The sequence below is a fragment of the Spermophilus citellus genome (genome assembly GCF_964194105.1).
Source record: "Spermophilus citellus genome assembly, chromosome: 4".
NCBI classification, from domain to species: Eukaryota; Metazoa; Chordata; class Mammalia; order Rodentia; family Sciuridae; genus Spermophilus; species Spermophilus citellus.
The window spans coordinates 174,670,434-174,742,522 of NC_138185.1; positions in this window are offsets into that span (position 1 = coordinate 174,670,434).

The window sequence follows — 72,089 nt, forward strand, 5'->3', positions numbered from 1 at the left end:
AATATTGGATTTCATGTTGGAATAAAATACGGAAAAGTTTTCCTTATCTTCTTCTGTTGTTTTTGTTTTGTTATTACACTGGAATTTCTAGAAAGATAAATAAGGCAAGTAGAATAGGTAAAATTTTTCATATTCACAGACAATATAATTGCATGTATGGACACTTAGGAAATATCAACAACAAATACCTTCTAGAACTGCTCAGTGAGGAGACAGGAGAAAATATCATATATAGATATCAATTGTATTTCTATAAGCCAGCAATGAGAAACTGAAATGTAAGTGTTATAAAATACTGTTAATAGTATCAAAACCACGAAATCGTAGGGATAAATTTAACAACCAGACTACAGGATATCTATGTTGAAATCCATAAAACATTCCTGAGAGAAGAGAAACACTAGATAAATGAAAAGAAATACTACATGTCTTTGTTAGAAAATACTTCTTGTTAAAGCAACTTTCTTCCAAAAAATCTGTTGATTTAATGTGATTTTCATCAAAATTTTATCAGAATTTGTAGAAGAAATGGCTAAGCTCATCCTAGATTTTATGTGGAAATGTCATGGACTTTGAAAAGCAAAATAAAAGTGGTTAACAATATTGGAGGACTGATAGCACAAGATTTTACAAATCATGGGCTATAATATTCAAGATTTCATAGTGGGGCCATAAGAATAGACACACAGAGCATGGAATAGCTTTGCTTATAGTAGGTTATTTATATGTTCAGCATAATGCTAAGGAGATCAGTTGTTTTACCTTACAATACATGAAATCAAGGCTGCGGAATAAAGTTGTTAATCTACATACTATTAAGTAGAAAATTAGTAAAATAATGTGTAATGTGTGCCTTACACCTGAATTTTATGGAGACCTTTAAATTTGTGATGAATATCTATTACCAAAAACACAGAAGATTGTCTATAGCATATAAATGGATAAGTTAAAAAATATTTTGAAAACAACAATCATTATTAGCTGAGTGTTATTATATTACATGTGCATGTTATCCACATGTTTCCAATCAAATATTCATGTTTAATAATTAAGCACTCTGTCATGTACATACAAGTTTTGGTGATGAGATTTTTGAGGCAATTGTATTCCTCTTTACATTTTTGGTTTGCATGAAAATTGTCAAGATGAATTATTTTTTAAGCAGAAAAACATTAAATAGTCTTTTCATCTAGGTAAAAGACTAATCTTTTATACATGCATATTATTTTAAATACATATTTTAATTGCCCTAAGTGTAACAGGTTGTTTAAATCTATCAGGAGCAATTTGAACCATTTATGATGGCATGGAACCAATTTATTTGGCTAGACCATACTTAAAAAGGGTAAATGTGGGTCAGGTTATATCAGAACTGACCAGAGTTCACTTTTTAAAGCACATTAAAGAAAGAAGTGAAAGTGAAAATTATTATATAAGTTTTCTAAAATCTATGTATGTTGAAAAGCAGAGAAATAAAACTCTATCCACAGTTAAAAAGTATAATATTTATGAGAATAATGTTTTAGAGAAACACCTTAATTTCACTTCAGATGATTTATAAAACCTCTAGTGTTTTTTGTTTTAATAAAACATTTCCATGGATGATACAAAAGCATTTCAGCTACTTAAACATAAAAGTTAATTCTGATGAACACTCTGCTTTTCTTGGAAGAATGCCCTGTCTTCAATTCCTTTAAACCTCAAAGTCATTCCTGTACCCCATCTATAGCTCTTAATGAACAAGATTACAAGACAAATGATACAAATTTATACTTGAGAACTTTTGAATATAAAATATATTAAAATAAAACATTTTTACTTAAAGGAAAAAATGCTGATAATCATCTTTGTCAATTCTATAATTTTTATTCTAAGAGAAAGAAAAAACAGCAAACTTTTCTTGGTCTGTCTGTGGAAAATTGATTTTGCTAGTGATAAAAACATCAAAAGAAATCTCTAGATGAGCCAGAGCTTTATTTACATGGTTGTGAGGGGGTCCTTTTAGGTTTCAATAACAGCAAATAATACAGAAGTTGTCATAAAGAAGCAAAGATTTCTGATCTTTATCATAGGAAGATCAAACTTATAGTAAAAATTTTCAATCAAATATGCATGTTTAATAATTAAGCACTCTGTCATGTACCTAAATGAAAAACACTCGCTTATTTCTCTCGGAACCCAGCTACTCATTTCTATTTTGGGAAACAGAATTGGGGAAAATGAAATAAAAGTACTGTAGCCAGTATCCATCTATACTCAGATAATCCAAATAGAGAAGACTGAGAAGTTGTACAAAATGTGGAAATATCTAAATAATTTAGAACATCAATTTAATAAAATAATTTTTAAAATCCAAGTGAAAGTAACATTCTTTATTGTAACATTCTTTATTGTATATTCTCTTTGCACAAAAAATTAAAATCATTCCTCAATGTCCTTCTTTATATGTATACATGACACATTTAAAACTCTAATATGTAACACTTTATGAGAAGCTTTCTAGATAAGCCAGAAAATAGATGAAATTTTTCAATCATAGCTTTATGCAAAAAAAAAATCTTGTACTCTCAGATAGCTTTATAGAGACAAATGATAGCTGGTGCCACTATGTTGTGGGAAAAGCTAAAGCTGTAAGGGGTAAGGAATCTTGTTGAATTAAAGATGATAGCTTACAAAATTTTTATTAAGTTCATATTTCATCTATATTCAGAAAACAAGATTAATGTCAGATTATTGTTCCTGAATGAAGCTATCCTAATTAAGTTCAAAACAAGATTAAAATAGACAATAATTATCATTTACTCTGACCTTTGTTAATCTATGGTGAAAAAAGTATCTATTTGATATATTTCTACCCCAATTTCCTCAAATAAGAGTTATGTCAATATATATGAATTGAAAGGCAAATCTTGGTAACATTTTTTTATATAGCATTGAGTTAAAATTGTGTAACCAATAGCTTTTGTGAGAGAAATAGATGAACATTTGCACTGAAAAATGTAAATTAGTGTGATATGGTATTTTAACATATAGGAATTGATGGTAATCCTCATCACTAAACACGAGGGAAGAAGGAACTGTTAGCCTTTATTCTCCTGGCATCTATTTTTTTTTTTTTTTTTGGTTTTAGATCACAAATTATTATACCCATCTTTATATGTTTTTTTTCTTCAAGGATATGTGTTTTGTTAAATATAAAGTATAAGTTACAATTGGAAAAATACTGAAAAGCATTTTCCCACTTTTAATCAATAAATTCACTTACATGCCTTTTATGTATATTGAAAAATCAATTAATGAAATGAAAAATAATGCCTGGTATGGCTGATACAATCTCCTGGCTTCTATGGTCACCGTTTCCCCTGGCCTGTCTTTGTTCATTTGGAGAACAATGCCATTATTCTACAAATGGCAGAGACCCCTGGATTTGGGGGTCCTTCATTGTGATGGTGTTGTACAATGTCTCAAATGGTCTTGTTGCTTTCCTCCTTCAACTGCACAGCTTCCTGAATTAGTGTCACTCAATGATTTTGCTAGACAGAAGGAGTATTACTGGAGTTCTTGAAAGTTAAATATATATTCAGCCCGACTGTATTATCAAATATCTTTTCAATCAGTCATAATTATATATTACAGTCTATCCCCTAGCTATTAATGTAATTCAACTATGCATGGACATATAAATAATAAACTTTGAATTACACATACATGTGTGTGTGTTTGAAACTCTCTGTCTCCATCCCTCTGTCTCTGCCTCTGTTTCTGACCTCTCTTTCTCCATATTGAACAGACAGCCTGTAACACAGGTTTGGGCTTCTTTTAAATTGGGCAGCCTTCTGAGTGGCCAAGTGACGAGTGAATCAACTTTCTGTAGATTCCATTTATTGCCTAAACTCTAAATTTCTCACCACAGTGGTAAATAAATTCTCTGATTTAAGTGGCTACTTCTTAGAATTAGTGTGATCTTTAGAAATAAAAAAAAAATTCTCAGATATTTGTGAATTATTTGATTATGGCTCTGAACCAAAGGTAATCGCTGGAGAATTAATTCAAATATAAACTTTATAGCGTTTAGGCAATTGATGGGGTCTCAACACTAGTAAACCCCACACCAGTCCAGTGAGCCAATAGCTGTATTGAACTCTGTGCATCTCCACTACAGTATGCAACTTAAGGTAGGATTTTTCCATCAAAGGTGGGATTCTGCTGCCTATAAATAAGTAAGCACCCTAATGGCTCTCTACCTATTTCATTTTTAGGCTTCCTATAGTTTGTTAAATATCATCACATATTCTTTCATGTCAAACTGATTACTATTATTGTGATAACTATGCTCATATAGTCTCTAAATATAAATCATGTCTACCTAACTTTACTATTAAATAATCCCATTGTTTTTACTGAAGTAAGAAAACAATTTCACTGAAGCATCTCAGTCATCTTCACCCTACATGGGACATTGTCTTTGGAGATTTTCAAGAAGGTTTGTGACAACAATTAAATCTTAAGGAAGTGACGGTTTGACATATTTAGACAAAAATGAAGACTTGAGTCAAAAAACCTGTATTTTAATTAATTAGAATTTATTGCTGGATTAAGAAATATACAAATCATTAAAAAAGAATCAATGTTCTTTGACCATCAAATAAAAGATAGCAAGAAGTTTGAAACAGGGATTATCATTGACCAAAGAAGACAAACTGACTCAACAAAATCTTAACTCTATTTCCTAAGGCTCTGAGATTAGAAGTGAAAGTTTTATGCATCACTGAATTGCCCAAGGATGTCCTGAGATAATCACACAGCATACAAATTAACAGTATTGGAAATGTCATAACAAAATTGGCTCTAAATTGAGCAGCACAATTTTGACACAAATTTAAGGAATAGGTCTTCTACTTATAAACTCTTTCTAGATAAATTAAAATTAATTTCCTGCATGATTCATGATTTCATGGAGGTTTTTCTTAAATTTTCTGTTTTGTTTTGTTTTTTTGTTTTGTTTTGTTTTTTGTTTTTTTATAAGATGTGGTGTATTTCTTCATAGTGCTGGACAATAATACAAGTGGAAATGGAAAGTTCCAGATGTTGCTCACACACACTAAAGTAGGAGAATCTAATATATAAGAGTATTTTTTTATTTTTGTCTCTGCTGGAGCAACAAGCTTCAGGTTAATACCTTTAGGATTAAATCTAGGTCCTATCAGTTATTCAGTAATTGGTGTTTTACCACTGATTCTTCATTTTTTTAAAAAAAATTCATTCTAATTTGTTATATATGATAGAAGAATGCATTACAATTTATATTACACACATAGAGCACAATTTTTCATATTTCTGGTTGTATACAAAGTACATTCACACATATACATTTACTTAGGGTAATGATGTCCATCTCATTCCATCATCGTTTTTACCCTCTTGCCCCTTCCCTTCCACTCCCTCTTTTCCCTCCCCACTATGAATCAGCTTCCTTATATCAGAGAAAACATTTGGCATTTGTTTTTGTTTTTTGGATTGGCTAATTTCACTTAGCATTGTCTTCTCCAACTCCTTCCATTTATCTGCAAATGCCATGAATTTATTCTCTTTTATTGCTGAGTAATATTCCATTGTGTATATATAACACATTTTCTTTATCCATTTTTCTACTGATGGGAATCTAATTAGTTTCACAGTTTATATATGGTGAAATGTCCTGCAATAAACATTGATGTGGCTGTGTCCCTGTAGTATGCTGTTTTTAAGTCCTTTGGGTATAGACCGAGGAGAGGGATAGCTGGGTCAAATGGTGGTTCCATTCTGAGTTTTCCAAAGAATCTCCATACTGCTTTCCAAATTGGCTGCATCATCAATCTTTTTATTTTTATTTGTATTTTGAGACAGGGTCTCGCTAAGTTGTTGAGGCTTGCCTCAAATTTAAAATCCTCTTGCCTCAGCCTCCAAAGTAGCTATAATTATAAGTGTTTCCCCCACAGATTGTATCAATTCTTAAGCATGTTACTTTATGACACTTATATAACCTACTTAATGTCCAAATTCCTTCTATTGAACTAAATCTGATAGAAATGTGAGGATGATATGAATAATTCTGTACAAAGTTCTCAATACAGTGTTTCACATAAAGCAAAGATTTAATGAATAGTTGGGATTTTTTATTTTAAAAATTACAACCTACAGTGATGCTGAATAGTTTTATTTGAATACCAGTTTTATGCAGATTTGTCCTCTTTTGTTATCAACATCATTTCTTAACACATTATTACCTCAATTAAGGTCCCCAAACTCTTCCATGATGGATTATGGCATGCATTTCCAAAAAATTAAAGGCAGGGCTAATTTTCTCTCTTTCTTTTTTTATTGTACTTTAAAATTATTAGCTTACATCTAGATCACCAAGGTAGCAGAAATTAATGGTGAATCATTTTATAAAAAATAATTTCATATAGAATATTCAGCTTTTCATATTATATTCAGCTTTATAGTTGTGTCTCGTTTGGGTTAGGTATATAGGAAAAATATCTAAGAATGAACTTGATTTTTTTCAGTCGCTGACAGCAAAGGAAGAATGAATTCTAGCTAAAACAAATGGCAGAATTATATTTGTTCTTTCACTACACTCTTGCATGTTCAAAACACTGGGAAACGTACAAGGTTAAATAAAGAGAAATCATTTTGTAACACCAAACACTTTTAATTAGGTTTCCTCCAGGCTTGAAGACTGAGAAAAAGAACTTAGCAAGCAAGTATAAAACGGATGCTTTTTCCGTGGGTGGAAATAGAGAGACATATTTGGTCTTCATGGTGAGAAAAAATTGAACTCCTATGAAATAAAAGCCAAGAATATACGCTTGATTCAGTTATTTTCTATCACTGGATGAAACAGAGGAAAACTTCCTATTGGCAATTCTAAACTTTTAAATATATTAGATTTTTCTGTGTGTATGAATTTTCCAATTAATGCAGAAAGGAATACACTGTATAACCATTCATACTTTCACATCAGGTATTAGTTATCAATGAACCTTATTGAGTACAAATTTAAAATCTGCATATTAAATAGGTAGGATTTCAAAACATGTTTTTTAACCATGCTTTGTATGAAACTGGACACAGTATATACCTTAAGGAAGAATATACTTTATATTATCAATTTATCCCATGAAATCGAGTTAATTTCAATCTATATTGAAATGATAACTGAAAGAAGGATTCAGCTGTAAGCAACCACATGGTGCTGTATTTGTAGATGGACTCCATTTGACATGACTACAGCCATCTCAAGTAGTCACACCATCATTGGCCCTGAGTAACCAGCCTGCTGAAAATAAGCAAAACCACTAGAGTGGTGTGTGGTGCTTTACAACCAGGAACCTAAGAACATTAGTGTTAGGGACTTGCCTAAAGTCTTTGATATTAGCTTGAGATAACCCAAGCATATTCTGGCTTCTATGAAGTCATTTTTATTTCAAATGCTTTATAAATCTGTTGTCCTTCTGACCCAAATCATGGAGATCCACTTGGTCTTACTGCCAGCTAGATTATGAATCTGTCAGTAAATCTCCAATATATTGCAATGTGTGAAATTCTGGATCTGTCTCCTTCTTTTCTTCAGTCTCTTTGAACCTTGGAGCCAGTTCTACTGGAACAGGGTTGTTCTGAAACAGCTTGCTATTTTAATTAGTTTTTGGTCAATGCTGTTCTTACTGTGTCTTTGGAAAAGGATCAAGAAGAGACTATTCAGACAAAAGAAAAGTATGCTTGTGGTTATATGACCATTCTTGTTTTTAACTACCTGAAAATAGAAAAATTAAACCCCTTTGCTGTATAAATTGGCCCAGTCTAGCCAGAAAAAGTCTTACATTCTGATCTAATTAATAAATTAAATTAATCTGCTACTTGAGGCAATTTTTTTAAGCCCAAACTTTTTTTTTAACTCCCTAGGTATTTTATCCTGTAAATTATTCTATTCTTATTATAAAATATTTTTTTTCTTCTCCAGCATACTTAGTATAAAATAATCACCCATAATTAAGTAGACTTTTCTTGACCTAGTTATTTTCTTTTTTCCTTACATAGTTATGTTTGTATAAAAATAATTGTGTTCTTAATATTCCTTTTTCTGAACATCACTTTAATTTTTTCACCACTACAATCCATTCCTAATCAACAAATGTTCACTAAAATTTATTATCTTATACTTAGCATAGACTACATTATATTGCAATGGCAGCTGACTTCAAGTATTCAGTAACTTTAAAACAATATTTTAATTCCAGCATAAAGCTGGTAATAGCTAAGACTGATAAAACTACATCCATTCACAAAATGTGTTTGTTCTCCCTACAAGTTTTGATGGTGAAAGAAGAAAGCACAGGGTCTGCACTATATCTCAGTGATCAGTGGTAGAGCACATAAGTCCTTTGTTTCATTTCCTAGAAATACCACCCATACACACACACACACACACACACACACACACACACACACAAAGTGAACATAGATAATTTTATTATTTAAAAAGTATTCCAATGCAAGAACAGAACTATAAAACTCTTTTAACTTTTTGGGCAAAACAAGTGATTCCTTTTAATAAAATGGTAAAGAAGAATGACAAATTAGTAAAATTAATAAATAACTAAGCTAACTGTAGCCAAGATTTGATGAATTTTGTAAATTTTCAGCCTAATGTGATGGAAAAATTAAAAGAAGACTGTCAGGACAATATGTTATAGAGGAAAAGTCAAAAATATGGCCCTATGACTTTTTCTAGTGTCTCAGAAAGATGAAAATATATAGAGTATGGAGTCATATGAAAGGCTCTCTGCTAGGTTAAGTTTGACTCTCATATTTCTTCTAACTAGGGGTCTCAAGGAATTTTGAGAGCATTATCCATCAGTCACTTCAGCGAAAGCCAAAATATCAATAGAATTCCACAGGAAAGATATTTCTGTTTGATGTCATGCATCTCCATGACATACCAAAAGATACAGAAGGTTACAGAGAATTACACAGTAGCAGAAACATTGACAACTAGAACAAAGGGACAGAGACAGCACAAAATGAGGAAAAGTCCCTGGATCTCACCAACTCTTCCAGTAGGAAGCAGGCTGATACTGCTATTCAGCAGCAAACACCTGATATCTCAGGGAAAATAAAACAAACAAAACAGAGATGACTTTGAGAACAGAGCAGAGTACCCCAGTGTGGAACATAGAACCATAAAGAGTTATTCACATGTCCCAAAACCCAATGAAAGATTCACCACTGGACTTCAAAATAGCCCGAGACTAGTGGCTCCTTTTTAATCCCCTTCCATCATCTTAAGTTTTAAACCAGAGTGCCTTTAACTGTTTTCCTGTGCCTGTTTTACCACTTTATTTTGGGAACAAATAACGTGTTTCTTTAGTTTTGCAGCCCAATAGATGATTCTACTCAGAATAGTTTAAACCAGGGCCTTGCCTACAGCTAATTTAGATAATGAAGTTTGAGATTTCAAAGTTAATGAGATTTAAATAACCATTTGTATTATGAATTGATATTGTTAATACAATATTTTAACTTTGAGAACATTGGGTTGCTATTAATGTATTTTGCATGTGATACAATGTGAGTCTTTAGGGACCGGGAGCATAAAGAATCAAGTCATTCCCTGTCACCACCAATGTCCACATCCAACTCCCTGGAGTCAGCGAATATGTTATTTCACATGACAAAAGGGACTTTGCAGATTGAATTAATGTTATAACCTAAAAAGAGGATTATCTGATAGACCCAATAGAATAATACACACCCTTAGAAATGGAAGACTCAAAGGCAGAAAATACATGAAAATAGAATGAGTTGTAGGGAAACGTTCAAAGCACAAGAAAGCCTTGACCCACATTTGTTTGTTTTGAAGACAAAGATCATTAAGCATTAGCCAAAGAGTGTGAGTTCTGGCTGGAAACTGACCATGCCCTCAGCTGATGGCCAGCCAGGAACTGAGACCTTGGTCCTGCAGTGACAAGGAACTGAACTCAGCTAATAATTTGATGATAAAAACAGATTCTCCTCTCCAGAGCCTCCAAAAACAATGAAGCTCTGCCAATGCCCAGATTTTAAAAGTAATGAGGTACATGTCAGAATCTAACCTGCAGAATCATGGGATAATAAATTTGTGCTGATGTGAAGAAGCTATATATGTGGTAATTTGTAAAAACTGAAGTCATAGACAGTAAAAATATATAATTACATGCTATGCTCTCATACATGAGGCTATATAGAAAATATTTTTAGCACATTTGTAGTAAACTTCTCATATGCAGGAATAAGATTTTCACTACATCTATTGTAGACCCTGGGGATTGCATATTGTGGACACAGGGCAAACATCTTTTATTTGCTTGCGTTTTGTTGTAAGGACAGTCCCCAACTTGTAAGGTTCAATTTATGATATTTATTATGGCACAAAAGTGACACAAATAAATGGAAGTTGCACTTTGAATTCTGCATTTTTATTTTTAATTTTGGAATAGTGATAAGTGGTACAGCTTTCTCACAGTACTGGGCAGCACAGGCAATCCACAGATCCCTTTTAGCCAGGTGATCATGGAGGTTAACAAGCCATTCTCCACACTGGGCTATACTACTAACTCATAATATTTAGTAGGTTATATTATCAGGAACCCATTGGAAATTGGAGTATCTGTACATAGTAAAGTGTAGAATATAATATTTTGTTGTACATAATCATAGTGAGCTGATTATTATAATCAACTAAATTAACATATTGATCACCTCACATAGTTATATTTGTATGTGAGTAAGAGTACCTAAGATGTACGCTCTTAGCAAATCTTCAGTGAATGATACAATATTATATACTCTAGTCCTTAGATTGCACGTTAGATCTCTGTTCTTATTCATTGTACATGACTGCAACTCAGCAGCCTTTGATCAACTTTACCCCGTCTTACTTCCCTCCTCATTCTGGAAATCAGCTTTCCACTCTCTTTGTATTAGTTGATTATTTTAGATTTCCCATGTAAGTGAGCTCATATACTATTTTCCTTCTGTGTCTTGTTACACCTAGTACAACACCTTGTAGGTTTTTCCTTGTTATCATTAATAGCAGGATCATCTTCTTGAAGGATGAATAATATTCCTCTGTGTGTGTGTATATATACCTCACATTTCACATGTTGGTGGACTCTTAGGTTGTTTCTACATCTTGGCTATTACAACATGCTGCAATTAACATGGAAGAAAACATTGGGTCATATGGTAGTTTTATTTTTAAAATTTTGAGGCATCTTCATAATGTTACCCACAATAGCTGTCGCCATTTATATCCTCACCAACTGTTTACAAGAATTCCCTTTTTCATACAGTATTGTCAGCACTTACTACTTCTTATCTTTTTTGATACTATCCTTCAGAGTAAGTGTGAGGGGATATCTCATTGTGGTTTCAATTTACATTTCCCTGATGAATAGTGATGTACTAGACACCTTTTATTAGAATCATTTTACGAAGTATTCTCTTCAGGTGCAGAGCATTCATCATATTTAAGGTTGAAGATAACCCATCATTAATTCCCCAACACTGTAATCATCTCCTGATTCTTATATACTCAAAGAAAGTATAGCTGCAATATCTGGGCTCCCTATTTTCAGTTAAATAGTCATCTTGCATTTTTGCCTCCTCAAGAGAAACATCATCTGAGAGAAATATTAAAAATGACAATGGGATTCAAAATAGAGTTTCTGAATGGACTTGGAAATATCACATGAAAATATATCAGCATTTAATGACTTTATTTAAAAATAAACTTTCTAGTTCTGTTACATAATTGTCTTGCCTTTCTAATTTATCAAGAGTAAATGTGATCCAATTGTCATAATTTATTTTAATAAATATGAGATTTTATTATATTATTTTACCCAGGAAATAAAAGTCCAAGAGTATCAACTGTGACTTAATCTTCTTATTGAACACTCTCCAATGTGGCTTTTTTAGAGCCATTTTCTTTTTATTATAGCAGAGAATTGAAACACAAAAGGCCAGTGGCAATCCATCACTAGTGTGAGAAAAATCCAGTAATAAGAAAACTGTAATAAAATAAGTATAAGAAAACCTGAGAGCCTGACTGTATAGTAAAAAAGATAAAATAAATGGGCTTGAGAAAGATAAGAGTCATCTATTTTAGTAAACAAGAAAAAATAACAATTGATGAGGCAAGATAGAAATAGACATAGAGAATTAACCTCAAGTTTAACTAACAAATAGAGGACTTACACAAGAAAAAAAGGAATGTTAACACAAGTGGAAGAGAAATTACCATGATTGTCATCATTTTGTGTCAAAAGAAGAATACTGGTGGCTCAGTGGTAGAGCGCTTGCCTTCTATGTGTGAGGCATTAGATTTGATTCTCAGCACTACATATAAGCAAACAAATAAATAAATGTCTATCAATAACTAATAAAAATATTTTTTAAAAGAGAGAAAGAATAGTAGTGTGGAATGCTTTTTCTAAATATATTTTTTAATTAAATGTTGCAACAAAAGAGTAAACATATCGTGCAAGCAGATCCTTTATTTGATTATAAATGAATTTTATTATATTTATATTTTCTCAGATAATTTTTTGTAGGTTTATTACTATTTACATGGAATATATTCTCTTATTTCTTCAATCAGTATGAAATACACTCAATTTAAAAATAATTTATTTGTCCGGATTGGGTTGAACTTGCAATCAGATATAATGCTATTAAATTTACAGTTTTAGACAGTGTGCTTCTAAAATGAAAATGGAAAATGTCATAGTATTTAAAAAGAAGATAAAATGCCTTTTTGTCTCAAAGAGTTAATTTTAATGTTTTACCAACATTTTTAAAGGGATATTTTTAAAAATAAAAGTAATTTTTCCTTGATATCTAATACATATATTTTACAATTGAGGAAATATCACTTGAGAAGGACATGGAGAAATAAGAGGATATAAAGAGGGAAAACAATATTAAGCAAGTTAAAGTCACTATCCTCATTTTTATTTATTTAGAGAGTATAGATAGATAGATAGATAGATAGATAGATAGATAAAATATATGCCCCCTTATTATGGTTTGGATATGAGGTGTCCCGCCAAAGGTCCTGTGTTAATGTAGAAGTATTCAGAGGTGTGAGAGATGTAACCATCAGTTCATCCTAGTTTGAATGACTTCATGGTAACTGTAGGCAAGTACAGAGTGACCAAAGGAGGTGGGTCATTGATGTGTGCCCCCTGGGAGGTACATCTTCCCTGGGGACCCTTTTACTCTCTCTTTTTGCTTCTGTGCCTTTCACTAAGTTGTATTGTTCTAAATTTTATGGACAATCAAATATATTTTGGACAATCTGTTTTTATGCATAATAGACCAGAAAGCAGGATAGAGCTACCTGTCACTAGACCACAGGCACAATGGCTACGCTATATACTTAGGAAATTGTTGTCCAAAGGTACGACTAATGTACAGGAGAAGTTACTTTTCCTTAAAAAAAAAAAAAAAAACTGGTTATTTTGATCAGGGTAATAGAAACTTCCCTTATATTCACAGCACACTTCAAGAATATTTTTTTATTATATACCTACCATTTGACTCTCAATCATTTAAGATATTAAATTTATAGAAAATATTAATTTAGTATAAAAAGATGCTGTTCTTCAAAATTTATTACAATAATAATTACTATTATTCCATGTTGTAAAGACCAGTGAATGATCTAGTAACATAAGCCTAACTCCATTCATTACTCTCCTAAACCCTCATTTTGATTCTCAGTGCACCTACCTAACCAATCCACTGCATCTATGTGCTTGTCAATTCATAGTCTTATGACCTGGTGTGTGTTATTTGAAAGATTTTTCTATGTATTCTGCCTATAGAAGTTCATAACCTCCTATAAGAATTTGGCCAATAATTTTGTCTTTTCTCTATGACCTTAATTTCCACAACACACTTTACCTACTCCATATTCTATACCTGTATATGTTAAGTCATAACTAGTACTTGATGTAGGTTGGTGTATGATTTTGGAAAACTTGCCATGGTATTAGACTTCTCATGTACTCAAGGAGTACTTTCTGCTGAATATAAACCAAGAAAATGCCTTCTATATTTCACTAGTTAAGACAATCTGTTTTCAGGTCTTCCATTTTTTATTAATATATATGAGAATGATTGAAATTTATTCTATCAGTGATATTGAAATATACAGTACTCAATTATTAGCCATATTCATCATACTGTTCTATTTCTCTCAAAAATAAAAAGTTGAACTCACTACTTCTATCTGAGTCTTTGTACCCTTTGATTACTTTCTCTCCATTCCATCTATCTCCACTCTCTGGCAATCACCATTCTATTCTCTTTCAACTGTCCTGCATTCCACATAAGTGAAAACATGTGATATTTACCTTTATCTGTTTCACTTATTTCTCCAGCATAATGTTCTTCAATTCCATCCGTGTGTGTGTGTTTGAAGTTGACACAGTTAATTTCTTTTCTTAAAGTTGAATTATATCCCATTGTGTATATATACCTCATTTTCTTTATCTATTTATATCTTGTTGAACACTGAGGTTGAATTCATAGCTTGACAATTGTGAATGGTACTGCAGTGAACTTGAGAATGCAGACAACTCTTCAACATTTTGCTTTCAAACCTTTTGGATAAATTAAATACCCAAAAGCAGGATAGCCATCTGATATGGTAATTTGATATTTCTGAAAAGAAGACATACAGTTGACCAGTAAGTGTATGAAAAATACTCAACATCATTAACCCTTAGGAAAATTTAAATCAACACCCCATGGAGATATTAACTCACTCTCATTAGTATGACTATTTTTGGTTTTTGAGGAAGTTACCTGCTGTTTTTCATAATGGTTTTACTAGCTTACATTCCCACCAACAATTGTAAGAGTTCTCTATTTTTCACATCCTTACCAACACTTATTATCTTTTGTTTTTTATTTGTAATAATCATGTTTCCTTGAGTGAAGAGATATCTCACTGTGGTTTTGACACCCATCTCTCTCGTGATTAGTGATTTTGAGCCTTTCATATATATGTTGGCCATTTGTGTATCTTCTTTTGAGAAATGTCTATTTAGGTCTGTTGCCCATTTTTTAGTTGGGTTATATGGTTTTCTGCATTTAGTTTTTGGAGTTTCTTATTTTCTGGATATTAACTCTTTGCCAGATATGTAGTTTCACTACAATATTTGTTGTGGTGCAAAGGATCAACCCTAGGGCCTTGCAACTGCTAAGGAAGTGCTCTACCACTGAGATAAACCCCAGCTCCACATTACAATTTTTGTGTAGTTCAGTAGTTAAGAGTTTTTGTTACAAAGACTTTCAAGATGAAATTTAAATACAATAGTGAGAATTCTATAAGAACATTGTTAACATTTAATGATTTAAAGCTAAAAAATAAATTGGAATATTAGAATCTTCCAGAAATTGCAAGATTAAAATTCTAATATGTCAAACTTTATTTTCATATTTCTTAACACAGTTTTTAAACTTCAGCCAGCCAATACATTTATCAAAGGCTTTACATAATTTTGAAAGCACATTGGCACACTGTTTTATAAATCCTGTTTTTATTCAATATATTTGAAGATAGTGTCATATCCAAATGTCATGCAAAAGAAAAATATATCAATTCAGATTTATTTTATAAAATGTAGAAGTTTAACCAATTCAACATTTGCTGGGCTATTTCCACTTTACATTGAAAAGCTGCAGTGAACACAATAAAATATTCTGAGAAATTTAAATTCACAAAGTGAATAAAAAATGGATCTTAGATGACAACAGTGCCAATCCAGAATGATTTATATTCTCCATTTATATTTGAATGAAACTGATGAAAGACTTCTTGAGAGAAGGAATTGGTTTCATCATATTTGTACATATGAATACTCATTCATTGAGAATTCATCTATGACACACAGCTCAAGTTTTTACTCATGAGATTAAGGTCATTAACTCCAGGTTGAAGATTGTCTAGAGTTGAGTCAGTGAAATATAATCACCAAAGCTGAGCTTGTAATTTTACATTGTGAAGTTATGCAATATGTCAGGAACAAATATATTCCACATAATGTTTTGAAATTCAGTACTGTTATTAAAAATAATTGTAATAATCTTTTCTAAACCATTGATAAAATAATAGACAATCCATATTTTGAGAGTTAATGTGGGCATGCTGCCTTCATTTATTACTATTTTGAGATATACATATATTTAAGTACATGGCAGAATCACATAATTAGTTACAAAAAGAAAAAGAAAAAGAAAAGAAAAGCTGTACATGCTGAAGTTAGCTAATCCTAATTTCAAATATCATCTTTGGTATATTTTCAAATATCATGTTTGGTATACACAGGATGTGAATCTTGAGCAATTTTATTTTTCTTTTCTTCATTACTTTTAGTGTTCTCTTCTGTAAATAAGAGTTATAATAATCATCCACAACACATACGAATGGGAGAAATAATGCCTTGTATGTGGAATCTATGATTCAGGTTCCCCATCAGAATTAATAAGTAATGTCCCTCTCATTCTTTAACAGTTACTGTCCTGAAATGCCATCTTTAGGGGATTTTTCAGTTCTTTAGCATGACTTTTTTCCAAGTGTTGAGCCAGGTTCACCTTAATTTGTTCTTCCCATTTGTCTCACTCTTGACTGTTGCTTTTGTGAGAAGTAGTTGTACAGAGTAGCTTGGGGCACAGATGCTGGAACTAAGTGTCTGAATATAAATTCCCACTCTAACATATAGACAAAAATTAGCAGCTGTCATGAGCCATAATTTTCTCATCAGTTTCCCACTTTGGTTACTAGGTTGATTAAATACTATAATTATGTATGAACTATATGTAAGATGTTAACAATAGTGCCTTGTACTTGATAAGTATGTACTAGAGATAGCTCTTATGATTTTTAGTAAAGGCTTTGGTTTAATTTGCATAACAGGAAATCCCAATATGTGCTTTAAGAGATAGATATGTTTATAAAATGATCATTAAGATTAATTTTCGACATTGATACCTCTGTGTGTCCCATTATTCCCCCTCTGCTTTTTTTCCTCCATAGCTCAATCATTTATTCTTTCTTCTCTGCTTCTGTCCTCTATATTGGGTGCTCCCTTTATTATATGTACATGCTCCAACATTTGTCATTTAAAAATAAGTAACTAAATAACAACAAAAACAAAACCTTGTTCAAACATAAATATCCCCCTTGCTTTTGTTTATTTATATCTATCTACATTTTCTGTTGTTTATATCTCTTTTGAGAATTCTAATTCATATTCTATCCAGACACACAACAAGAAACTGACATAATTTTATTTTGTATGTATTCTATAATGATAAAGTCTTTTTAGGATTATGGATTGGGGATGTAGCCACTATATTTTAATGGAATGAATATCTATGTTTATGCTCCAGAGGGAATATAGCATCGACTCAAGGGCTCAGGTTAGAAAGGTAATCAAAAATGCAAACCCAATCTCCAGGACTCATTAAATGTGAGGTTTTAAGAGAGTCATTAGACAACTGATTCTGCTCCTATCATAATCTAACAAAGTAAAACTAAAGCTTACATAAGGATACTTGCAAAGTGCTTAGCTTAATAACTTGTTAGAGCAAATATTATCTAAAAGTTAGCAATTGCAATCTACATTACTACCCTTTAGCAGATACAATTCCTTGTAAATTTTGCACTATAACCTAGTGTTTCATAACAGTAGACAAATCCCTTGAACCCAGGGAAGACCATGTCTGCAGACATTTATGTATGTCACAACTGGAAGGTGAATGCTACTAGCACCTAGAGGGTAGGGAGTTGCTAAACATTCTACAATGCATAGACAAATGTCCAGCAAAGAATTGTAAGCCCTCAAAATAAAAACACTTCTTTAATAAAATTTTAAGATTTAATAATCCCAAATATCCTCTAAGATTTTCAGTTTCTTTGTCTTGATTCATAATGTCCTGTATAACAGTTCCTTTCTGTATTTAGTGCAAAGCAAAAGCTAATTGAGGGGCCAAATTTTGAAGAAATCCTCTTGATGAGGTTTTACTAATCCTTGATGAAGAAAAAAATCTTTCCAATCTTGGTGTCCCCAAAAACTGGATACACTGATGGCAATTCTCTATCAACATTGAGAATTGATAGAGAAAAAATATATTTATTACTGTGTACTTTTCTTTTTTTATTAATTTGAAAAGTCACTTAGATCAAATGATATGTCTTAATTATCTTAGAAGATACCCATTTAAACTAACCATGCATTGGTTATTGTATTTTGGTATTCAAAACATATTTTAACGGTATTATGTTGGAAGAAGTTGTATCTGGCCTTAAGCAAGTATTATGGGGAGCAAAGATGGAATTTGGGGAAATCACTTGAAAGACATAGCTTCACAAAGAGTTTTATATTACAAAACTCACTTCCATTATAAAAATCATGGCTTATCATAATGTCAGTTTTAAGATATTTTAGCTTTCTCTCTGTATCTGTTCACAAAAAAAAATGAAGGAGACTTCAGTATTTGAAACAGTTTTATAATTTATCAGAAAAGTAAAAAATAATGTTTTCTTTGAATTTCTAGAATACTTTATATAGAATATTAGATTTACAATAGTAAGTAACTAGATTAGGTACACATATCAGGATGAAATGAGGAAAGACTAGCTCGCTGATAACTGAATTAGATTTTACTAATATGAAATTGAGTATTTAAGTAAATAGCATCATTTTATAAATACTAAATCAATCTCTGGGAGTCTAAAATGACTTAGCAAGGATTCACCATGTTTTCAAATATATTTAAATAAGAGTAATAAATGGAAACTAAAATCTTATCTAAAAATAACTAGGACAATCTACTACATCTATTTTTTTCAAACGTTTATGAGCTTAAATTTATACAAGGACTATTTCTTGCCTGAGAATTACAAACTCCACTGTATAAAATCACAAGAAGATCATTACCTAATGCTGAGAAAATTGATACAGAAAATTGTGTATATGATCAAAAAAGAGATGCAAATTCATGTATTACTTCTAAAGGCAGCATACTTCCTCAAGGGTATGTGTTTAAATGTCCCTGTTAATTTCTCAGACTTTTCCACCTATAGAACAGTTATTTTGTAGTTTTTTTTTTCCTCATGCTTTTATTTCCAACTGATTTATAACATTTCTATCAATTTTGACTACATATACTTTTCATTTCCATTTCAAAAACTATCATCAAACTCAATAATTCTGCAATCATGCTGCTTTCATTGTAATTTACTTATAAATCAAGAATCTTTTTCTTATGTCCTTCTTCATCTCATTCTTGAAATTTCTAAACTTTTAAGACATCGTAAACATTTTTTTATGTATGTAAATTAACAGTTATGATCTGTCATCTTATATTCAAGTATATGAAAAATATAATGTTTTACCTAGGAATAATCCAATTGAAACATTTTTATAAAAATTAGTTTTAGAAACAGAATTATCTTAAAAATATGTTATAGCATGATAATGATACTAATTAGAGATACAATTAATTGTAAAAGTTCCAATTAGCTAAAATGTTCATGTATAAAGAATGACCTGAGAACAAGAATAAACACATTGTGCCAGGGTGATGAGGAATCTGAATATGGATAATTTCCATGGCATGCAAAATGGGAAATGCACATTATCATATTTCCATTTCTAATGTGTTTACAGTATTAGTTATTAATATTTTTTTGTAAAAAAACTACATTTCCTGGACTAACAAATACCAATTTCAATATTTTGTTAAAGTATAAACTAGCATATATATACACAGACAAATTTTATATGGAAGGTGGATAGTTTAAAACAAAACTAATGTAAATTACAAGTGTTCACAAAATAAAATAAAAAAGAAATAAAAAATGTGTCTAAATTTTGTTAGTAAATAAAAAGAAAACAGTTGACCTGTGTTAGAATATTGACATATCAGAGCGATCCTTTTGATAGGCAATGTAAGAGTTATCAGTGGAACTATTATTAAACAGGAAGAACAAAGTTCAAATATTTTTGTAACTCCTATATACCAAAGAACATAGCTTTGGTACACAATTGTTAAACCACAATTTGATTCAGTTAAGTGTCAAAACTTACTGGAAGTCTGGAGAAATGGTGGTCAGACAGGTTCAAGAATGTTAGTTGAACAATCAGATGCAAAAAAGTTAAATCTTGGAATTTTTTGGTGAAAGGTGATTAAAACACACACACACACACACACACACACACACACAAACTTTACTTCCTAGTAATGTGCTAACAGCAGGAAGTGAAACTTATGGGATGTTATTATGCCATGATGATGGAGCCCTCATGAATGGAATCAATGTCCTTATAAGAAAAAGACATTAGTATTCTCTCTTTCTCGCCACCCTGAAGGACATAATGAGAAATCACTATCCACAAACCAGGAAATAGGCCCTCATGATACACTGAATCTCCTTGTATCTTGAGTTAGAAATTCTAGTTCCCAGAACTATGAGAAATACATTTGTTTTTTTTATATTTAAGCCTCTCCACCAGATCTGGTCTTCTGTTATACCAGAAAGAAGCAACTGAGACAAGTAATTCAGTTTCTTTGGGTTTAAAACATTTTTCTTATTACCATGTCCCCCATAAACATGCAGTGATACAGATTCTTCTGCAGTTAAATAATTTTAAAATTTAAATTTGCGTTTTATTATCTGAGAAGGAACATCAAGTCAGGCTGTAAAAGAGTAACATAATGGAATATATCCTTATTTAATTTTAGAATATTATATTATAAGATTTTAAAGGTGTCTGGAAGAATGAGAAACATTATTTGATTATCTAACCCTCTATCTGTATATATCTTTATCAAAAGGGGAGAGAGAGCGGAAAAAGAGAAAGCACAACTTTAATTTTCTACTTATTGCAAGACCTCTTTAGATTTGCTTAATCAAAAATATTTGCTACATATTAGTCTTGTGTACACATAAAAAGAAAAATCCAAGTGAGAAAATGTAACATTTGTGTAGAATATTGAAACGGTGAAAAGGAAAATGTAGAATTTTTAATCTGGACAACAAAATTTGTTGTAATTTAGAGCTAAAAGAGCATTTTAAAGTATTCATTTTAAAGTAGGACTTTAAAATATTCATCCATTTTGTGTAATTTATTCCATTCTTCATTATGAATGCGCATCCAGAGAAGATAGAACAAAATGACTGCAGAGTAGAATCCTTGAGAGATCAATCATCTCCTTACCCAGAAACCAATTTGAACAGCTATTCACATAGGATACTACCTTCACAAGAGCTAAGGAAACCAGGTAAGAGGTCACAGTTCCTGGTTTTAGCATTAAACTAAGAAAGTCGCCTTGGAGAAGGCAGAAAGAAAATGCCAAGATGCACAGCTTGGAAAGAGATATTTTATCTTGAAGGTACAAGAGGGAATTAGGTCTGGGAATTAGGTCTGGAAACTTAGACATAGAATCTAGTACTATGCTTATCACAGAGAAACCTTGTACCTGGCAGAATACCACAGCCCTGTCCCTGGCCAGTACCCTCAAAGAGCCTCTGAACTCACCTTATCCTGGAGGATAAAGACTCCCCAAACAGAGAGCAAATCATGGAGAGATTATTATTATTATTATTATTATTATTATTATTTGCACATGAGTGGGACAGGAAAGTATTTAAGTAAATAGCATCTTTTTATAAATACTAAATCAATCTCTGGGAGTCTAAAATGACTTAGCAAGGATTCACCATGTTTTCAAATATATTTAAATAAGAGTAATAAATGGAAGCACAGAAGTTTACCTTATAACCCAGTGCTAAGCCAATAAAACCCAAAACCAGTCTGATCCCAGAAGCTACTATTCCTAGGCCAAGGTCCAAAGATGGAGCCTCTTGATTTCCCCAGTGTGTTGTAGAGACATGTAGTCTTGGTGGCACAAGCTCTAATTCCAGCCAACATCATCCATGGCTGGTTAAAATAGTTTGGGTTTTATGAGTACACTACAGTAGCAGGCAGGCCACCACAGTATGGTAGTAGGTCCTGGACCTGTACAACTGCCTATAGTGGGAACCAGGGTCACTCGGGTGAATTGGGCTGGCACAGAAAAATAACATAGACACAGAAAATGCATTGGGGGGGGGGGGGGGCATTTCAGGATAGCTCCTCAGCTGTCAGCTTCCACAAGGTGGGGGGGGGGGGCAAGAAAGAGAGAGAGCACTTCCTGAATCCTGGTTCTTATTGAAGAGAGCCATTCAATGAAACATCCCACCCAAAAAAGGCAAAGGGCAGTATTACAAAAGAACAAGAAGGCAGCCCACTCTCATTGTGTAACGCTCACTCCCAGGGCTTCACTCCCCTGCCCAGCAGAGGTGAGGTCCACCTGCTTTCCCACCTAGTGGAAGCCAGTCTCACACCTCCATCACTCAAGGATAAGGGTTCTCAGCTCCTATGTGGAAGCTCCCAACAACTGCCTGTATAGCATTGACTCCTCTGTGTGTGGGCTCTAGAGTGTCTCAGCTTTCAAGTATTAATGGCCATATGACTATTTCCCTTATCCCTTGCCTAACTTTCCCCCCAATCCTTCTTTTTGTAGGAAAGCACATAAAAAAACATCATTTTCTACATGGGGGGAAAAAGAAAGAGGTAGTTATGGGTTATTAATTTGGAACTTTTTTACCTTGATTCTCCACTGTGAGGCCCAGTGCGAGTGAGAATTCACTTGTACCCTGTGATAGGGCAGTGCCCATATGGGCATATTGGATTACCCTCCCACCCCTTCCTTCATGGAGGCTTTTCAGACACTCCTGTGGTTCATCCTGCACAACATTAGAAGTGTAGATTTGGAACAAACTTGGACTTCTGACACTCTCTGGTGCTGAAACAATGATAACACACCAGTGGGGTACTGACGGCAAATTTGGACATCAGGAGCCAGTTAGCACAGCAAGATGAGTATGACCAAAAGATTCAAAGAACCATGACCTCACCTAATGGACTAAATAAGGGGCCAAAAAACTGACCATACAATAATTGACATGTACAAACTCTCAGAGAATTTAAATAGCTGTTTTAAGGAAACTCAATGAACTTCAAAATAGCAGAGAAGTAACTCAGTACTTGATCACAGAAATATAACAAAGAAATTGAAATAATTAAACATGTCAAACAGAAATCCTGACATTGAAATACACTAAATAAAATGAAAAAGACAACATAATATGTATCAACTACATTATATACCAAACACAAGAAAGAATTAGTAAGCTCTAAGGCAGGTTAAAGGAAAACATAGGTGAAAAAGAAAAAAAAATTGAAGAAGAATATAGAAAAATAGCAGGGCCTTTGGGACACATTTAAGAGCAAATATTTGGGCTATTGGATTTCCAGAGAACTTGATAACAGAAAAAAAAGCAGAAGGCTTATTCAAAGAGATAATAACAAAAGACTTCCTAAACCAAAAAAAAAAAAGAATATAAATATCAAGCTAAAGGAAAATCAAAGGTCACAAGTCAGAATCAATTCAAATAAGTCAAATAATTCAAATAAAATCCACTGGCAAGAGAAACTATGCACAGTTTCAGAAATCTCTGGTATTATAAACACCACATGTGTGCAAACTACATATATCTTTATTATAAAGTTTAAAAAATAAAGCAATTCAAATAATATCAATTTAGTAAGAGGCAAGATAAAATAATATAAAATGGGATATCAAAAATTCAGAAGAATGGAGAGCAAGTGAAGATTATTTTGCTATTATTTCTCACTGTTTCATTTCCAACCATGAAGATCAAATTTCCATAATTTAAAAATAGCTTGTTATATTCAAAATATATGTTTAAGACTCAGAAACACCCAAAAAGCAAAAATCTTTAATAACAAAACCAGAATTAATAAGCAAGGAATCAAAATGTACTAGAATAAATGGCTTAAATCTAAGATGAGGTAATAAAAACAACTATGAAAACAGTTCCAAACTGACTATAATACTGCTTCTTCTATTGATACTTACCTTGAATATAAATGGATAAAATTCTCAAACTATAGGTTGAATAATAGAAAAAACAAACAAACTATGTATTCCTTACAGCAAAATCATTTCACCTCTAAGAACACACATAGATGAAAAGAGAAATGATGGAATGAGACATTCCATACAAATGGAATCCTAAAGAAAATAAGAGTATGATATTTGTATCAGACTAAATCAAAAGAAAAATAAGAGAGAGAGAGAGAGAGAAGGGGGGGGGGAGAACATTACACAATGATAAAGGTACCAGTTCAGAAAAATGAAATAATTCTTAATATAAATGCATCCAATATTGGACATGAAAATAAACAAAGCAAATATTAATAGACCAGAAGGGAGAGATAGACTCTGATGCATTAATAGTTAAGAACTTTAACATCCTACTTTCAACATCAGAAAGAACATCCAGAAAGAAAATCAGAATGAAAGCAGCAAAATTAAATTACACCTTTGAACAAAGGGACCTAACAGACATCTACAGAACATCCCCCAAACTGCAAAATACATATTCTTCTCAATAGCACATTTTCCAGGGATAGATCATATACAGATACAATGAGTTCCAAATAAAGTTTTTCCCCCCAAGTTTTTCTTGTGGGTAGTTTGGTCACTATGATGCAAAAACTGACTAAAAGCCCTACTAGTTGCTCTTTATTTTGAGGATCTGTATGAAATGGATTACTTTTTTAATATCTAAAAGAATATTTCTGTTTTCACAATTTCTTTAACAGATTGCTTGAGATGTGAATGCATGCTGATTTAATGCTTATTTAACAATAAAATTATTATCTTTTTTTATTTGTGGAGAGGTTTTCTTTGCTGTCAGGAGATTTTGTTTTTAATCTTTCTCCCACTATATAGTACCAGAGTAAGTTCAAAAAATGTGGTTTTAAGAATGAAAAACAGCACTATTCAATATAATTGCTTTTTTTTCTATTTTGTAGAATCCATATTAAGAAGAAAAGAAAAAAGATTTTGAAATGTAATCTTTATTTTATAATTAAAGTATTTATCAAATAAAATGCTAAATTTTCTTTGAATAAACTTTAATAAGCAAGGAATCTGGATTTGGATTTTTAAATTTTATAATGGAAAAAATTGATACCTACAACTAAATTTTCCAAATATACTTAAAGATTTGCAATAACTCAATCAATGATCAGTTTCTAAATTAAAATACATTAACTAACATTAAACACTCCAGTTTTATAGAGCTTCATTTCAAGTGGTCAGTATACACCTGTGGTCAGCTAATGGCTACCATATTGGACAACACAGGTTAAAAAAATGGTAGCGATAACAGGAAGTTATATAAACACCAGAGCCCACAACCTAGAAAATCAGCACAACTACAAGATACCAGGCAAATATGAACAGCAGTTCTAGATACCTTATTGCTTATTAATATCATAACTGACACGTTTTGGGTTGCTTAATGAAAAGAGATATAACCCAGAATGGTGCAAAAGAGGACCATGGAAAATGCTTTGTAGAAGACCATTATGAGATTTTGGAGCACATACAAAGTGTACTCTTGAGAATCATGGTAGTAGTTTGGGAACAATTATCAAGGTCTCTGCAGAAAACTCTGGAGATGGCTTAGAAACAGTGATTCTATAAAATGTCTTTTTTTTTTTTTTACCCCTGTCACTTTGTATTCAGAGTAGTGTAGTATAATGACACAAATGTTAAAGGAAACTTTCTTTGAGTGAGAACTAGTAGAAACTGTGAGGGCGTCAAAAACAAGAAAATAATACAGGCACATTCATTTTATCTTTCAAATAAATGCAAGCATTAATAGTCCCATGATGAGCTTAGCATTTGCTTTTCTGAAAATGTTTATTATTCTGAATATGCTATACTTACAAAAGGTACTAAAATAAAGGATTTTGTCAAATGCTGTAGTTTATTAGGTGTGGCAGTTTGTAAGTATAAAGCTGTTTGAAATACAATAAATGTAAAGAATAAACTACTAAAAATAACTTCTCACAGTGGCTATATTCCATTGACATGAGTTTGGGAATATTGGCATACATTAAGCTCAAGAGATGAGATTCATGAAAGTGATTCTAAGACTTTTTTATTCATGGAACAGTAAGAGTTACTACATGAGTCCCGCTAAGATTCAACTGAAACCCATTTAAACTAAAGCATGGGTCAGATTTTTTCCTATGTTCTGTGGTGTCAGCTGATAGTTATAAAATAATGCATACAGAATAGCAGTGACCTGAAGAACAAATATAAAGTGTGTATAATACTCTAGGGAACGCAGCAGCAGGACCCCACCTAGATCTAAGTATCTGTAGATGAAGCCCCGTTTCTGACATTAGCCTCCATGGTGCTGCCCTGTGCTCTCTCATGTTCAGAACTGTTTCTGCTCCCACAGGGAAGACTGTAAAAGTCTGGGAATTGATGCTTGGGTATAGACTTTAACCTTTCTCCTTGACTCCGAAACACAGTACATTCTATAGACACTCATATTCTAGAAACTTTCCACAGATGGACTGAGTTTTAGGTACCCATGGTAGAATATTGTTTGAAACAGATTTTTGTTGGCTTCCTTCTCTTCCCTTACCACTGTTGTAATCCCATACCCATGTTCTTCAATAAGCAAATTCATTTAGATCCTTATCTTCTTGTCTCCTTCAGGAAAAATACAAACTAAGGCAGAGATACATTGAGAAACCTAAAAAGCATAGACTCTATATCTTAGTCTATGAATAATTGTCTTTAATCAAATCTTAGAAAATAAGGATCAGTGATAAGGACAAAACTGGACAATTGATTAATAAAGCAAATAGTTTTGGTTTATTTTAAAAGATCACATTATAATTATTGTTTTCATATTGCATAATTATCCATTAAAAGTAAAGTCATTTAAAACTTTCTATATGAGTTGATAAATTGTTAATTGGTATTTAATAGATTGCAAACGATTTTTCAGATTTTTCAATAATTTAAATTAACAGAAATATATTTATTCCACAAGATTATAACAGGAAACAGTTTTTTTTACATCAGTGAATAAAATTTATTTTTATTTGGTAGACCAAAAGCTATTATGACCAAGATAAGAGTAAAGGGGGAAAAGGTATTATGTTGTGTATAATATATTTTTTTCTTTTTTCAAGAGATCATGAAGATGTTATTATACCAGGATTTTTAAAAGGTATACGAAGGATCACAGTTTAAAAACTATCATTCCTTTTGAGAAGTCTATACCTTAATGGATGCAAGGAGTAACTCCAAGGTAAAGAATTACATGTTTAATATTTGGTTAAAAAAAGTTGAAATTTACAGATATTCATTAGAGGATTGTAAGCAGGAATGGTAACTCTATGCTTAGTTTCCAAGTTAAAAAACCCGCACTATGAGTCACAGAGATCATGGAATTCCAGAACATTAAGTATAAAGGAGAAAGCTTAAAAAACTTTATAGGAAAAATTGACTTTCTATGGTCAAGCGACACAAGCATTGGACATTGTAACCAAACATTCTAGAAAAAAGTGTCTTAAAATTTGAGGAGCTGTGTTCATTGGTGCAAATTTATAATCCCAGCTACTTCAGAGGCTGAGGCAGGAACAGTACAAGTTCAATGACAGCCTAGACAACTTAGAGAAACTCAATGTCAAAATTTTAAAAAATAAATAATTAAAAAGGGGTGGAATATAGTTCATTGATGAAGTGTCCTGGGGTTCAATCCCCACTACAGCAAAAATAGATAAATAAACAAAACTTGAGGGAAAAATTATTGAATGCCTCTATATTAAGCCTCACTGCCATTAGAGCATTTAGATAGAGTTTTTTATTAATTTCTCAGGACAGTAATATTTCTTATTTTGCTTTTCTCAGTCAGCTCTGGATGATATGTTCCATCACAATGTAAGATAGAAGTAGAAGAAATAGAAGATCTAAGAAACCAGGGCAAGAGAGAAATTCTCAAAATGATGACAGATGTGTGGCAGGTCCAAGGAGAAATCAGTTTAAACTGGAAGAGAAAGTGTTCCAGAAAAATAGCTTTATTGGGAAAAATGATACAGATTGCCTCACTTGATAGAAATATACTATGCAGAGAGAGAGGGGGCAGGGAAGATTGATTTTGTAATTGTGTTGATAATATTCAGGATACAGGAAGAATGTGTGACAGATGCAGTCAATGTATAATTTTCTAAAATTATTTTAAATAATTCATACAAAAATTTTAAACATGGATAAAAAATTTTAGCTCAATTTTAAATATGTTCATACACAAATCCATATACATGCTTCATGTACACACACACATAATTCTTAATGAATCTACAAAACTTACCATGCTTTAAAATGCAAAGAGAACATGAAGCATAGACTCTCAAGAATGTTAATAGGTAAGAGTCATTTACCGCTAAAAATATTCCATTGCAGTGTGTCTATTATGTTGAGATTTATAAATAGGTCAAAAAAATGAAGCTGGGCAAGGTGGAACATGCCTGTCATCCCAGAGGTTTAGGAGGCTAAGGCAGGAGGATCAAGAGTTCAAATCCAGCTTCAGCAAAAGCAAAGTACTAAGTAACTCAATGAGATTTACCTGTCTCTAAATAAAACATAAAATAGGGCTGGGAATATGGCTCAGTAGTTGAGTGTTCCTGAGTTCAATCCCCAGTACCCCCGGCCCCAACAAAAAGAATGAGAAAAGTTTTCCATGTGTACAAAATAGAATATTTAAAAATGTAACAAAAGTACTCCGAAGCAAATAACCACAATTAGTGTTTCCTTAGGTTGGTTTCTTTCATAATCATCTCTGCCTGGAGTCTAATTTCATAAGGTATCCATTTCTAACATCATAAGAACCATGAATATCTTGTCTGTGCTTTGGCAGCATTTGAGAGTTTTCTAATGATGGTAAACTCCAAGGCTTATACCCATGACAGGGTATATAGCTAAAATGTCCGGTGCAATCCCTCAGAAAGATTGACTCTCCCTTGAAGATATTAATTTCTAGCTGGCACCTTATAGCAGAGCTTTCAGGCTGGCATGAAAAAAAAAAAAACTAGAAACCAACTGCTAATAAGACTAAATGGTTCTGATTAATTCATTACATTAACCAGTAATATTAAATGCAGACTCGCAAAATAATGTTTTGGGATATTCTTCATGGGGATTTGGTCAATATTTATCTTGAGGCCAAAAACATATTAAGACAGCAAGAGCATTTCTAGCTCTCCAAGGGCCTCCTATCCTCCCTGTGAAAATGAATACTAAGAAGATTTTACTTCTAATAATTAACCAAAGGAAAGCTGAAGTCCTTTTTCAATTTTACAACTGGTCCTAAACAATTTTAACAATATCTTGGGCTTAGAGGTCAGTATGAAACATCAAACTTAATTTTTATTTAAAAAGGGTTAGAATTTTGGATATAAATAATAACATAAATAAGTAAAATAATAAAAAGTAGTCACTAAAAATGGGACTCAAGTAGTAGCAAATAAGGTGTCAGGGATAGCTGTTTCAAGCTTAAGATGTATAGTAGAATTTAATCAAGTAAATTTTATTTAAGATGATTTTAATTTTTAAATAAAAAAATCAAGAGGAAGAAAAATAAGGAAATGAAAACAAAGATTACTGGCAATGTTTTAGAGTTTAATTAAGACAGATAATAGATAAACAACATGAGACTTGAGGGAGAATGTATCTAAAGGAGGTAGGTTTCTTTGCCATTTGCTTTAAAAGAGAGGAGAAGATGGCACAATATTGATAAGATTAAAAAATAACATAGCATATTAGTCCGCTATAGTTGCCACACAATTTTAAGAAAAAAAAAAGAAAAACAGAGGAGAAAAAAACATTTTTATGGCTAACTTTTTGAGTATGTAGAAGGGAAAACAATTCATTACATAAGTTGAGCTGTCCATTAGGAGCTGGGGTAAGTCATATTTATTACCGGAAGAAAGGGAAATTTTATGAGGCTAGATACACATCTATAAAACTGTGCAAGTTCTCTTTGGACTGGTCATTTCTTAGCAAATTAGAAAATATGGTTATCCATTTAGACTGATATCATTTTTTTTTTTATCTAGCACACAGGATACAGAAAAGGGGAATAGGTGAATTCAAGCAGAAGTGAATATTTTCCAGATGAGCAAGATAGAATATGAGACAGGTAAGTATGGGAGCTGGAGTTGTGGCTCAGGGGTAGAGCACTTGCCTGTCACATGTTTGGCACTGGGTTCAATCCTCAGCACCACATAAAATTCATAACACATGCATAAATAAATGCATTAAAAAAGAAAGTTAAATATGTTGAGGTTATATTAAAAGAAGTGATCTGAGAGATAATAGGTGGGTCAAGTAATATGTTTATGAAATAGTATTAGAGTAAGTATTCTAAAAATATAGCAAGTAATAATCAGATTGTGGTTTTAACTTTTTCACCATCTTCTTCAGAAAAATTCCAGGTCATCTTTTGATTTCCTTCAAAGAAGAAATAAATAAATCTTTATTTTATTTTTACTTAAAAGTATAGAATCAAGTCGGATACAGTGGCACATGCCTGTAATATCAGTGACTCAAGAGGCTGAAGCAGGAAGATGGAAAGTTCAAGGCCAGCCTCAGCAATTTAGCAAAGCTTTAAGCAACTTAGAAAGACCCTGTCTCAAAATGAAATAATAAAAATGACTGGGGATGGTTCAGTGGTAAAGCACACCCAGGTTCAATCCTCAGTGCCTAATAATAATAATAATAATAATAATATAATATTATTATAAGTTGAGTGTGCAATATATATTATCAAGTCAGTATAATTGAAAACTTTACAATGAATTACACATTCTCTGAATAAAAGTTAAGAAGGGAGAGAAAGAGTTTACAGATTGAAAAAAAAATGGGACAAAATATCTATAATTCTAAACTGAATATAATGAACATCAAAATAGAATTCAATAGGCCAATTTTTCCAAGAAGTTTCTTGTAAAAATCAACAAATAATAAATGTGAACAAATTGATTAATTATAGTAAAAGGGAAAAGGAAGCTTACTATTTAAATAAATTTAAATAGTATTCACTAATAATTAGTCAGAGAAATACTGCTCTAACAGATGTTAAAAGGTAAATTTTGATAAAATTGAACATTTTCACACTAAAAAAAGAAAGTTAATCTAGTAATTGTTTAATAATAATAGGTACAAGAAAATGAGAGATGATGCTCATTTCAATAATATCTACATATATAGATCTATATGTAGATCCAGATCAATCTAATCACCCATAAAATACAGGCCAAAAACAGATGTATTGTCACATGTGGCATTGTAAACCTCAATACTTTTGTCACTAGATATGTGGTTATTCATATGGTGCCACAGTCCGGCTGCAGCAAAATAACAGGGGGGTGACGAGCAACTTGTGTAGATTGATACAGCAGGAGTGGAAGCCGTTTATTGTAGGACAGGAGGGGTATATATACATTTCACACAGCTTATCTTAATTAACATAAACTAGATACAGCAGTCAACCAATAAGGAATCCCACACTTAATGGCTCCCTGGCTTACTTCACAAACCACTCCCTCTGGCAAAATGCCAGGTGCCATCCTGACTTGTTTACACCCTAACAATATGGTATTCTAGTGTCCCAAGAGGGTGATAGGGGGATTGTTTATCTATATACGACCACCACTCTTCTTCTTTTAGGCAGTGTTGATTATCATATAGGTCAATGCAAACTGTCAAAATAAATCCACTCTATCTTGCAAGAACCAATATTTCTTGCCCATCTGTAAACAATAGAAGTCATTTAATTATTATCATTATTATTTTTGCTTACTTTAATTGTTCCACTGGAGTCTAAGTCTGTAACAATTTGTTACATAACATTTTTTCTCTATCAATTAAAAAATATACTACTCTTGGAGATGGGGAAAAGAGTTCAGTAAGGAAAAAGGATCAGGGCAGTATTGTGTAAGAGAAGTTGTGTTGAGGAATTTTGAAAACTCTAAACACATTTGTTATTTAGAGTATTAATATGACAAATATTTAAATTTACTATGTATAATGATTAGATAGAGAAACTTAAATTTTTTTATAAAGAACTGACATCTGGAAATCTTTATTTTGAGCAACACTTAAACAGAAAAAATACATGGGGAATTATCAAAGAAAAAAAATAAGTAGATATGATTATAAAGGGGAAAGAGGTGAAGGCTTATACACCAAAGTGAATATTATAAGACTACTTCTGAGATATTTCTTGAAGTATAATTTTATTTATTTGCTTGCATATTGTAAACTTTGTTAGACCTATTTATTTTTCTTGAATTGTTGGAAATAGAAAAGATGAAAGAGTCAGCCCAGAATTGTATTTCTGGCAAATGAAACTTTGTAGCCATATAAAATCTTTATTCAAATTGGCATTATATTACATTATATATATATATATATATATATATATATATATATATATATATATCATACAAAAGATTGAAAGTGTATTATAAAGACAAGTTTTGTGATGAGGGTGCAATACAAAATTAGTCCTGAAGGGGTAAACAATACTTCTTAAATATAGATAGAAAGATAGATAGATAGATAGATAGATAGATAGATAGATAGATAGATAGAAAATATATAATCCATTAATATTTATTTATATATGTGTTTATATTTTTTAACATAAGAAAATAAACTTCAGAAGTTACTTAGTGTGGGGAATCTGTATTTCTTTTAATAATTTCTTAAAATTCATGTTAAGAAAAATCATAGAGATAAAATGAATAATGAAATTTATATGCATTAAATTGAAGATATACTTAAAAGTAACATATATTTCAATTTAGAATATATTAAAATAAGAATTTTCATATTCTATTATTGGGAGGTTATATGAGTACATTTCTAAAATCAGTCTCATAATATTTATCAAATGCAATAAATATGATCCAGCAGTTCTATTAATCTGAAATAATCAAAGCTATAAGCAAATTATATATTGACATCTTTTTTTAATATTTATTTTTCAGTTTTCGGTGGACACAATATTTTACATTTATGTGGTGCTGAGGATCAAATTCAGTGCCTCATGTACACTTGGGGAGCACTCTACCACTGAGCCACAACCCCAGCCCATATACTGACATCTTAATTGCAGTTTTATCAGAATATCATCAAGGTCAAAAGCAAATATAAAGGAACAGTTCAAGTAAATAATGTTATATATGAATAAATGCCAGCCATTTATTTTTGCTTAATTTATATGCATATGCAATTATGTCTAATCCATTAATAAGGCTGACATAAACCTGTTACACACTGGCCAAAAGAATATTTTTTCTACAGCAAGAAAAAATGTCCATCCTGACATGTATACTTCACGAAATTCTGCTTTTTTGTGTACATAACTGAAAACCTTGCAATCATTAGATTTTTCTGAGTGCCATCAGATTTCAGTCTAGCTGCCTGATACTTTAATTGAATAGCAAAGGAGTGAGGTCGGAGATTATCAATTTCTTGGGATCCAGGACACAAATATGTAAATGCTAGTGAAATAATTGGTAATTTTCTTGCTAATGCTTTTAGAGAAACAAGTGCAGTCATGCTGACAGCCTGTAGTGCTGATGGTGAATTACAGAATCAATCTTGTTGTCGGAGAGACCACTCTTCTGAGTTCCTTCACATACTCCAGGAACTTACACTCTCAGCAGGAATGCCTTTATCAGTCTGGAAATGTTTCATTTTTTACAATTCTTTCTTGCTATTTTCATTCAGGCTGAGTGAAAGCTTTGCTCTTTTTCTCTGGCTTTTGAAAGACTAATCCTTCTCTCACCTCACACCAGAGATGATATTTCCTTTTAAAAAAAAGACAGCTCCCAATGACACATATGGTTTAGGCGAAGCTCAGTTCCTTGTTCTTAAAATGTATCCTTGAGTTTACGTGCCCCCTCAAGTAAACCTAGTGGAGACTGTGGAGTACCGGTAATGTTGAGCATGCATTTGAATGCCCTCACACCTGAATTGTTCAGTTTTTCACATCTTCTACAATACAGTGCTACTCTTTTTTTTTTTTTTTAATTTCTTTCATACTTAACAATAGTGGAATGCAAAGTAGTATTCTTATATCAGTGATCTCTTCCTAAAACACTAATACAGCACGAGGTTCTCACCACACACAAGATGTCAAGATAAATTGAGACATACTTTTGACTAACTTCACTAAAAAACAAAAATACTAATCAGAAGAAACATTTGAGATAAAATTTTCCAAATAGCTGAATTTTTAAGCTTTAAACATCAGTAGTAACATGAAGATAAGCAAATATGAGAGCTGAAGCAATGGAGAAACATTGCACTTTTGTGGGGAAAAATACTGATTAAAATTATAATTCAACATACATTTAAACCAGTGAAAAATTTTCTTTCTACTTTTTTCCATTTTTGATTAGTTTACCTTGTGGAAGTCACAATTTTGCTCAATTTTTATTTAAAATGGGTGAAACTGGATATTCTGCCTCCAAAAAAAATGCTATAGACAAAAAAAGAGAAACTTCCTAGCTCACAAAAGCACACTGTGGAAAGCTGGTGAACAGTAACTGAGCTATGGTGTATAACATCATCACTATCAAAAGTATTTATGGAAATACATTGTGATATCACCTGATATTAATTACAATTTAAAATTTTAATGACTCAAGATCAATATATCAAGCACCACTTTTACCATTGTGTAGAATTATAATATTTTCAATCATTCTGTGGTTACTGCTTGCCTTTAAGACTTCTTAGTTATACTTTTCTAAGTTTCTGGGTAAAATACTGTTGGCTATACATTATACTGCCATCAACCTGCTTCCTATGAATTTCTCTGGTCCTTCTATTATGCTATAAATAATTAAAAAAATAGGCACACTTGTTAGACTTATATAAACATAAAAGAAAGTGGTTTCAAAGAGCTAAACTAATTGCTCCATCCTTCAAAGATAAATACATAGACATTAATACATAAATGTTCTATATATTATCTACTTGGGGGTCTCAAGACCATTTTTGCCCTTGCATTTTCTCACTGTTAAGGATGGCTGATGTTAACTAACATGTGGATGGTTAATATATTATAAAAATTGATATAAATACTGTGATCACAAGAATAGAAAAAAATAGAATTTTGAAAAATCATATTCATAGACATAGCTATGTTTGAAGTTTTTTAAATTATATAGTACATGAAAATGTTCTATTTTGTATCTGATACTAGATTGATTATTTAAATAATGAGAAAATATACAATTATTTGAAATTTAAAGGGTTTACTTCTTCAAAGCTTAAGAATAGTGTATTATTTTATTTATAAATTATCATTCACATTAACTAGAAAAACTCTCCATTTCACAGATTGTTTGAAACAAGATCCATCATTATGAGAGCATCATAATTTTTTTTTGCATTTTATTTGCCAGGGTATCAAGACTCCTTTGCACTTATTAAATCTTAATTGTGCTGAATTTTTTGTTTTGAGACAATTGCTGATACATATGCTACAGTAAGAAATAATACCAAGAGATAATTCCTAATAACTGAGATACTTACATATTCTGTAATCGGTTTTCTCTAATGGTACTATGCTCTATAACAATAATGCAGTATTGTAAGCAGGAAATTGAAATTATTGTAACTGATCAACCTTATTAAGATTTCACCAGTTTTACACCCATTCATCTTGAGTGTGTATGTATATGTGTAATTCTATTTTTAGCCTGTCATAATTGGTGTGTTAAATAACCTTGATATTTTATTTTTAATAGGTAACATTATAGTAGCACCACCCACTCATACACACTTTTCATTTTGAAAACAAATATTTTGTAGTGAGGATGACACAGTTGATATATGTAATGTATTGGCCTTGCTTCTCTAAGTAACTTAAATATTGGTTTGAAGTTAAGAAAAGGTTTGTATTTCTAATACACTGAGAATTATCCTCACCCAATACCAATTATTTGGGAGTAAGCAGAACTCCATTTATGTTCTTGTGATTCCATTAACTGATTAAGAGGGCCAGCCTACTATAAAATAGTATGAAGATAGGTTTGGTGAAGGTCAGTTTTCAGCCAACTTATTTTTAACAAAGATGAGAGTGATATATACTGTAGAAACTGATAGCTTCTTTAATAAATGGTTCCCGGAAAATTAGACATTCACATGCAGAAGAATTAACTAGATGCCAATTTATCATCATACAAATAAAATCAAAACAAAAAGGATTAAAGAAAACATAAAGTAAATGCTTCAGAACATTGGACTTGGCAAGAATTATTTTTTTTAAGCCTAAAAGCATAGGTAACAAAAGCAAATAGAAAAATGATATTACATCAAACAAAAAAGAAGCTTCTGCACAGCAATCAACAGACTGAAGAGACAGCCTACAGAATAGAAGCCAATATTTGCTGACAAAGGGCTGATATACAGAATATATAAATAACAACTCTTAGCAAAAGAACAAATAATATGATTTTAAAATGGTTAAAAATCCTGAATAGACATACAAGTTGCAAAACCTTTGTGAAAAAAAAAAATGTTCAGCATAATTGATCATCAGGAAAAGTGAAAACAAAAAACACCATCAAGTATTACCTTACTACAGTTAAACTGGCTATATTTAAAAATACAAAATAAATAAATACTTGTGTGGAGTAGAAAAAAGGGAACACTTTGTCCTTGTTGAGGGAATGTCAATTAGTATAGGCATTTCGAAAACAAAATGCAGGTTCCTCAAAAGACTAAAAGTATAACTATAATACAACCCAGCAGTTCCAGCACTGTGTGTGTGTTTGTGTGTGTGTATGTGTGTGTTGTGTGTGTGTGTGTGAGACAGAGAGAGAGAAAGAGAAAGAAAATGAAAGAGTATATTAAAATGATATAAATCTAATAGTATTTCTAAGAGTAATGGATTTTTTTACAAGACTGATGAAAATGACTAATATACAACTAACTATTATACAAATAATAGAACTTTTTCATGTTTAATTACTTGCAATATAGCAATTATAATTGATATTAAAATACATGGAATATATGCTCAAAAAGATACATACCAATGTAAAAATATATGAGACTTCTTTGATGAGTATAAATATAGGAAATATTTTCCACTGAACTTCTTTAAAACCTGTTAACCTTTATTTACAATTTTAACTTTCTATCCTAATTATGTAATATATTTACATATTTACTAGAAAACTATATATTTTGGCATTATAAGCATTTATAAGCTATACAATACTGAGTTTTACAAAGTATATTTTAATTAAAAAAATAAGTTAGCATGATATCAAAACTGAAAAGAACATTCTGGAAACTATAGATCAATATCATTAATGAATATATATGCAATGATCCTAAGTGAAATTAGTAAAGTAATATAGTAAAATATAAAATAGGTCACATTCTCTCAATTCTAGAAAGAAAGAGAGAAAAGAAGCTTCAACTATCCAGAAGCTGGCCTCTCACTATCATCTAGAGCTTCGTGTTTTAAGGGCCTGTTAAACATATATAATTTCACAGAACAGCAATATCAGGGAGGCCAGTCTGTGACCATGATAAATCAAAAAAAAAAAAAAAAAAAGCACACAAATACCATTCTATTATCATGTCTGACACAGGAAAAATAAAAAATAAAAAACCCTGAATATTGTTCATATATAAACAACTAAACTTCCCGTTGTATTGTCTAATATAATTTGTCCTTTTTGTTAGTAATGACAGTTTCATTTTATTTAATTCCTCTTACCTAGTAAATAAAACTTTTTAAAATATTCAAACATAGATTGATCCAAGTCATAAAATTGCCTTCAAAACCTGAAAGCATCCAAAACCGAGGATTTGCTCTCTAGAGCATTCTGAAAATCACCTGATGCCCTTGAATCCTATAAATTCTATTGGCTTCTTACTGAGATCCTGCAGTTGTCTGCAGTGTGTTACTGCTGCTGCTGGAATCAAGCATCCCTAATATTTAAGAAATGGATGTCCTTGTGGTAGTCTTTGGCTTGTGGACATCCTCATCATAAAATACAAAAAGTGATTTAATAGTCAAAATGTAATTCGATTAATATATGGAGATAATTAAAGAAAATGTGTTATAATTGTTTTAATACCTAAAGTAAAAGTATTTGAAGAAATCCAAAATTCTTTCACAAGTTTCAAAAAGCCTTTGTAAATTTCATTTAGTGAGTTTTCTTTATTACATTTACTTAATAAAGCAAAAGTAAAAGTAAAATTACATTCTAACAGAAATAACATACAAAAAATAAATAAATAACCTTCATCAGTATTCACAATCATGAGAAGTCAAAACCTTTTTTTTTTTCCTAAATGGAGGATCAAGGACATAATGCCCACCTTGACAACTTCTAGTGCGTTTTGTAGCAATGGTCCTACCCAATGTGATGAGCAAGAAAACATAAAGTGTAAAGATTATGAGAAAATAGTATGACAGATGATGTTATTGTGTTAAAGACAAAACCATTCTATTTTTATAAATAAGCAACAACTTATACAAGATTTGAAAACATTACTTAAAGTGATATTAAAATACCTATAAAATCTAAGAACCTATTATCTATGTATTATTTTTTTAAATACTATAAGACATTCTTATAAAAGTTTAAAAATAAAAAAATAATATACCTTGTCCTTGGATAGGACTTGTTTGATATTAATTCTCTTCAATTTCAGATGAATTTATAGATTCAATGCTATGGACTATTTTCCTATTTATCTAGTTCTAAAATTTATATGGAAAAGCCAAGGCTTGAGAAAACTAAGATTCTGTTAAAAAAATGAAAAAAAAAAAAAAAGACTCCTAGTACTAGGTACTAAAGGTACTAGGAGCCTTATTATAAATTGCATTTAAGTCTATTCTATTGGCTTAAGAGTAGGAAGGGAGATAAAGAACAGAAGAGGGAGACTGGAAGCTGACCAATTTATATTAGACCATTTGAGTTATATAAGATAAAGCTCTTCAAAGAACGGGGGAATACTTGTCTTTTGTTATTGTTGCTTATTTTGTTTGTGTTGTTGTTTAATTTTTGTTTTGCATGAGATTTCTTACAAAGAGAATGTTCTTCTCAATGCCAGTTCTGGGTCCATTTAATGTCCACATAAAATTATATTAACTTCTATACTAGCATATGGAAATATCAGTTTCATCTCTCAATCTTATAGAAAGAGGAAAAAAGATGAGTGGAGAAGATGGCGGCGGGAAGTGAGTAAGCCGCTCTGAGCCCCGCGCCGCGGCGTCTGAAAAGATGAGGTAAAGATCATTAAAGGAGATCTGTCGACAAAAACCCAGCACCATGTCAAGAAAGGGGCCTAGGTGGAGTGAATCAGCCACTAATCCAGCCAAGGTGAAGGGAGTACAGCACGACTTCAGCGCGAGCAGTAAGACTGCAGCCCGAGCCGCCCGGATCCCTCAGCCCCTTCTCCTTCTCCTTCCCCTTCTCCTCTCCGCCTTTCCGCCTTGCTTCTTTCTCCCCAGCCGTCTCTCCTCCCAAGCTCAGTCTCTAAATTTAGATCTCAACTTCTTTCCCCCACCCCGCCCGCTCTCCTGCGTGTCCCGTACCCTGAGGCGCCGCCTCCCCTCCCCCAACCCGCACCCCCTCCCCGGGGGTCCCGAAGGCCGCCGCCGCTGCCGCCGCCGCTGCTGGCGCCGCATCCCGTGGAGCACCATAGAGCAGACTCTTCACCGCGCGAATGAACTGCCGAATTATATGAAACAGCTGATAAGATGAGCGACAATTTAAAATCCAAGTGATCCGAGAACACGCACTGAGCTCTGACCCGCTGAATTCAAACTCCCGGTCACCTGCTTCCCGCAGACAAACAGCTATGACTCGGCATTAATTCATCCCACTGAAACAACTGGTCAGCCCTTCTCATCATACGAAGGTAAATGCCTACCGAGCCTTCATAAGTAGTGGCCACAGGTTTGAAACGGGGCTTGGGAGAGAAGGACCCACCCGTTGAATTAGTCTCCCGGCAAAGGGAAACCGTGTCATCAGACTGCTGCAGAGGAGATAACTGCGTTGAAACAGGTGTGTGATCCCATAGCCTTGCCTCTCCACACATCGGGAAAACTCTAAGAGCCCCTCCCAGCTCTCCCGTAAGGGCACCTCCCAGCTCTCCTGTGAGTGCTTCAGCCAGCCCGAGGGAATCAGAGGTGGTGCGGGTCCCGCAAGCGGAAATACCGCTCCCACCAGGGCTGACTGCTGAGGTCTCTTGCACCACCTACAGGAAGTGGATACCAGAGGGCAAGTAAAAGCCGCTGAGGATTCTCAGCCCCAAACTCTACAAGCTTAGGGTCTGAGGGAATGGCAAACTGGAAGAGTGTGCCCAGTCGTTCATGAAAACAGGGCTCCCGGGAGCAGCAGACTTGGCGTGTAGCCAGTATTGTGGTGAGAGGGGCCTGGCTAGAGAAAAAGTGGGAAGTGACTAGACACAAGAGGAGGCCCTAGACACTCAGGATTGGAGACTCGCCCAGTCTGGGAAGAGCTGCTGCACAGTGATTGGTTCCCGCGTATTGACAGGAGAAACTTGACCTGGTGGGCACAGCGCCATCTACTGGAAGAGAAGTTAATCAAACTCTAAGACTGCATTTATTAGGTTTTTTTTTCTTTTTCTTTTCTCTTTTTTTTTTTGATTTAGGTTTTTCTTTCATTTTCATTTTTTTCTTTCTTGTTGTTTTATTAATTTTTTTTTACAAAATTTTTTTTAAACTTTTTTTTCTACTAATTTTAACTTAAATTTTTTTAATTATTATTATTATTTTTTTTTAAATCTTTTTCTTTTTTAGTTCCTATTCTTTTTCTTCTTTAGTCTTCTCATTTTTCTTATCCCCCCTTTTTTCTTGAATTCTACCTGCCTACTCTCATTCTCTTTAGAGACTTCTTCCCTTCCCTTCAAATACCTTTCCTCCCAAGCATCAAACTAATTTATAGGAGTAAACAGTAACTCAGCAGTCAAACAGAACAAGAAGCAACATGAGCAGCTTCAAAAAACAAGGAAGAAAAGGAGTACAAACAACGCAGGACAGCCTAAATATTCAGGAGGACCTAGAGTCATCAGAAAAATGGTCATATAAAGAACTCAAGGAACACCTAAGACAGATGGAATGGAACCTTAAAGAGGATACAAGACAGCAAATTCAAGCAGCGAAAGAACACATTGAGAATGCATTTCACAAACAGATAAAAGAAGAAGTTAAGCATCTTTATCAGGAGATAGAGACTATAAAAAATAATCAAACAATAATTCTAGAAATGAAGGAAACGATAAACCAAATTAAAAACTCAATTGAGAGTATCACTAACAGAGTGGAGCAAGTAGAAACCAGAACATCAGAAAATGAAGACAAAATATACCATCTTGAAAAGAGTCTAGCCAACTCAGAAAGGCTGGTAAAAAATCACGAGAAAAACATCCAAGAATTATGGGATAACATTAAGAAACCGAACTTACGAGTCATCGGGATAGAAGAAGGTACAGAGATTCAAACCAAGGGAATGAGAAACTTGCTGAAGGAAATAATTACAGAAAACTTTCCAGAAATAAAAAAGGAAACAGATATACAAATTGAAGATGCATACAGGACACCAAGCACACAAAATCACAGTAGACCAACGCCAAGACACATTGTTATGAAGATATCCAATATACAGAACAAAGAGAAAATATTAAAAGCTACAAGAGAAAGGAGACAGATTACATTTAGGGGTAAACCAATACGGTTAACCACGGATTTTTCATCACAGACACTGAAAGCAAGAAGGTCATGGAACAATGTATTTCAAACACTGAAAGATAATGGATGCCAACCAAGAATTCTGTATCCAGCAAAATTAAGCTTCAGGTATGACAACGAAATAAAAATCTTTCATGATAAACAAAAGTTAAAAGAATTTGCAGCCAGAAAACCAGCATTGCAAAGCATTTTGAGCAAAACACTACACGAGGAAGAAATGAAAAACAATAACCAAAACCATCAGTGGGAAGTGCCGCAGTAAAGACAGAGGGCAAGGGGAAAGACAATCATGGAGAGACAAATTAATTTTTTTTTTTAAAAAAAGGATAAACAATCAAACATGGATGGAAGTTCAAACCACATATCAATAGTAACTCTGAATATTAATGGCTTAAACTCTCCAATAAAGCGACATAGGCTGGTATCATGGATTAAAAAAACAAATCCAACAATATGCTGCCTCCAGGAGACACATCTGATGGGAAAAGACATACACAGGCTGAAGGTGAAAGGATGGGAAAAAATATACCACGCACATGGTCCTCGTAAGCAAGCAGGGGTGGCCATCCTCATATCGAATAAAATCGACTTCAAGACTAAGTTAATCAAAAGGGATAAAGAAGGTCATTATATACTGTTAAAAGAACCATTCACCAACAAGACATAACAATTATCAATATTTACGCACCAAACAATGGTGCTGCGACATTCACAAAACAAATTCTCCTCAAATTCAAGAATCAAATAGAACACAACACAATAATTATGGGTGACTTCAACACACCTCTCTCACCATTGGACAGATCCTCCAAACAAAAGTTAAATAAAGAAACTATAGAACTCAATACCACAATCAATAACCTAGACTTAACTGACTTATATAGAATATATCAACCATCATCAAATGGATATACTTTCTTCTCAGCAGCACATGGATCCTTCTCAAAAATAGACCATATATTATGCCATAGGTCAACCCTCAGTAAATATAAAGGGGTGGGGATAATACCATGCATTTTATCTGATCATAATGGAATGAAACTGGAAATCAATGATAAAAGAAGGAAGGAAAAATCCTACATCACATGGAAAATGAACAATATGTTACTGAATGATCAATGGGTTACAGAAGACATAAAGGAGGAAATCAAAAAATTCTTAGAGATAAACGAAAATACAGACACAACATATCGGAATCTATGGGACACAATGAAAGCAGTTTTAAGAGGAAAGTTCATCGCCTGGTGGTCATTCCTCAAAAAAAGAAGAAACCAACAAATAAATGAGCTCACACTCCAACTCAAAGCCCTAGAAAAGGAAGAGCAAAACAACAGCAAATGTAGCAGAAGGCAAGAAATAATTAAAATCAGAGCGGAAATTAACGAAATTGAAACAAAAGAAACTATTGAAAAAATTAACAAAACTAAAAGTTGGTTCTTCGAAAAAATAAATAAGATCGACAGACCTTTAGCCATGCTAACGAAGAGAAGAAGAGAGAGAACTCAAATTACTAACATACGGGATGAAAAAGGCAATATCACAACAGATGCTACAGAAATACAGAAGACAATTAGAAATTATTTTGAAAATCTATATTCCAATAAAATAGAGGATAGTGAAGACATCAATAAATTTCTTAAGTCATATGATTTGCCCAGACTGAGTCAGGAGGATATAGACAATCTGAACAGACCAATATCAATAGATGAAATTGAAGAAGCCATCAAAAGACTACCAACCAAGAAAAGCCCAGGACCGGATGGGTATACAGCGGAGTTTTACAAAACCTTTAAAAAAGAATTAATACCAATACTTTTCAAGTTATTTCAGGAAATAGAAAAAGAGGGAGCTCTTCCAAATTCATTCTATGAGGCCAACATCACCCTGATCCCGAAACCAGACAAAGACACCTCAAAGAAAGAAAACTACAGACCAATATCTCTAATGAACGTAGATGCAAAAATCCTCAATAAAATTCTGGCGAATCGAATACAAAAACACATCAAAAAAATAGTGCACCATGATCAAGTAGGATTCATCCCTGGGATGCAAGGATGGTTCAACATACGGAAATCAATAAATGTTATTCACCACATCAATAGACTTAAAGATAAGAACCATATGATCATCTCGATAGATGCAGAGAAAGCATTTGACAAAGTACAGCATGCCTTTATGTTCAAAACATTAGAAAAACTAGGGATAACAGGAACTTACCTTGACATTGTAAAAGCTATCTATGCTAAGCCTCAGGCTAGCATCATTCTGAATGGACAAAAGTTGAAGGCATTCCCTCTAAAATCCGGAACAAGACAGGGATGCCCTCTATCACCACTTCTATTCAATATAGTTCTCGAAACACTGGCCAGAGCAATTAGACAGACGAAAGAAATTAAAGGCATAAAAATTGGAAAGAAGAACTTAAATTATCACTATTTGCAGATGACATGATTCTATACCTAGAAGACCCAAAAGGGTCTACAAAGAAACTACTAGAACTAATAAATGAATTCAGCAAAGTGGCAGGATATAAAATTAACACGCATAAATCAAAGGCATTTCTGTATATCAGCAACAAAACTTCTGAAATGGAAATGAGGAAAAACACTCCATTCACAATATCCTCAAAAAAAATAAGATACTTGGGAATCAACCTAACAAAAGAGGTGAAAGATTTATACAATGAAAACTACAGAACCCTAAAGAGAGAAGTAGAAGAAGATCTTAGAAGATGGAAAAATATACCCTGTTCATGGATAGGCAGAACTAACATCATCAAAATGTCGATATTACCAAAAGTTCTCTATAGATTTAATGCAATGTCAATCAAAATCCCAACGGCATTTCTTGTAGAAATAGATAAAGCAATCATGAAATTCATATGGAAAAATAAAAGACCCAGAATAGCAAAAGCAATTCTAAGCAGAAAGAGTGAATCAGGCGGTATAGTGATACCAGATTTCAAACTATATTACAGAGCAATAGTGACAAAAACAGCATGGTACTGGTACCAAAACAGGCGGGTGAACCAATGGTATAAAATAGAGGACACAGAGACTAACCCACAAAGTTACAACTATCTTATATTTGATAAAGGGGCTATAAGCATGCAATGGAGGAAGGATAGCATCTTTAACAAATGGTGTTGGGAAAACTGGAAATCCATATGCAACAAAATGAAACTGAATCCCTTTCTCTCGCCATGCACAAAAGTTAACTCAAAATGGATCAAGGAGCTTGATATCAAATCAGAGACTCTGCGTCTGATAGAAGAAAAAGTTGGCTCCGATCTACATATTGTGGGGTCGGGCTCCAAATTCCTTAATAGGACACCCATAGCAGAAGAGTTAACAACTAGAATCAACAAATGGGACTTAATTAAACTTAAAAGTTTTTTTTTCAACAAAAGAAACAATAAGAGAGGTAAATAGGGAGCCTACATCCTGGGAACTAATTTTTACGCCTCACACTTCAGATAGAGCCCTAATATCCAGAGTATACAAAGAACTCAAAAAATTAGACAATAAGATAACAAATAACCCAATCAACAAATGGGCCAAGGACCTGAACAGACACTTCTCAGAGGAGGATATACAATCAATCAACAAGTACATGAAAAAATGCTCTCCATCTCTAGCAGTCAGAGAAATGCAAATCAAAACCACCCTAAGATACCATCTCACTCCAGTAAGATTGGCAGCCACTATGAATTCAAACAACAACAAGTGCTGGCGAGGATGTGGAGAAAAGGGTACACTTGTACATTGCTGGTGGGACTGCAAATTGGTGCGGCCAATTTGGAAAGCAGTTTGGAGATTCCTGGGAAAGATGGGAATGGAACCACCATTTGACCCTGCTATTGCCCTTCTCGGACTATTCCCTGAAGACCTTAAAAGAGCATGCTACAGGGACACTGCCACATCGATGTTCATAGCAGCACAATTCACAATAGCTAGACTGTGGAACCAACCCAGATGCCCTTCAATAGATGAATGGATAAAAAAAATGTGGCATCTATACACAATGGAGTACTATGCAGCAATAAAAAATGACAAAATCATAGAATTTTCAGGGAAATGGATGGCATTAGAGCAGATTATGCTTAGTGAAGCGAGCCAAACCCTAAAAAACAGATACCAAATGTCTTCTTTGATATAATGAGAGCAAGTATGAACAGAGCAGGGAGGAAGAGTAGGAAGAAAAGAGTAACATTAAACAGAGACTTGAGATGGGAGGGAAAGGGAGAGAAAAGGGAAATTGCATGGAAATGAAGGGAGACACTCATTGCTAAACAAAATTACATATAAGAGGTTGTGAGGGGAATGGGAAAATAAACAAAGAGAGAAATGAATTACAGTAGATGGGGTAGAGAGAGAAGATGGGAGGGGAGGGGAGGGGGGATAGTAGGGGATAGGAAAGGTAGCAGAATACAACAATTACTATTAGTGCATTATGTAAAATTGTGGATGTGTAACTGATGTGATTCTGCAATCTGCATTTGGGGTAAAATTGGGAGTTCATAACCCATGTCAATCTAATGTATGAAATATAATATGTCAAGAGCTTTGTAATGTTGTGAACAACCAATAAAAAAAATGTAAAAAAAAAATAAATAAAAATAAAATAAAATTTGAAAAAAAAAAAAAAAGAAAGAGGAAAAAAAATCAAATCTCCCATGAAATACCTGGAGCAGTATATCATTCCTAACTTGAGTAAAGTAAACCTGTTTTGGGACACAAAATGTTTTTATTATAGAAAAAGATTAATAACTTGGACTATATCAAATTTAAAAATTTTATTTAACAATTGAACCTGTGAAATGTGAACAGAAATTGGCCAAATTGGAAGATTGAAATGCATTAAACAAGAAAATACTCAAAGAAGGCTAAGAAGCCAAAATAAAACAGTTAAAAAAAAAGATGAGCAATAGATTTAAGTAGGCACTTTACAAAAGAGAATATCCAACTAACCAAAAGTACATGAAACACTGGATAATACATTTTAATTTGTGAAAACAAAAATTGTAGCCATAATATAAGACCAATATAAACTAAATAAGAATTTAGTCCAGAATGTTTACATTAAAAAGAAAGAGCAATACAAATTCTTGTATTTTGGAGAAAGTCATGATTATAAATCAGTAATACTGAAGACAGAATTAGACAGACAGATAGGCAAGGGTCTATATCCAGAGAATGGAGGAATTAAAATGTTAAGTTCTTCAGAGTCCTTCCTCCACCCTTATCAAGATAACCTGCCCCTGCTCCAACCTGTTGCTAAGATAACCTGTCTCAGGGATTGTCTCTCCCTTTGAGAGAGTTGTTAATTATGCCCCCTTCCTGACTAGACCACTCCAACTTGGCCCCTCCAGCCCACCTCCTTCTCACCTTGTGGCCATCTCACCTAAGCATCTCCTGGGCCTAGTTACATACCGGGGAAGGAGAGAGATAATGAAAAGAGCAGGAGAACAAAGGAAGCCTAGGACATATACAAAAATAGAACACCCTCACTTCTTGGGATACCAGGATACCAACTATGGCCCCCTTCTCCCTCCTGGGAGAAGTCTATGTTACCTCTTTTAAAATAAACCCTACTTTATATGCTTGCCTCTGAGTGTTCTCTCATGTTATACATTATCATGTGAAGAAGCAGGACTCCTCACTGGTAACAGGCAGTATCAATACTTCAGGAAATTTCTGTTAACTATAAAAATCAAATTTATGCATAAGTATGACAGGAATTCCAACTCTAGGTCTACTCCAATCAGAGTTTCTGGCAAGAATTAAGTTCATTACATAATTTTTATAATAGTACCAAGTTGATAGAAACCAAAATGCCATCAACAGTAGAATAGATAAGTAAGTTACCATATATAAATACCTGTAGTGCTCCACAACAATGAAAATGAGCCAACCCAAGCTTCTTGCAAGAATGCAGATGATTCTCGAAAACACAAGAACATTGGAATAAATCTAGTCACAAAGCACAGATTGTGTCATTCTATTAAACAAAACAAAAAAATCAATAAAGTAGTCACAATTTATATAAGATCTGATATAAAGTTGATTTGTGTATTTGCAACCTTTTCAAGACCACACAGGCATTAGAAAATTTAATGTTATTTAATGCAACTTAAAGACAATTTATAGTTATTATCAACACAGTTAAACTCCTCCCTCCGTATTTTCACCTCACCTAATCAAGGTAGTCTACAATGGGTATTATCTCACTTGTTGAGAATGAGTAAAAGGGAATTTAATATGTACTGATAATGCTTTGTAAAATCTATAAATGTTACTGGAAATTTCACCACCGGTTAGTCTGTATGTGTTAGCACATCACCACTGCCATTTGCTTCATTTTATCAAGGGGAGTGTTAGAGTTTATTTCCTTCATCTGGTGTGAAATCAATCTAAATCATGAGTATAAAATTTAACCTGAATTTTGAAAATGCAAAACAATCACATTAGCATGTTCAGAGGAGTGACATTTATTTCACAACCTCAAGGAAAAAGTAGGTCATTTTTGAATTAGCAGTTACAGAAATAGTACTCAGAGAGAAATAAAGCAATATTACAATTTATAGTATCTTTCATTTCTTCAAGTTAAAAATTATAATCACATTTAGGTCAGGAAGACAAAACTATATTTGGCTTATTCCACTATAACTGAAAAATAAGGCATTTTATTCCCCTTTTAAGGCAATAAAAGGTGAATTTGTAAAGAGGTAGTATTTCACACAATCAAATTTATTCATGTTAAATAGGTTTCCAGTGATACATGCAGAGGAAAGATGACTATTTCCCACTTCAGCGGGAGTATCCTAAGCAGCTTCTAAATAATTGAGGATATTGAGTAGTCTATTGTTTGCATTTAGGTTTTAAGTAGTTATATGAAGACACAGGTTCAAACCATAAGCAGTACAGTTATACAATTAATAGGGTATACCAAGCATAAAAATCCATTAAAGCAAATAAATTACATTTACTCTTCCTAACAAAACATTCTTAATAATAGTCTTATGTGATTTAGCAGTATATGGAATTGCTAATAATATAAACCCGAAAAAAATAAACATTTTAGGTGAAGACTTACTGTGAGATAGAAATAATATCAACTTTAATTCTGGGAGGGTGGGTCTTGTCCCTCAACACCTAACTCTATAAATATTTTTACTTTGAGTATTTTATTAAAATATTAATTTTGTTTCAATTCTTTAAAATTGTTGTCAACCTATATTTTTATCAAATTATTTTTAAAAAGTTTTTCTTCACTTAAATTATTTTGTTGAGATAAAATAATTAAATTTGTCTTCACTCTAAAAACAATTGTTTCTTTCATACACTTCTTTTGAGACACATAAAGATACAAGGTAATTTCTCCTTTCCCAAATAGAACACCATGACCTAAATTGTACTTCAGAGTTCCATAGTTAGTTCATTATGTGTTTTGCATCCTGAATATATATATATATATATATATATATATATATATATATATATATATATATAATAGTTACTTCATATATCAATTAATATCTAGTGGCTTTGTCAAATTAAAGTTTCCTATTAGACACAAAATTTCAGAAATTTTCTTATTATGCACAATGTCTTCCAAGACAAAAAGATAAATTTGAAATCTTATTTCATTTTAGATTATTATTTTGGCCGTTGCCCCTTTTTTGGGGCAACACATTAGTAGGTGATCTTTGCATGTAATAATAAGTCATGGGCATATATTATTGTTTTTATTGGAAGATCAAAGTCTTTACTGGAGATGCATTTTAAAATACCCTGTATAAGTGTGCTAAATCAAAAAAGAGAAAAACATTTCTGTCCATTAGAAATAATGCATTTATACAGTTAAATCTTGTTGGAAATAAATAAAACCAATGCTAAGACTAAGTTGAAATACAAGTCACTTTATTATTTTTTTAATCAAGTAAAAGTTACATTTATATGTTACCCTGTATGTTCAAAATGGATAGTGTATGTTTCCAGTGAATAAAGCACAGACAACATCCTGGTTTTGGAACAACTCTATATTTCCCTATAATAGGGGAAATATATATAAGACATTGGTTCTCTTCACTCAGAAGTGCATGATATTTAAGTTAAAAAAAGTAAAAAGTTTCTATGGGATATTATGAGGGGAAATCTGTATCATTATACCACCTCCAGGAGATTTCTTCCCAAGGAGCTTGTTACAATGTGTGGCAGTGTTACATTTCTTCCCAGGGAGCTTGACACAATGTGTGGAGCTTGATACAATGTGTGGCTTGATACAATGTGTGGTCGTGGTGAGAAGCCAGGGCCTCACTTTTGGCTTTTCCTTCAATCACACTCCAGTGAGCCAATGGCATTTCCTTCTTTGGAGTCACATTTTTCAGCAAGCCTTGTCAAATATTTTTTAGAAGACATGTTCTGTTTTCTGAGAGTAATTGAAAACTTCGAGGCACATGTTTTTAGATATTGAAGGAGTCATCCCCCACGTCTGCGGGACACAGAAGTTATAATTCATAACACAGGGGAGTTTGAAGCCTGGTTTCCTAGAGCTGACCTTTCTTCAGTTTCTTTTATTTAAGGCATATATGAAATTTAATAAACACATTTATTTCAAAATTCTTGCTTTTTCAAAAAATCTTAAAACAATACTGGGCAAACATACTTAAACATAATAGACTTTATCCACAGTATTGTCCACATTGGAAAAGTCTCATTATAAATTTCTTCCAAGAAAGCTGAGTTCTATTTCTTCTATTAAAAACTATATTTAGGGACTGGGGATGTAACTCAGTGGTAGAATATTTGCTTAATATGTGTGAGGAAGCCCTGCATTTGATCCCCAGCACTGAAGAGAGCAAGGTGGAGAAAGTGAAAAAGAAAATACTATATTGTAATTCCAGGCAAAATTTTCAGGAATTTTGTGAAAATCCAAATCTTACTAACTTATATTGAAGAAAATGTCAAGTCCTTTAATATGGGTTTCTTGCTATAAATTGAAAACTTCCTCACTCCCTCAAAAGCCTAAGTACTTAATCAAAAGTCTAAGCACTTTTCTGTTTGCTGTCATTTATCTTTTAATATAAAACTTATGTTATGTATTTTTAATTTTAATGTGATAGCTCTGGGATATCATAAATTAAGTAAGGAAAATAATGATTTTATTAAATTGTAAAACTTCCCACTCAACAGTATTTTAATAGTTAAATAATATCCTCATAATTTCAACCAAATACTGTCTCTCTCAAACAAACACACACACACACACACACACACACACACACACACACACAGATGACATCATCTCATGTATATTAAGCATGTATGTTAAACATTTTTGTGCTGTTTTATGTTTGGAATTCAATGTGAATATCTTTACTGTTCTGCATTATCAGGGCATTGTGAACAAAAGTTGTTGGAAGGGCAGAAGTAAAATGTTGATCAATTGGAATTACATTGCAGCAAAATAGGTAAGAAAGTCTGTATGCTATTCCACTATTATGTAAAAATTATGTATTTTGCATATGTATGTATATATACATATATACACATATATTCATATATATGCATATGTATATAAATACCATATATTTCAAAAAGGTAGAAGAAGGGGTTTTGAATGATTTCACCATAAGTAACAATAAATGTTGGAGAAAATAGATATGTTTAATTTCACGTAAACATGATAAAACATGCATGCATGGAAATATCAATTGTACCTCATTAGTGTGTATAATTATACTATGTCAGTTAAAAATAAAATAGTCAAATTAATAAAACAAATGGTAAAATGTTTCTAGAGCAGTGAAGAAGAGGGAAACAGAGTTATTAGTCAAAGTGTACAATTTAAGTTATGTAAGGATAATAAATATTTGAGATCCAATTTATGTTAACAACATGTATTTTATATCTAAAATGCATTATTTGTGCAAACATATTTTTAAAATTTGCTTATCACAAAAATTTTCAAGTGATGGGTATATTATAGCATAGTATGCTATATAGTATATATAGTATGGTCATAGCTTGTATTCTTATGTCTAATTTTGCCCAATTGTATAAAATAAATACATATACACTTTTCTGTATGTCAAACATACATCATTAGTGGTATTTTTAAAATGCAATTCCAAACATACAAATTGAGTATTTACTTCCAGCTTTTCATACTTACCATAGATCCATTATTTTATTCATACATTCAATTTTTAGTATACAATTTTACTTATTTCATCTTTTTTAAATTAAAATAATAAACCACCTGATAAATCTAATGTTGGTCTATTTTGATTTAATGTTTTCATCAGTTTTTTCCTAAATTTTAGTTTTTGATTTGAGAGATTGACTTGTGTTTCAAACTTCTCCCCTGTCAGCACAAAGAAACTTTTCTATGTAACTTTTAAGTTACTTTTACTAAAAGTTGAGTATGCTTTTATATTCTGTTAATTTGGGGCTATAATTTTTCTTTACTTGGGTCAATAAAATGTCATGATTGTGTGAATTCTGAGCCTAGGCCTTCAGACCTAACACATACACATTGACATTTTGGGAATTTTTGAATCCCATCTTGGAAAGAACATGTCTTCCTTGTAAGAAAATGCAGGCACTCAATTCCCAGTTACAATCCAGTAAACTGCAATCTAGTCAAGATCATCTGAATGAAAGTTAAAGAACAGGTGAATGAGTTTTTGTTAAGCAGTATTTCTATAGCAATAGTTGACAGAAACAAAAATTAATAAATGATGAGCAGCTGGAAGAATAAAAAAGTATCTATTTATTGCTAAATAAATATGTGACAGTTAATTAAGGATGAGAAGAAAACAGTAAGAAAACATCTTTAAAATTTGGAAAATTATATCTTACATGGAAATAGTTGTAGTGGCTGGAATATATGATAATCGTTAGTAAGTAGTATCAATATTTGGTAAAAACATTACCAGTAATAAACTAGAAGTCAGAAAATATACCTAGTTAACTTTAAAAGTAGAGCAAGAAATTGTGAGATAGAATATTGAATGTACAAATTTATTTGCTAGATAAATTTGAGAAGAAAATACAAGAAACAGATCACATAAGGGGAAAAACATAATGTTTGTAAATCAAGCAGAATAAAGAGTGTCCAAAATCTACATTGGAAAGACAAACTATTCCTCACCAGACCAATTCTCTGAGGGCCTTGATATTGGATTAATCTGGACTCTATCATTAAAATGTATTCTCAGTATAAATTGTTAAATACTAATTTAAGTGTTTGCTATAAATCTCGTTTATAATCAAGGTATCTAGAATATCTTAGCTAAACAAGAAGTTTTCAGAAAGATAATACATGGCCACATATAATCATAATATGCCCCAAACATCCTCAACTAAATCTAGAGAGCAAGATGTTTTATCAAGAATTATGAACGTGGCTTTGACATATGAATATAACTGGATTTTCAGGCATAGAAAAGTCATGAAGAATAAAATAGATTTTTCTAATGCACACTTAAATGAAAAAAATAAAGTATTTTGAGATATAAAGAGATATCTGAATCCTCATCTTATTATAGGAAGACAGACAAATTTGCTCAGCTGCACTTTTCCTGTATAAACCAAGAAATATAATGGAAAAGAAGAAAGAGATAAAATTCAGGGGAAACTGTAAGTTGTGAAGCCACTTACAAGGAACAAATCAAGTCTATTCCTTACCTCTGGATTGGTGAACCATGAAATATCTTCCCAGCCAGATTTAAGAAATTCTTATGACCATGGCTGCTATATGCCTCCTTTTCCTTCTTCTTTCAAATTAGGGTGTTTTTGCAATTATAATAGCCCCAATATAGAATTGTCTTTGAGGTGTACAGGAAACAGAAAATTAACCTTTTTATTCCCTAAATTTCCAGAATGAGAAACTACCAACATCCAATGGAGGTCGCAATGTTATGGACTTGAAGTATTATACAATGATTAAATGACATTTTGAGCAATTTGAGCAGGGTTGGGCTGTAGGTTTATGGTGACAGTTACAGAAATAATTAGAAACAAGTTTTCATAATGTGGAATATTGCATTCCCTTTGAAATAATTTGTCTTCCTTGAGACCATGACTTTGATCTCTTGGCATCTTAGAATCTCACTCTAGTGTGCAGATGAATCTTACTTCCCAAGGCATTGATATGATAACTATGTTACTTTCTCTATCAATATAATCATGGTGGAAAATGTAGTATGTAGTATTTTAGTCCAGATTTCATGTATCTTCTTTATCCTTTCTACCTATATCATGAGAAAAAGAATTCCTTTGGATAGGTAATAATCTTTCATTATGGGCTCCAGAAATAAAACACTTAGGTAGTTATTCTGTCTAGCCCTGAGGCTGAATTTCTTTTTTCCAACTGAATCACAGATAAACAAATAATTAAAAAATATTGTGGTATATTATTAAGCTTATGGGTGGTTTGTAATATAGCATTGCTTCAGGTTTTTATTTTGGCACTGGAAATGGTATATAAGATACCCTACAACCTTGAGATGCAATTACCTTGTTCCAGACTACTCTTTACCTATTAAGCTATAAAAGGGGCACAGACCCTTGATCTACTTAGTAATGAGCTGCTAATGATGACTTTAAGCCTTTGTAAGATCCTGTGTGCCTTTGATTAATGCTCATTCCTTCAGGGAGCAGACATAGAGCCTGGAGTTTCTACAACTTCTGGATTCCTAAACTCAATTGTTTGCCTACTCAGTAGCATACTACCATAGAATATTCTGCTTTTAAGTACCTGTTTTGCTTGGTTTCTCACACTGATATTTCATATGGCTTATGAATTCAGCCATTTCTTTAAGGGAAAGTTGAGTTCTGTACTCCTTTTTCAATACCTTGCTTCATTTTAGGATTATGGACTATCAAGTTCTGTCAGCACTGTCAGCCACAAGTTCCAATATTTGTCTTCTAATCTCCCAAGGTTGTTAAAAGCTATGCTAATTCTTCTTTTGCATAGCAGTAGTTCTTTTGCCAGCTCAAGACTCACCGGATTCATGCCCCATGAAATGAGATATAGAAAATAGTAACACCTCAGAACATGAGTTCACCTTTCTGAAGTTCACTTCTCTCCAGTATCTCTGCCTGTGAAGTCCTGTTTAACCTGGAAGGTCTTTGATGCCTTGAAGAAGATATCATGGTATTTCACCCAGCTTTTCTAGTTGTTTTTAAGAAATAGCACTGATCTGATACAAGGTATTCTATCAAAGCTGGAGCTAATATTCTGAAAAATTGCTTTTTGGTATTATGGATTCATTATTCATTTATATTTTCTCAAAGTTTTCATAAGTAAGCTGTGCCTTCAACTAGAAACATTAAGTGAACATATATGTTCATATATAATTAAATGACATAAGAAAATGTCTTATATTTTAATAAGTACTTTAGAAAGTTGGGTATGCCACATGAGAACATCAAATAATATTTATAAAGTTATTTTATCTTTATTCAGCTCCCATTTTCTAGAGTTGGGTTTATGAATATAAACTTTTTTCCAACATCATTAGCAATTAAAGAAATGCAAATCAAAACTACTCTAAGATTCCATCTCACCCCAGTCAGAAAAGCAGTTATCAATAATACAAACAACAATAAATGTTGGTGAGGATGTGAGAAATAAGGTACACTCATGCATTGCTGGCAGGAATGCAAATTGGTGCAACCACTCTGGGAAACAGTATGGAGATTCCTCAGAAAACCTGGAATGGAGCCACCATTTGACCCAGCTATTCCACTCCTCAGTTTATACCCAAAGGACTTTAAATCAGCATACTACAGTAATGCAGCCACAGCAATGTTTATAGCAGCTCAATTCACAATAGCTAAACTATGGAACCAACCTAGGTGCCGTTCAACTGATGAATGTATAAAATAATGTGAGATACACACACACACACACACACACACACACACACACATACATTACTGAGCCTTAAAGAAGAATGAAACTATGACATTTGCCAGGAAATGGATGAAACTAGAGAATATCATGCTAATCAGAATAAGCCAATCCCCCCAAAACCAAAGGCTGAATGTTTTCTCATATGCAGATAGTAATTCACAATAAGGGGGGTGGCTATGGAAGAACAGAGTTACTTTAGATTACATAGAGGGGAGTGAAGGGAAAAGAGGGCATATGGGGTAGGAAGGACAGAATAAAACAGATATTATTTCCTTATGTGAATATATGACTGTATGACCAATGTGAGTCTACAACATGTATAATCAAAAAAATGAGGAATTATACACCATTTATACATAATACATCAAAGAGCATAAATGTATTCTACTATCATGTATAACTAATTAGGACAAATTTTGAAAATTTTTAAAAAATGGACCTGAGAAAACTGGATATCCATATGTAAAAATGATTGAAAATAGATCCTTCTCCACCTACACAAAAAACATTTCAAAGTGGAAAAGACCAATGGGTAAGACCACAATCTCTATGACTGTTTAAAGAGAGTATAGGGTCAACGGTCAACATATAGTCATGAACAGAAACTTCCTCAATAGTTTTCCTCTGTCTAGAAAATAATGCCAAGAATCAGTATATGAGATTTCATCAAACTAAAAACATTCATTACAAAGGAAACTATTAACAGAACAACATAAGAACATACAGGGGAGATAATCTTTACTCTTTAAACAGAAGATTAACATCTACCATGTATACAGAACACAAAAATACTTAATATGAAAACAATAACTCATTGAATAAATGGTCAAATGAACTGATCAGATAATTCTCAAGAAAAGTACAAATGGCCAAGAATTATATGAAAATAGTTCAATATTTCTATCCATTGTGTAAATGCAAACCAACACTACACTGAGAATGGTGATCATCAAGAATACAAATGACATTAAATACTGATGAGGATGTGGGGAACAAAAACTTGTACAGTCATTGCGGAAATCAGTTAGAGGTTCTTCAAAATACTAGGAATGCAACCTTCATGTGATTCTGCTGTATATCTGCCCAATATCTACTCAAAAAAGATAACATTAGTGTACTATGGAAATACCCACAAACCTGTTTATAGCAGAACAATTCACAAATGCCACATTAGGGAACCAGATTAGGTATCCATTGACAGAAAAGCAGATAAATAAATGTGGTATATTTAAATGGAATTCTATTTAGCCATGAAGAAGAACAAAATTATGTCATTAACAGGAAAATAGGTGGACCTGGAGAACAATATGTTAAGTGAAATTGGCCCAACTCAGAATATCAGGGTTAAGTGTTTTATTTCACTTCTAGAAGCTAGAGGGAAAAAAAGTTGACAGAAAGAAGGAAATAACAGATAATAATAGGAATAAAATATAAAATAAAAAAATAATAATACGTGATTTTTTTAAAGATAGACAAAGATAAGAATTCATCATAGTTGTCCCTCACTACTCATAGGGATTGATCCCAAGCTCCACGTAAACACACCAACATCTGCAGGTGGTCATGTTTCTCATATAAAATGTTTTCATATTTGCATATAACCTACATATATTCTCCCATATACTTTGAATCATTTCTATATTACATATAATATCAGACAAAATGAAAATTCTATTTAAATAGTGGCTATATTATATTTTTCTTAGAGAATAATGACAAGAGAAAGTATGTACGTGTTTCAGTACAGATGCATTTCTCATTTTTGGCCTGTGATTGGTTGAACCCACAGATACATAACCGCTGGGTTTCTGTTCAGGACTAAAAGGTTCAGGGGTCACTCCAGGTAAACTGGGCTGACCCGGCTGCGCAAAATAACCACACAAGGGGCTGGGGATGTGGCTCAAGCGGTAGCGCGCTCGCCTGGCGTGCGAGCGGCCCGGGTTCGATCCTCAGCACCACATACAAACAAAGATGTTGTGTCCGCCGATAAAATAAAAAATAAATAAATAAATATTAAAATTCTCTCTCTCTCTCCCTCTCTCACTCTCTCTTTAAAAAAAAAAAAATAACCACACAAGAGACACAAATACCTTTTTCTTTGGGGTCGCTGCGACGGCTCCTCTGACCTTAAGGGTCCGCAGTAAGAGAGAGAGGGAGAGCACATGCTGACCTTTTCATTGGAGAGAAGCTATTCAAATGAGGCAAGGGGTCAGGTTTCAGGGGGCTGAATATCTTCATGATGTCCACTATCAGTAGGTTGACTGACACCTGGATAGGCCACACCCAAAGGCACAGTATGAGAAGGGGACACATACAAGGCACTTCCATGGAAGTGTCTATCCTAAACAGGGAAAGGGGTTATATTAAAAAGGAACAGGTGAGCATAGCTCCACCCATGGGTCTGTAGGAAGCCACACCCAGGCACAAAGACACAGTCCCTGGAACCCTAGAAGAGCAGGGTAGTCTAGCAGCATGGGTGCCTGAGGCCACATGGCCCAGCAGGAGAGTTAACTGAAGTCTCATGCTAGGTTGGTCTCCCACACATAACCCATGGCAACAGAAGGGAGACAGAGAGCTAACTTCAAATAAAATCAGAAGTGAAATGAGAAACATAAGGAAATAATCCTGTTCATGTTGTTTTCAAAAAGAACAGACCACTTAGGAATAAATTTATCAAGAAAGTGGGAATGAGTTGTACTCTGAAAACTACAAAACACTGATGAAATATATTAAGACATAAATAAATGGAAGAACACCCCATTTTTAGGGTTTGGAAGAACTAATATTGAATATTGTTTATTCATAAAACCCAACATAATCCACAGATTCAGTGTGATCTCCATCAAAATCCTAGTGGCAATTTTTATTGAAAGAAAAATAAAAAATTCTAAAGTTCATATGGTACAGCAAAGCATTCCAAGTAGTTGAGACAATATTGAGAAAGACTAACAAAGATGGAAGCCTCACACTTTCTGATTTCAAAGTATATTGCCAAACCATGGAAATAAAAAGCATGACACTAACATCAGAAGCAGACACACAGACCAATGCACAACCCAGAAGTGAACCTCCACTTGTGTATTGTTAACTCATTTTCCACTAGGGCAGCATAATAATGGTGGAGAAGAGGTATTTTCTGTGTAAGTGATGCTGAGAAAATTGAACATCCATGAGAGAAAACACCAGTGAAATTGTACCCTTCTCTTGCACCAGACATAAAAGAAATAACTCAGGATGGATTAAAATCTGAATGCACTAAATTCCTAGAAAATTAGGGGAAAAAGTTTCTTGATAGGATTTTTTTTCAGGTGTGACAACAAAAATACAGTAAGTAAAGCAAAAAATTAACAAGCAGGGTTACCTGAAAGTAAAAAGTTTCTTCACAGCACAGAAAAAAGTCAATCATATCTCAATAAAGTAGTTTAAAAATTTAGTATCAATATAATTTTTTTCCCTGAGTTGAAGGAGAAAATGGATAGTTTTGGTATTAGATATCATAAAAGAAAAAAACAAAGGCCTTCCTTTCTAATCTACCTTGTCTTCTCCGAGAGAAATCTTAAGAAAAGGAAATTTATTCCCTCACTTAGACAAAGCTTCTATAACCTACTTGTCTTCATACTGCTATCCAGGAGGAAGAAAGTATATTTTGGAATTTGGCTATAGATCATGGCTCCTTCATCACCCTGAAAGCACCAGTGGAGTAAGGACAAGTTCCTGGAAACAGAAGCCAGAAGATTGGGGTCCAAATCTTACCAGAGACATGAATTTTAATCTCTTCCTTCAGTTATCTCATATGGAAAATATACACACTGATACCTACTTTTCAAGATAATCATAAGAATTAATTAAAATGAGATATTAAAATCGTTTGGTATAGAACAGGTAACATGTGTGCCTTTAGGGATATACTTTTGTTTCCTTCCCACTCTCCTTATTCCAGAATCTTCTATCAGATCAGAAGAAACAACATTGCTGGACTTGAAGACTAAAGGAGTATTTAGCTATAAATGAACATACTAATAAAGAACTAGGATTTGTTATGTAATCAATAGAAAAACACTACACATGCATTCTCACCAAGATGTAAGAAATATCTAAATTAAATTTCTTCTTATTTTGTTCCTGCTTTAAAGCTTCCAGTGGTTTCTGAGAGAAAAGTGTGGATTCTTTAATAAAGCTTTCATGTGTGTTTCCTACCTGTCTTCAGTCTTATCTGAAGCCCCCACTCACTCTAAAACACTGGTCTTATTTTATTTTATTTTACTATTTCACATATCCTTAGAATGCCAGAGAATTTGCCTGTGCTACGAACCTCTATTTTCAACCCTAGCACCTTCCATCTTCCCAACTTCCCAACCTGTTATAATCACATTAAAACTCACCTCCTCTAGGAGGAATTCCCTGTTCTCTCCATGGTCCTCCATTCCACTAGATAAGTCACCATGGCATCTATGCTTCATTCTATATCATTAGTTTGAAAAGTAAGGATCAAATTATAAATTTTCAAGAGAATAGATATTAGACAAAAGTTATCCAAATAAGGAGTTAATGAAACCTGAAACAAGTGCCCTGATGGTCACATTAGGTCTCGGGTATAGTCTCAGAATGTGTGATTTGATCAGGAGATATGCAAGGAATGAATAATGAAGGACATTTTTATCAGTAACAAAACTGAGACCTAGAGAGGTAAGGCAACACACCAAAGTTCAGACAGGCCCTGAATCTAAGTCCATGTTATGATTTGTATATAAGGTGTCCCCTGAGAGCTCATGTGTGAGAAAATGCAAGAATGTTCAGAGGTACTATGATTAGAATAGGAGGGCTATAACCGAATCAGTGGTTAATCCATTGGGTGGATTATTAATTTGAAAGGACCACTGTACTGAATAATGGTGATTATAGGCAGGTATAGTATTGCTAGAGGAAGTAGTTCATGGGGGACATGCCTTTGGAGTTTATGTTTTCTTTCTGATGAGTAGGGTTCTATTTCTTTGCTTCCTACATATCATAAACTGAGATTTCCTTCACCACCTTTTCTATCAGGATGTTCTGTCTCACCTTAAGCTATAGAGTCAGCTAATCATGAAATGAACCTCTGAAACTGTGAGTCAAACTTTTCCTCTTCTAAATTGTCAATTTTTTGAGTATATTGTTCACAGCGACACAAAATTGACTAACACAGTCCACCTGAAAACAAAGCTCCTGCTTAAGTATGTTTTTATTGTAAAATAATTGATTTATTTGTAAAGTTGAATATTAATTGTAATTGAGATAAGAAAAAAAAAGGAAAGAGAATCTCACATACTTAACAAAAGTGATGCTAAGCCTGGATGAATCTACCAGTGACAATTTCACTCTGAACCCGATAAATGCTATGTACAGCTACTGTCACATCCAACTAATCTGTCTGCAGAACTGTCATGGAATTATTTTAGATCAAGGGCAAGTTCTCATATTTATGTACAGACATCAAATAGTTTTCAAGTCAATGAGATACATTTTTGCAAAAGGGAAAATAAATGAAAAATATTAATTCATTAATTTTGAAGAGACATTGGCAATGTTAAACATTATATTGAGGAAGAAAAAACAATTTATACAAACATTTACTTATACTTTATGTAATTTAGGAAGAAATCATGCATAGAAGTGTTACATATTAAATTCAGGGAAGTATTTCTTTGTGCACTGGCTTTTCCTTCATTTTACTTTGACATGTATCTAACATTTGTCATTTAACCAATCATTTCACAGGGATAAGTACATAAATTATTTGCACTTTTTGTACATTTGCATATTTTTAATATATCACCACTAAAATAATGATTGAGAGGTATGACACTTATAAGATACATAAGACCATTGCACAGAAAAAACCATTAAGGATATTGATTTACAACTTAAAAAGATTTCTGTCAAAATGTACTTATATGTTTGCCATTTCATTCCCAATAGCCAGTGGTTTTCAAATCTTCTTTTGAATTGTCAGGAATGGATTAAACTCCATCCACTTTTTGAGAAGTGTATAAAATAAGGGTAAAGCCAGCTTTCTATAATTCTTAGATGCTTAACATACAATTTATTTCATTACTATTTATATTGGTAAGGCATAGAAATATTTTGATCAGCAAAGAAAACTGGAGTTTTCATTTTCATATATTCAGTTTGGATTTTGTTTGAAATTATGAAGATGATTTACTTTCCTAAAAAAATTTCTTTATAAAATTTTAAGAAAACTCAAATGAATCTCTCTATAGATTAAACTATTATAGAAGACAACAACAAAGTTCTATAGATTGCTCATAGTAATAAATAACAAAAATAAATATCATTTGGTTTCTATATTCAATACAAAAAAATCATTTCGACATTGGAGTGATAGGTGTTTAAAAACTCAATACATATCTATAAAATTAAACTGTAAGTCTTGGATATATTTAGCAATGTAAACTATGGAATAAATTATTTGTTGAGGATTGTATTCAGAAAAATTTATGTTAAATTTAATATCACGGATTTTCTGCTGTGGAATTATTTGATTTTTGAAAATATAGTAATTCATTTTGAGGCCTTAATCTTTTATAAAATATGAAGAAAAATAAATCTTAATGCAATCCCTACTCAGTTCAGAACATAGAACTGTATTCCACAGAGACAGACCAGGAAGAAATATTTTCTCCATCATTGCTAGCATGGCATGCGGTTTTCATATAAAGGGTAATAATTCAATATATACATTTATTGGGTATGTGGTTTGTGGAAGAAATTACCACAAATTGGCATACAGAGAATTTGATCAAATGCCTAGCTGTATTACAAATTTGTTTACCAACATGCTTAGTCTTACTTATTAAAAATTTTTCTCATTTAGGTCAATTGTACTAGTATGATTTTCACTATTCAGCCATAAACCTAAATTTCGTCTCTAAATTTACCTTTTCTCTACTCTGTGCCAACCAATTTTTCATTAAATCCATCACTGCAGTTGACTTGGTGAAGTTGATCTTTCTGGTGTTTTTGTTTCTTTATTTTGCATGATTTTTGAAGAAGGTGTAGAAGGAGAATAATTTGACATAGTATCTGCAGTACGCAGAATAACAGCCTCAAGAAGTATCCAGGTGCTAATCCTTGGAACTGTGTTACTTCATCTGGTAAAATGGATTTTGCCAATGAGGTTAATTTAATTATTAATTTTGAATTGCAAAATTATTCTGGAATACTGTAAATATTATCACTTCTACTCCGTCACCCTAATCTCATCTCTATGGTACCTTGTACACTTCCATAGAAAAATATCAAAACTTTGCAGAAGTCTTCCCCTACAAATCTACAACAATTTTTCAATAAGTATTTCATAGTTTTTAAAAAAGTAAAAATGCATCTCAAATATCCCAGGAATTTACCAGCAGTGCATACAAATTAAACATCAAAATTAAGGTACATTTTATCTCTTTATATTTGAAGGAATTCGCTTCTCTCTTCCAGGACTTTATCTCTACAAATGTTGCTGTGCCTCCACAGTCACCTTTGAGGCTTCACTGCTTTTGCAAGTCTTTGGTGGCTGTTGTCTATACAATTTCTCAATATTCACACATAGAGTGGTCCACAGTCACCTTTGAGGCTTCACTGCTTTTGCAAGTCTTTGGTGGCTGTTGTCTATACAATTTCTCAATATTCACACATAGAGTGGTTGGCAAACTTCTTTGGAATGAAGCATGGCCTCACTCTCCTCCTGAGAATACTCCATAGGAGAGCTACATGCACTTTAAAGCACAGAGGGCATTTTTAGCAACAACAGAGCCCTTGTGTGTTAAAGCACGCCCTATTATGGTGGGTGAGTTAGAACTGGTTATTTTTAGTGACAAAAATCATGTTACCACCAGTTCTCAGTCTCTGTAGTTTAATCCATCTAATAGATAGGGATCTATTCCTTGCCTCATTCATTCAGGCCTTCACTCATATAATGTTGTCTCCTTTTGAAAATGTTGAAGAATGCTGAGAAGAAAGTTGTTTTGAAAACTGAGCATATTTGGTCATTTTATGCAAAACGAAAATCTGTTAAGGTAACTTTAAAAAAATAGCTACATCTTAAGCATTTTCTTAAACATTTTATATTTTCATTAAATGAGTCTTCCCGTGATTCCACAGAAAATGCTACTTAATACAGATGCTTTAACAAAAAGTACCATTCCTTGGCATATTTAAAAAAAAAACACTAAGATTTTTTCCTTAGCTTTCTCATTAATCCTCTTTTCCTGTGATGTAGGAGGTAGTTATTATTATCCTTATTTTACAGATGGAGGGAAAGACATTAGAGGTTAAGAGATTTGCACAGGGAACCAGCAGACAATCCAGGAATAGAAACGAGGTCACTGCTTATATTCTAAATGTTAATATGGAGTTTTCTCTTTGTTTCCTTATATTCAAGAACTTCATGGATAAAGAAAATTCAAAAACACGTTTTAATGAATCTCATGAAATATATATGACTGTGCAGGCATGAGAATTGTACCATACTCTTATTTTAATGAATTACTATCTTTATGGCTTTTTTTTTTGAATAGGTAATCATGGATTTTCTTTTTATTTATTTTTTATTGGTTGCTCAAAACATTGCAATGCTCTTGACATATCATATTTTATACATTTGATTCAAGTGTGTTATGAATTCTTATTTTTCCACGTGTACAGATTGCAGGATCACATTGGTTATACATCCACATTTATACATCCTGCCATACTAGTGTTTGTTGTATTCTGCTGCCTTTCCTATCCCCTTCCTACCCCCATTCCCTTCTCTCCCCTCCCATTTTCTCTCTCTACCCCATCTATTGTAATTCATTTCTCTAGGTTGATGATTCTAATCACTGTAAAATTTGAAAGAATTTGCAAATGTCCTAGCACAAAATTGGGCATTTTACTATGATTTAAAGAAAGATAATTGTTTGATATTAAAACAGTAACAATGACCTGATCACTGCTGTTGAAGTGGGTTGGAATGTGTGCTGTAATTGAATCATTTAATTAAATACATGCTAAAAACAAATTTATATTAATTAAATTCCCCCAAAATTTAATTTAATTTGTTTAAAAAAACACAAAAAATAATTTATGGGTCAATCAACTCTGGGAAATTATTGCAAAATGTTTTTGCCATTGCAGAAAGGCAAAACCTGACAAATATATAGGTTATAGCATGGCTCAAGAAGAAAGGTGAGAATGAGAAAGTTCAAATTGTAGGGCCAGTGTTTCCGATAAGTAGATATAAAATGGGCATTTGAAGGTTCATCTTTTATGTAGTGAGATCTGGCTTTCAGGGCCAGAACTCTCAGTGTCCATGTTAATGTTTATCCCTGAATATATAAAGGGCAACAGCACAGTAGAAAAGCAATTTAGAAGCTGCTAAAAGTTTAGATTTGGGAACTGAGTGAACATTGAGACAGTTTATAGATTGTGCTTGAGATAGTGATATATATATATATATATATATATATATATATATATATATATATATATCCATTCATCCATCCTAATCAGTTGCATAGTATTTATCCTAAGGCAGTGTCTTGGATATAAAAGATAATAAACATCAGTGCTATGGTTTAATTACAAGAACTGGAGTCAATCTCAGATTATTGGTATCAAAAAACCTGCTCCTAATTTGACCACTAAGGTAAGGATCATATTTGAAAGAAAATCAGAAGAAATCATAGAGCCTGAAGTCAAAGACCTTTTTAATTTTCCTGTGAGTAGGAGACACATTAATCCTAGAAACTGAATTGACATTAAGTCTTTAAGAAGGATGATCTGTTTTATCCTCAAGTGTTCAATAATGGAAAGTAGAAACTAGACAGGGTCATATTTTTTGTAGTAGAGAAAGAACTGAACTCCTGGGTTAAAAATCTATGGTTCACTTGCTGTTTTACCTTAGGGAAAAGAGTTATTATAATTATAAATATAATCTTATGTACAAAAACGGAGATTATAATGGCTAGGCTTTTCATTAATTTGGTGGGGAACTGGTTGAAAATTATACCCCTAAGCTGTTGCTTCCAAAGGCAAATTTAATGCCAATGAATGAGATGGCACAATAAAATAGGCAATCTGTTTTCAGCTCAGATGCCAAGCAAGAAATGATTCTTCTCCTCAAGGGAGAGCTTAATATATCAGCATCATTGCTCTAGCACACAGAACCCTAATTGTAGCACAGAATGGGATGCAATTGGCAGAGGAACAAACATGAATGCCCTCGTGAGGAAAGGCAATATTTAGGTTGGAATGAGATGTGGCAGTCCACAAGGTGAATAAATATATCCTACTACTAGAAGTTTAATATTTCCTTTATTTTTATCATTTATTGTTTATCAAGTAAGATTCATAAAAAATATTTGGAAAGACTATTTGATTTTTGCCTGTATAACTTAGAATAAGATCAAGGCAATGTTACATAAAATTAAAATATTCCAGTATGTCTTAGTCTGTTTTGTGCTGCTAAAATGAAATACTGGAGACTGGATATTCTGAGAGCTGGGAACTCTAGTGTCAAGGTGTTGGTGTCACACAAAAAGTCTGGGAAGAAATGAGGTGAGAAAATGTCAACAAATTTGTACTTCTGTAATGAAACAACTCCAACAATAACACTTTTGCCTAACCAAGTTTTAAAGATATCACTTTTATTTTTCTGCCTTCATGGGTTTTTATGTTTCTTTTTATTGGTGCATTATATTTATATATAATAGTGGAGTTCATTCTGACTTAATCATAACCCGCATGCAGTATAGTTTACTTTATTTCAGTCTCCAGTACTTCCTCTTTATGTCCTCACCTCCTTCCTCCTTTCTCCTTACTCTACTGGTACTCTATTTATTTATTCTTTCAATTAGTGCTCCATAAACATATGAAGTTGGCATTCACTCTGGTATATTCATATATGTACATACCATAATTTAGTTAATCACATTCCATAGTTCCTCCCTTTTTCTCTCTCTTCTCCGGCACCCTCTATCACTTTCCTCTCATCCACAGATATTCCTTTTATAGTCATGGAATCCCTTCCTGCCCTCCCTCATTTTGCTCTGGGTTCAGCATATGAAAGAAAATTTCACTTATTTCACTTCTATGATGTTCTCCAGTTCTATCCATTTACCAGCAAATGCCATTATATTTTTCTTCTTTATGGATGAGTCAATCTCTCTCTCTCTCTCTCTCTCTCTCTCTCTCTCTCTCTCTCTCTCTGTGTGTGTGTGTGTGTGTGTGTGTGTGTGTATGTGTATACTAATTTTTTTCTTTATCCATTCATCTGTGGACAGGTACCTGATCTGGTTCCAAAACTTGGCTGTTGTGAACTGTGCTGCTATAAACATTTATGAACATATGTCACCACAGAATGTTAATTTTGTTTCTTTTGGATAAATACTAATCAGTGCAATAGCTGGGTCATATGGTGGTTACATTCCTAGTTCTTTTGAGGAATCTCCATCCTGTTTTCCAAAAGTGGTTGTAATAATGTGCAGTCCCACCAAAAATATAGGATTAATATTCCCCCCATGTCTTCACCAGCATTTGTTGTTATTTGTAGTGTTGATGATTATTTCTTTAACTGAAATGAGATAAAATCTTGGTGTAGTTTTGATTTGCATTTCCCTGATTGCTAAGGATGATGAATCTTTTTTTCATATATTTATTGACCATTTGTATTTTTTCCCTTTTTTTAGAAATGTCTGCTTAGTTCTTTTGGCCATGTATTGATTAAATTATTTAGTTTTCTGTTTGGGGTATTAAGGTTTATAAGTAGTTTATATATTCTAGATATTAATCACTCATTGAAAGAGTAGCTGGCAAAGATTTTCTCCCATCCTGTGAGTTCTCTTGTTGTACTTAATTATTCCTCTGCTGTGTTGAAGCTTTTTAATTTCATACTGTCCAACTTATTAATTCTTGGTTTTATTTCTTGAGTTTTAGAGGTCTTTGTAAGGAATTTTGATGCCTCTTCCAATATGAGCCTGTTTTCTCCTAGCAGTTGTGAAATTTCTGATCTCATTCCTAGGTCTATGATCCACTTTGAGTTCATTTTAATCTAGGAGGAAAGATACAGGTCCAGTTTCATTCTTCTACATATGGATATCCAGTTTCCTCAGCACCTATTTGTTTAAAAGACTATCCCTTCTCCAATCTATTTTTGGCACCTTTGTCAGGTATTAGATGGCTGTCTATGTGGGTTTGTCTCTGTATATTCTATTCTATGTCATGGATCTTCACATCTGTTTTGGTGCAGCACCCTGCTGTTTTTGTAATTATAACTCTGTAGTGTAGTTTGTGATTAGGTATTGTCATGCTTCCAGATTTGCTCTTCTTGCTCAGTATTGCTTTGGTATTCTTTTATGTTTTCAAAAGAACTTTAGAACTTTTTTCTAGTTCTATGAGGAATGTTATTGGTATTTTCATGGTGGTTGCATTAGACCTGCATAATATTGCCATTTTTGACAATATTAATTCTGCCTATCCAAGAACATGGGAGGTCTTTCCATTATCTAAGGTTTTCTGCAGTTTCTTTCTTCTGTGTCCTTTCACTGTAAATATCTTTTATCTAGATCTTGACTTGGTTAGATTTCTTCCCCAATTATTTTTTGTTGTTTTGATTTGTTTTGTTTGGCTTTTTTGAGATTTCTGTGGATGGAATCATTTTTATGATGTCCTTCTCAACAGATTCATTAATTGAAGTAGAGAGAAGTTATTGCTTTATATATGTTAGTCTTTTATCTTGCTACTTTTCTGAATTTGCTTAACATCTCTAGAAATCTTCTGTTAGAAATTGCTAACTATGGGATCTTGTTATCAGCAAATAGCAGTTGTTTTCTTTTTCTTTTTGTTTCCTTTTAATTTCCTTCTCCTGCCTGATTGCCATCACAAGAGTTTTAAGAACTATAATGAATAAGAGGTAGTGAGAGTGTTCTTAATTTTAGAAGAAAGGTTTTCAGTTTGTCTCTATTCAATATGATGTTGGCTTTGGGTTTGTCACATATAGCCTTTATGAGGTCTGACTTCGTGATACTGTTATAACAGCAAATAAACATGAGCATTGAAAGGGATGGACATTGAAACTGTAGCACAGAAACAGACCTTACATTAGTTGGACATTGAAACCACAGCATTGAAACAGACCCTACATTAGTTGTATATTTTCAGATGATTTTTAATCATTTCCAAATGTAAAGAGTAAGAGTTCATTAATCAAAAAGAAACAGAAGGTAGACATCCATACATTTCATTGACCACAAAAAGACGGAATTAATAGATAGTATATTTTAATTACACTAATGAGAACATTAGGATCAATTTCTTGGTGAGCAGGAAGTGTATACTGAGTCCAGAACATAGTGTATACAATTTAAACAATAAATATGATGCATGTGGATGTGGAATTCTTATTTTAGATTATGGTCAAAGATGTCTACAAACAGTATTTATGCTGTAATCACATACTGAAATTCAAATTCAATAATAATTTAAAGTCTTATTAAATGCAGTTTATTTAGGGGAGTAAATATTCCAAAGATTTCTTGAGAACTAAAATTAAATAAGTATATAAAAATATTTCTTCTGGCACATCATAAGCACACAGTAAAGTAAAATTGAGTTATAAAAATAAATTTAAGATAATATCGGATGCTCTTTTTGTTCTTATTGAGAACAAGATTTCAAATGTGAATTTTACTTGGTAGGCCACGGAAAACTAAAAAAAAATTATATTTCATTGTGTCCATGCTCTAATTGTAGAACAGATATGGGGAAAAATTGAATCCTGATCATTATTTTGTATTATATGAATAGAAGTAATTGTTATAGTTTACCTCATAATATAGTACATTTTAGGGCTGGGGATGTGGCTCAGTGGTTGAGTGTCCCTGAATTCAATCCCTGGCACACCACCCCCTAAAAGAATATTGTGTACTTGGCACTTTGTCAAAATGTGTTATATGTGTTTGTTTATGCATGCAAATTCTGCATATTTAGTATATTAAATGCTCTAATTACAATGTAGTAATTTTATTGTAAATATCTTAAAGATTCAAACTAAGTATAATTTTGACTTGTCTGACTTCCAAAATTATCAAAACACATTTTTGATGAAAAATGTTTTACAAAATTTATCAGAAACTGGTAGAGACATATATTCTAAATTGTTATTTGCATATTTTGGTTACCTTACATTATTCTAAAATGTCCTGAAAATTTATTACAATAAAATTTTAAACATTTCTAAAGAAATAATCTTCCCAAATATCTGTCATATGACATTAAACATCTATCAAATACATTTTTTTCTGGGTAGTCAAAATTGTCTTTAAAAATAAATAATAAAACTATGTGTACAAACACACCAAATGTAATAAGCATTTCATACATATTATTATAAATAGGTTTACTTTCTCTTTTATAGTTATAGTAAATTTCCAAAAAGGCTAAACACCCAAATGAAGCTGTTGGGATATGGAGAAATAGTAACCTTCACAGCCTGATAGTATGAATGTTAATTATTATAGCCATATGGAAAACAGTATGGAAGTTCCTCAAAAACTTAAAAATAAATCTACCATATTCCATACCATATGTGTATATAACAAAAGAAAATGAAATCAGTATGTCAAGGGGATGCCTGTTCTCCCATGTTCACTGTATCATTATTCACAATAGCCAAGAAATAGGAACTACCTAAAAATGCATCATCACCTGATGAAAGAAAATGGGGTCCATCTACCCAACAGAATACTATTCAGCCACATAAAAGAATGATATCCTGTCATTGGTGGCAACATGAGTAGAACTAGAGAACATCATTGCAAGTCAAATGTGTCAGGCAAAAAAGACAAGTACCCTATTATCTCATTTAATGTGGAATTCCAAAAAGTTGATCTCATAGATGTTGAGATTAGAATGGTGGTTCCCAGAGTCTGGGAAGAGTCAGGCAACAAGGGGATGAGGAAAGATTGATGAGTGGGTAATAAGTAAGAGTCAGATATGAGTAAGAAACTCTAGTGTACAATGGGATGACAATAGATGGCAATAGTATTATGTGCATTCCAAAAAGCCAGAAGACAGAATTTTGAATGGTTCACCATACAGTAATTACAAAGGTTTGAGGAGCTCAGTCTTAACCTAATTTAAGTATTACCTAATATTATATGTATATTAAAACACTATATGGTATCTGACTAATATGTACCATTGTTATATTTTTATGTTTCAGTTTTTAAAAGTTTTTAATATTATATAATACTTTCCTAAATTACATAAAAAATAGTATCCTAAACTCTAGAAATTTGATAGTAATAAATTCTATATGGTATTTTTTTTGCTAAGAAGATAAGATCTGACATACAAGGATAGTTTTAATAATAACAACAAAAATTAAACAAAATCTTTTTGAGACACAGCTTCAACAAAATTTTGAGAGTTTAGAAAATAAATTAAAATGGTGGAAAACAGTCAACTATATTTGTAGCATAGATATTAAGGTTTGTTTTCTATTGATATTCGACTAAAATGCAAATTCTTGTACATATTAAATGGATAATGATATGGCTTATTTCTCTCCCCTGCTTCATCTCTTGCACTTTCTTTTCTCCTTTCTATTGAAGGCTCCAAAGCATTCACTCCTTTCAGTTTACCAAATGTTCATATGCTCAGTCAGAATCCATGTATTTATGCATTCTATTACCTTAGCCTGGTGTGGTAATAAAACCACATTTTAACCTGGATAATACCTTTACTTTCATATTTCTTGTTAGTTTGTTTCAGTTTGGAGATGTTACTTCCTTTGGGAATTTTTGTCCGGGCCTACCAATACTGAACTCACTCCCCTGTTCCCAGAGCACACTACTGTGATAATCCTATTCTCTATTATTCTCACTCATAAAATAAGAGATCTTGGGTGGCAGGAGCCCTGGCTAGCATCCTCAGTACATAATGTAGTACCTTATGTTAGGCACAAAATGAATCTTTGATGAATGGATAATGGTGAATACGAATTCTGCTGTATGATTCAAAAGCATTTGCTGCCAATCAACTTCATGAAATAAACCATCCAGTCATCCTCCTGTTATGACAGTTTATCTTTTGATAGCTTAAATTAAGCTAAGTGGATTGTTTATAAGTGTAAGCTTATGAAAATATTTATTAGACCAAATGCCTCTTGTGGCAAAGCAGATATTTTGGGTTCAATAAATCTCATTATATTTGATTCTAGCACATAGGAAATTCAATTTCCAATCTCTCTTGCTATTGGGATCAAGAGACTTAT